The following is a 72,089-nucleotide window of genomic DNA, read 5'->3' as shown; positions in this document are numbered from 1 at the left end:
TTCTTCTTCTTGGAGAATCCCCCGAGCCACTCCCATCACGCTCATTTATACCACCCAAACAGCCAATCACATTAAGCCATGGCTCACACACTGATAGGCTCGTAGAGGCGGAGCTAATGCAAGCAGCGGGCGTCTTCCAAATAAGGACTTGTTTACCTCCACCGAGGCAGCTCTGGCTGCATGCCAGGCGCCATCTTGGGGCGAGGTCCACAAAAGGCTCTGTGGCTCTTCACAGTTCCTCCTTTTTGTTTTATTAGCACTGACACAACAGGTGAGAGTAGAGCTCTGATCTCCAGGAGGACACTGATGTATAACAGCCCACAATCTAAGCCCTCCACCAGATTGAGTGCTGAACCCGTCCTGTTGAATGGACACTGATGTACAACAGTACTCAGTCAAAGCCCTTCACTTGGCTCAGCACAGGACCCGTCCGGTACCTTTTTTCTGGAGGTGGGGTCTGGGGTACCAACCCACATGCAATCAGACTTGCTCCCCAGGAGGCCATTAACTGCAAACAATGTGCCTCCTGTGCAGTACTCTGCCTTGCACCCTGAGCGTGACGAGGTGATCAATTCTTCAGGACCGATAACCACACTTGTGGAGATTGCCCTGCTTCAGCTGCTGCAAATGCCTGAGCCATCATGATTTGAGTCAAGTCTGAGACACACGCAAGCGACAAATACAGCAAAAGCATACCACACATACTGCAAGCATCAAGAACCCCATGGCTCCTATTCCCGCCCATTCTTTCCGGTGGTTCATAGCCACCAATATCCAGGGGGAGAAGCCCAATGCCATGGGGGGATCCACTCGCATTGAATTCACAGTGACAATGGCAAGGCGCAGATCTCTTAGGGTATGTTCAAACTCTGAGGACCAGTTCCCCTGGAGATAAGCTGGAAGACTCTTAGACAAATTAGCAGCTCATGTAAAATTGTTATATGGCACAGATGTAATGCATAACCCTGACATTTCCATTCGCATCCGAGCTGAACCACCTGTAACAGGATATCTGCTTGTTCTTGTACCAGATCAACGCATTGATTTAAAATCATGATGCCACCTTTCAAGTGTGCATTTATGTTGGTCTGAACCTCTAAGGCGGTGGCCACGTTCGCTGACAAGTTATTCAAAGTGGCTGCTGTTTGGATGGTGGAGCTCATGGCGACTGCTGCTGTGGCAGCTCCAACAGCCGCCAAAGAGGTGGCGACTATAATGGCTGCTGTTAGACCAAAGTCTCTCTTCTGTCTGAATAGACTCATGGAACTGGGTGCAACAACTGGGACAGGCATATATCGAGGCATTCAGGTAACCACAGCGATGGGAAAATCGCTAGCATTCCAGCACAAGGAATAAAAACAAGTATATAGGATAAACAGGAAAGGCGGCCAAATGCATACAGAAGTAGGGCCAAAAGAAACATTGTGTCCTGTAGCCACTAAAGCATTAGAAGTTTCAAAAAGGTCAGAAGTATTCCAGCTGAAAGTAGCATTACCAAATGCTCCTCCATTAATCATGGCCATTGGCGTCAGCTGCCATTGACCCCACAAAGGAGCCAATTGTTAAAAGGATTGGACGGTATCCGGAGGTTAGTTGACCTGATACAGCAAACCTGGGGTCTACGGTATCACATTCTGACAAAAAGGTTTCCAAGGTTTTACTCTTTAATTTGATTCCCTTTGATTTTAACAGCTCTTGAAGAGTGGTGAAAACCGGATGAGACTGTGACGCACCCGTATTTTTGCTTTCTTTTCCGTGATAAACCTCGCATATTGGCTTCCTTCTGGAGACTTAAGAATTAGCTCCCTTCCGGAGACCTAAGAATAGCCTCCCACCCGAGCACTTTCCCCTTCCCCAGGGGTCGTAAGCTCCACTTACTAGGAACTTACCTGCCGGCAATCCCTGAACACTTGGAGTTCTGAACTTAACGGTGGAGGAGTCGGGTCCCCGTACAGGCCACCACTTGTCGCGCCTCGCTCAACCAGCAAGAAAGATGCGACCACCAGTTCTTCTCTCAAGCGGTTTATTCAGGCTTTTCTTCTTCTTGGAGAATCCCCCAAACCACTCCCATCACGCTCATTTATACCACCCAAACAGCCAATCACACTAAGCCACGGCTCACATGCTGATAGGCTCGTAGAGGCGGAGCTAATGCAAGCAGCGGGCGTCTTCCAAGTAAGGACTTGTTTACCTCCACCGAGGCAGCTCTGGCTGTATGCCAGATGCCATCTTGGGGCGAGGTCCACAAAAGGCTCTGTGGCTCTCCACAGGAGGGGAGTAAGGGGAAAATGGGAGGGAGGGAGAAATGGGAGGATACAAGGAATGGGATAACAATTGTGATGTAATATGAATAAATTAATAAAATAAAAAATGGTTCAGGTTTTTTCTCAATGAATATGAAAGAAAAGAACATTTAACAAAAATATAAATGGAGTTTAGACAGTAGTATCAGCAAATTCAAATTTATTTCAATTTTTCTTCTCATAAAATAGGGTACACAGGTATCTGAATTTTTTCTGTGCTTTTACTCAATAGAAATGAGCAAAATGACACTAGTATGTGGAAACCTAATATTATAAGACTATTGTTTAATTTTTTTTAATTCCAAAAGTAATCACAATAGCAGCTAAGAGGAACTGAAAGAATATTAGTGCCTCCATACAGAAATAGAATTTCAGCAGCCTTCCTTATAGTTCTTTCAGAATTTATTCATCTTTCTCTCATTAACAATTCTCTTTTTTAAACTTATAATATCCAGACATTAAAGATTTAGTTCTTCCCACAAACTTTTCCTCAGGTACTTTTTTAGTATTTTTATATATACATTTATATTATTACACATATATAAAATAAACTACATACAGCAAGAAGAACCACAAAGAAGCAGTATTTATATAAAAGTTACATTCATAGTGTTTTGGCTTTTTGTATTTGAAGAAAACATCTTTCCTATCTCGATGACTCTAAAATTCTAAATATAAATCAATATTTATCATATCTCAATCTCTATCAACTTAAAACATCTCTCCAGACCTAAAGATATCTTAATGCTGAAACAACTAAGCTTAATTGTAAAAGTAAACTATCTGGTCTTCAACTCCATGCAACTTCAGAAGGAATAAAATTAATTACCTAGGAAACAGGAAGTGCAGGTTAGCAGCTTCGAAAGTGAAAAAAAAGAAATAACAGAGACAGTTTGCTGCTTGAGCAGTCACCCAAAACTCTCTATAATATTGGAGCATCATCTTCAGCCTTCTGGCTCAGTGTATCTGACAGACATATTTGTAAGGGAAGGAGCTATTGAGGACTTGCTTACCCTGTTTTGGCAGTGTTTGGTCATCGACTCTGCCTGCATCCAAGCTTGCCCATTTTGGAGCAGAATTCTGTCAGTAGCCAGAATGAGGACATTTTTCCCAGTTGATGGTTTGCCAAATTTGAAGCCATCATCTTCTTTGAGGGAAGCTGGGTGTTGTCACGAGTTAAGGTGTCTTATTGCCAATGAATCTTTAAAATAACAAAAACATCTTTAAACGCCTTATTCTGTAGGTCTCTGAGGTTTTTGAAGACCGTATCTAACTATTTTACCATATCTATCTATAAAATTGTATCTATCTGTTAAACCTAGGGTGAATATTTTTATAATAAAAACAGACTAATAGTTGACATGACCATTATTTGATCAACTAACAATTAAGTTGTATTACCTAATTATCCTAAGCAGTGCATGATAACATTTTCAAAGCATTAAAAGTAAACCTTGTATTACTGGTGAGGGTACAATATTTCATTATAGAGGATATATATATATATATATATATATATATATATATATATATATAGTGTGTGTGTGTGAAGAATAATCTTAAATTTGAATTTCATACCAATGTATCAAAATTAAACATATTTTGCCTCAATATATAAAGTTCTATACCAACAATTAAAATTAACCTTGTGAATAACAACTAAAGGCCTTAAGTTGAAGAGTAGACCCACTGCTGTACTTTTTGTCCTATCATCCCTATATATTTCTATATCCCTCTTCTTTATTTTCAACTTCTATCACCCACCACACCTAAGAAAGAAAGACAAAGGAAAAGAGACAGATCCCTGAGTCCAATCTTGTTTTTATCTCTCAATAAAACCAATAGTAACTTATAACCAACTCCCAATGTAAATAATCCTCTATAGCCCAAGAAAGCAACCAAAAAAAAAACTACCTGACTCCTATAAAGGAAATGGGGTGTCCTTCTCTTAAGGTTCCTTTCAACTGATTTGGGATGACTAATAACTTTGTAGGGGATTAAATGAAATTGGGGGAAATGGTTTAAACAAGTGAGGAATCGCATTTGTGGTCTAAATGTTGAGAAATTTCCTCAGGTACTCATTCTCCACGAAAACTCATCCAGTTGTTTAATCTAGTTATCTGGAAATTGGTACGTGGCTCTTCAGTATCAACTATAGTTTTCTCCACTTCCAACAAACTTCTAGATGATCCAAACAACTTCATAAATATTTATTTTTAAAACCCTCTACATCCTCATAACAGCTGCTGAGTTACCATAGGTTTTCACTTTCACTCAACTTAACTACAACTTCCTCCTAACTTGGTGTCTGCATTGTTCCCAATTTAAATGCCCCTCCAAAGAAAGAGCACACTCTCTAAGAGCAACTGTTATTTTTATTTATCTTTAATTTATTACTCATTTTACATCCTGATTGTAGCCCCTCCCTCCCCTAGTTCTGGTCTCCCCTTCCCACTTTTTTCCCCTTATGCCCTCTCCTCCTGTCCTCAGTAAAGTGGAGCTCTTCCCACCAAACCATCCTAGAGGCCAGGCAAGGCAGCCCCATTATAGTGAAGTGATCAAAAGCAGGCAACGGAGTCTATGTCATCAGAACACTCCTCCATTGCTGGTGGGAGAGAAAGTAACTATTTTTGCTAGCACTTCCATGTAAGGAACCATTAACTATAAAACAAATATATTAAGAAAAGGTGCTTAATATCACTAACTATCCACACCATCATTTTTTTGTGTTTCCAAATAGTCTTTACTTTGTGTTCCACCAAGAATGAAAATCTTGTTAAAAAAAAAAAAAAAGAATGAACACCTTGTAATCAAACCACTGTTGCAGTTTTATGTTTCAACTTCTTCAGCATATATACTTCTGAAAGTCAGAAATAATAAGAAATACAAGTGGATTTCCTAATTTGATCAACTAAGTCTCAGGAAAAGCATTTTCATGAAATTCTATTCCCTCCCCTTTAGTGTATAGTATCACTGTTACCAAGCACTGTGTCATGTACTCTGTAACTGGCAATGCAGAAGTTTCTCTCACAATATTTACAACCCGCCTACTAAAATATCCAAATCACTGTATTTCTTAATTATTTTTGATGGCATGTATGCTAATTTGTTTTAGCAACTGTACTGAAATATAGCATATATCAGGAAGTTTCTCCCACTTAAACTTCCTCTTAAACTGTGTTTGATGTTCTAGATTTCTTGAGATTCTTCTTAGTTCCTCATAAACTATGTTTAATATTCTAGATTTCCTGAGATTCTGTTTAGATGCACAGTCAACGTTCTGATTACATTTACTTATTACTACTGATATTGATTATTCATACCAGTAAATATTGTTGAAATGTCTTTCCAGGAAACTTCAAGGTCAGAAAAACACCTGTATCTGCAGTCTCTATACAATGACATATACATATTAGTTAAATAAATTAATGAGTTGGTGGCTAGGAAGATGGCTCAGTGGTTCAGAACATTTACTGCTCTTGCAGAAGAATGGTACTCCACACCTAGGGTACACATTATGTAACTCACACGTGCCTATAACTACAGCTCCAGAGAAATCTGAAGCCTCTGTCCTGTGTGCCCATATGCACTCACATGCATATACCCTCTACGTATAGATGTGATTTAATAATATAATAAAAAATTTAAAATATCTTCATTTGAACAATTAAGTGCATTAAAGGTGAAACTAAAGATGGATTAACTCATAAGTCTTTATATGGAACTAGCAAAATGTTGTTAAGGCTGATTTAGAATCGAGTTTTAGTGACTGTAGATATAGCAAGTTTTCTACCATCTTTTGTAAATATCAAAGGAAAAAATTAAAAGTTGAGAATACATTATTATAACTTACTTACAATAATATGCCAAAATATTTTAAGAAGTATACAAGTATACCTTTATCTTCCACATTCTCCTTCTACTCAACTAAAGTCCTGCATATAAATAGGGCAGTATGGATGCTTGGTGTGAAATTCCTAACTACTGTGTGGAAGAGATTGGTATCGTAGAAGGGTAAAAGTATGTCAAAAAATGTGTACTATATGCAAATATCATGAGGAAATAAGAATTAAAAAGTCAGAATAGAACAGTGTAATAGTGAATTGATTATCAGAGCACATTTTCTTACTTTACCTTCCTGAAAACAGTGTACAGTTCTGGAACTCACCAAACAGTAAATTTTAAGTATGATTAGAGCTCAAAGATATCTTAACATTGAGTCCAAAAAAAAAATCATTCATTTATTGGAACTCGGTAAAATTTGGATACTCGTGTCGTTGATTTGGAAGAAGACTAGTTTTACGGAGGGTGAGTTTGCCTGCAAGTGTAATGAGGAAAAGTAGAACAAATCCAGAGTGTGAAGAATACAAGGAGAATGCAGACTCACCTGTGCCAGTTTGGATAGGATCTTAGATGCGCAGAGCCAAGTCAGATAGCAGGAAAGGAAATTAGCACTAGAAACGGAGAAACCCAGGGAAACTATGGAAGTGTGACAAGGGAGTGTTGATTTTAGAGGGAAAAAATAACTTTCAAGTATAAAGAAATTTGAACAAAAAATTTACCAAAGAACCTAGACCCCCTGTTAAGATCTAGCCAATGGGCAGCACATTCCCCATGGTTGTATGGAGAGCAGGGACTGCCTCTGACATGAATGCCAGTGCCCCTAATTTGGTCACCTCCCCTTGTTGGGGAAGTCCAGATGCACACACAAAAAAAGAGAAGCAGACTGTTAGAATGAGACCTGATAGGCAGTCAACATATGACAGGGGAGGAGGTCCCCTCTGTCAGAGTTCTAGGGGAGGACAATAAGGCAGAAGTGAGGGGAAAAAAGGTGGTAACAGGAAGATATGAATGATAGAACAACAATTGGAATGTCGTCTGAGTAAATTATAATAAATTATAAAAAAATGTTATCCCTCAAACAAAACGACAACAACAACCAAAAACAAATTTTCCCAGGCTCTCAGGAAATCTACCAGAAAGCAATAAGAACACAAAACCTGCTTTTTCTAAGGTAGTTAGGTGTATATATGTCATAAAGGAACATTAGTCCTATCAAATATAACTGGACATGTTGGACAGTGGAACTAAAGTCTCAGTGGATTAATATGTTACTTCTGTGTTATAATACCTGTGTACACCTGTGTCTGCGCTTTAGCATTTGTTGTGATTGTATTATCCAGCCTTCTCTAGCCAGAAATTATATCCTTTATATCTTAGCCCTTAACCCTTGTCTGTTTTATTCCCATATTGGCACTCGGTATGTCAGGTGCCACAATAGATGGGTAAATTGATGCAAAAATGTACTTCTCTTTTGAGCATGAAAGCTTACACCACACAATGAAAGGCTGGGTTAGGTGATATGAATTTAAAAATGATGCCAGGGCAGGCCCTGAATTCTTGAGGATATAAGAAATTTTAAATAATTGGTATAGATAATAGATAACACTCAATTACGTGTCACACATACTTTTCACAAAACTATTTGTTAGCAAATTTATTTATCAGACTAGTGTAATGTTATTGTCTACTCTACTGTGACTAAACTAAAGTGTGGAAGATGTGCCCTTCCTGGTACAAAGCTGAGTTGTGATACACGTTAATGATGTGAGCAACATTTACAACAAATCAAATCAGGTCTCATTGGATAAGAGAATCAGTTTCATACCCTCTTAATATGCTATACCTGTGGATATTTGCCCATATCTTCTCAGGAATGAAATCTGAAATGTGTATTCTCTCTGCGACGATGTTTGTTGCTCTCAATTATTTTTTAAAATGTGTTTTATTAATTTATTCATATTGCATCTCAATTGTTATCCCATCCCTTGTATCCTCCCATTCCTCCCTCCCTCCCACTTTCCCTTTACTCCTCTCCCCTATGACTGTTCCTGAGGGGGACCTCCTCCCCCTGTATATGCTCATAGGGTATCAAGTCTCTTCTTGGTAACCTGCTGTCCTTCCTCTGAGTGCCACCAGGCCTCCCCATCCAGGGGACATGGTCAAATATGAGGCACCAGAGTTCATGGGGAAGTCAGTCCCCCACTCTCCACTCAACTGTGGAGAATGTCCTGTCCATTGGCTAGATCTGGGTAGGGGTTCAGAGTTTACTGCACATATTGTCCTTGGATGGTGCCATAGTTTGAACCCAGGGGTCCTGCTCTCAATTCTATTACAAATTTAGAAGCAGTACATGTATCATTTCACTATGTTTCCTTAAAATTATAAAAGGAAAAACTACTTCTGTGTATACTTCAAAATTGGCTATCGGGAAGAAAGCCATTTCCTTAAGCCCCAAAGACATTTTATTTTAAAAAAGACTGGAGTCATTAATGTTCAGAAAAAAAGAAAAAAGAAAAATTTCAAACTAAGAAGCATCTGATATTTTAAAATTCTTTTTGGCAAACTAAATATTCCCTATGATTATGTGTTGTTGATTAACAGCCATTGAGAACTGATTTTTCAAAACCCTAAACTGCATTATTTATTTGTCATTAACATCAAATTAACCTAATGCATTGGTTCCCATCTTTTATTTCAAGAAACTGAAGAACTTGAAGGGTTAGGCCTTATGTGGTGCTTTGCTTCTGTTGGCATCAGCCATCAAGTACGCACGTTGATGGCTCACCCACCAAGACGTACAGAACACTACATATCGGGATATTGTCTCTCTAGCACCAGTGCACAGTACTAATCATAGTCCATTTACGCATCTATTATTCATAAAAAACCAGTAACTGCTCAGTGCAATTCATGTTGCCTGCACTAGCAAAGTAATCCTTTTACATTACTTCTTTCCATCTTTCCTTAGCTTGTAATTGCCTTTTATGTAAGGACCTTTGAAGTTCTTGATACCAAAAAGCTTAAGAAATATGGAATTATTAAATCATTGCATTTTCTGTATAATGTGTTGCCTGTATAGATAAATCCTCTAGCTTATGCAAATTTTGTCCATCAGAGATTCCTGGGAAGTCTATCATCATTGAAAAGGTAGAAGCAACTTTGCCAAGCCTGTAATCTTTCATGTTTATTCTTGAAAAATGCAGTGTCACAGCTGGAAAAGCTTTAAGTTCATAGAAATTTATTAAGTTTATATGAAGACAAGATGAGAGTGTTAAGTGGATGACAAGTTAGCCTTTGTCACTGTCTACAGCAGCTTTGGGTCACTGCTTTTGGTTTCTTACAATTCTTTGGTCTTAAAACATATATTCGACTATAGTGTTTGGAAGGAAATCCAATATATAAAGTGTTTGCCAGAGGATTTTGTTCGGCTTACTCCTGTGAAGAACCTGGAGCCAAAGCTTCTGGCCTTCTTTCTATTCTTTCATTTCCTGACAACAGCATGCCTGCTTCACCCTCTGAGTGCCTCACAGCATACAATTTGTCAAGATCACCGATTCCTAAGGAAACACAGAATTGAACAACTGTTAAGGTTATTTTTAGAAAACTATGTTTGTTTCTCTTAGTTTATCTCTTAACCCAGTTATCACAGAGATAATTGGCTGTTTTATAATACAAGGCTTCACAATATAATCTTCAGCAGTTTTATTCTATTCTTTACCCTCTACATTATCCTGTATTTATCCCAGAAAACATCCCAGCTGTACTTGCATTTGGTAGCATTCCTGGGCTCCAGCTCCTTCCTACTGATCTTCCTTGGACCTTTCTCATGGCTCTAGCATCTGCTTCCTCTCCTCAATCTTCCTCCACTGCCCAGGACGAAGTCTAGTCCTATTTTCTCCCCTGCTCATCTAATGGCTGCAAACTGCTTTATTGACATTTCACAGGAACAATCCAGGAGCAGAGTTTGCATAACATTTAGACTGTAAATTCTCAGAACAAATCTTGCAACAAGACGTGGATGAGTACAGAAATCAGCATTTAAACTATAAGGTAACCTTATGCCTACAAATAACAGTATGAAAAGTTACCTTGAAGTAATTAAGGTAGCAATAATGCATGATTTTGTTCATTTACTTAACTATCTTGTAAAATATCCATGTTTTATATGAAGCATAAATGTAACTCCTTCTTTCATGATGGAGTAAACAGATGAAAGAATTCCAGAATATCAATGTCCAAAGTTATCTTCCACTTGAGTTGAAGCCATTGGTGCTTTTTGCAGTCTAGGTTTCATTCTAAATGATGTATAAGTTTCCAGAAGAAAAGTAAGTGTGTCTCAGAAAGATAATTGGCTGTGTGACTACAGTGGCTTTGGCTTTATAGGAGCACTGGTAAAGGGGATGCCTGCAGTATTTTTCTAGCTTTAGATCTATGCTTGTCCATTATTCTAAACCTTCATGTTTTCATCACAGATACAGAACAATGAATGGTCAAAGTTATATTTTTAAATATTTGTTATTTTCATTATTTGACTGTTTTATTTTATGTCTTTAATATATTTCTTAAAGAAATGTGGGCCATATTCTATAGCACATAAATATTCTTTCTCTCTCTATTCTTTTGACTAATACTTTTTATTCTCTTTAAAATTTTAGTTGTTTGTTATATATTCTAGCTTTTTATTCCTACCTAGCTACACAACAACTCTGAAAAAAAAACAAGATTTTCTTAGACATCCACCATGGGAGAGAGCCAATCCCTGACACCATTGGCAGTACTCTGCTATGCTTACTTGACTTTCTTAATATTCTTTCTTCTTATTCTTGTTGATATAAGCTACATAGTAGTTTTGTTTAGTTATGAGTAGTTTTCATTTTCAGCTGACACAATTTAGAATTTCCCCTGGAAGAGAGTTGCAATGAGCAGTGTTCGAGAACTGGCTGGCCTACAAACATATATGTGGGGCATTGTCTTATTTTATGAGTTAACTAGTGTGGGAAGACTTAGCCCACTGTGAGAAGTACCATTCATTCCCAGTGTTTAGGTCCTAACCTGTAACCATAAATAGGATATGAGTACAGGTAAATTTATGCATTTATTTTCTCTCTGCTTTGGACTATGATGTGACTGTCTAACTTGCTTCAAATTCCTGTCTTGACTTCCATTAATTCAAAATGTAAGCCAATATAAAGTGTTTCATCCCTAAGATGCTCTTCTAGTATGTTTGTTTTTCATTTTCATTTTCATTTTTAGCATTTTTGTGACAACAGGAAGGAAAGTAGGACAATGGACAACATGCAAGTTTTACTCTAGTATTGCATACAAAGTATGTTACAACCTGTAGAAGATATAAGTATTGGCCTGGTAAATGTTCTTGATGGCCACCTACAGTTTAACAAGTGGACAGGAGCCATTTTTGATATGTGGAATTTCTGTTGTGCTTACGACTGCATCACTTCTGTCTTGCTACTGTCTTCTAGGTGTTATCTTGTCACGGTACCCCATACATTTGTTATAGCACTTCGATTTGCCCATAAATGACTGGCAGGTCTTGTAAAAATATCAATTATGTAATAGATTTGAGGTGGCACTTGAGATTCTGCCGTCTATATACCTCTTTTATACAGACACTGTTCTTTTAACGATCCATATTTTACCATAGCAAGTCACATATGCAAATCATCTAATCACTTCAAAATATTATAGCAATATTGCATCATCTCAGGAAGCCTTCATGTTACCTATAAATAAGGCCTCTTAAGTTATATATACATGACAATATCTGTAGGTGAAATACCAGGATTAGTACTAGAAATAACGTTTCAGGGCAGTTGATAAAATACACTGAGAGGGTATTAATTAACCCATAATTTCATCAGTGTGGTGAGGATTTCTTTATGATCAGACTAGAATTTATGAGTCATTTATTGTGCAATGCCCAGCAAAAAAATCATAATTTAAAGCACTAAAACAATAACAAAAATGATATCCTCAAAGAAAGGGTTCTTACATGAGCCAGCTGTCAAATTATGTAAATTTGAAAGTATCATAATATGGTAATGGTCCTTCATTTGTATGACTGATATGGAAAGTAAGTGAATTGTTATTTAAAAGCTTTTTAAATAACAAGTTTTAAAGAAACTGGAATCATACATTTTAAAGTTCATGAGAGATTTAAAAAATCAATAAATTAACTGGATATTTTATGTATGCAGTGCATACACATCTTTATACAACATATAAATATTCTTCCAATACTTCGTTTATGACAGTTAAAAATGACAAGAAAAATATTTGCTAGTACTTTGAGCAATATTGTATGGTAGCATTAACTACTGGAAGAAGATACAATATTAATAACATTCATCACTGCCATTATAAAATATCCTTCATAAATATGTTCTCTCAATTCTTAATGGTTGGTACCGGAGAGTGACAGGATTATTTTTACATTACTTGCATATCCCTTTCGAGAGGATTCTGTTTTCATATCCTTGTGTCATGACACATGTTCTCCCTTGACTTAAGATTGAAAATACTGGCATATTATGGCTTAGTGATGATGCATTAGAGTTTGGGTACCATGTTAAATCTGATTGCATCTTTGGGATGTGGCTCTTACATTTACACCCCTTGCTTGTATTGTGGGAATATTTTTAGATAAGTCTCTTTCATATATGGGAAAAGCACTAAAAAGCAGAAGTCAATGCTGCCTGCAGCTCCCTTCAATTGCTCAGATGGGTTGAGTAACAATGAGTAACAAGAATGTTTTTCATGAGTAACAGTATGATTTTTGTAGTGGAGATGCGAACTATTTTAAAATGAAAACTATGAGAAAGTATGGCTAAATTCTCAAACAAATTGCATTAATACATATTGCTAAACTTCTTGTATACCAGTAAAAGCAGCTTTAGGTCATGAGATGTACTCAACAGAGATAGTTACAGGAGATACAGCAGATTAGACAAAATAACGGAAAGGTATTTGGTAAGGCCCACAATTTAATTTATCATAGAACACATTAACTAACCGTCTTAAAAAATATGTCCATTCTTCTATTGAGGGACACTTAGGCTGTTTCCATGTTCTGGCTATTATGAATAAGGCTGCTATGAACATGGTTGAGCAAATTTTCTTGTTGTGTGCTGGAGCATCTTCTGGGTATATTCCAAGGAGTGGAATAGCTGGGTCTTGAGGAAGCCCTATTCCCATTTTTCTGAGATAGCACCAGACAGATTTCCAAAGTGGTTGTACTAGTTTGCATTCCCACCAGCAATGAAGGAGTTTTCGTCTCTCCCCACATCCTCGCCAGCATGTGGTGTCACTTGAATTTTTATCTTAGCCATTCTGATGGGTGTAAGATGGAATCTCAGAGTTGTTTTGATTTGCATTTCCTTGATGATTAAGGAGGTTGAGCATTTCTTTAAGTGTTTCTCAGCCATTTGATATTCCTCTGTTGAGAATTCTCTGTTTAGTTCCAAGCCCCATTTCTCAATTGGGTTATTTGGTTTGGTGGTGTACTGTGGTACATATACACTATGGAATACTATTCAGCTATTAAAAACAAGGAATTCCCGAAATTAGTGGATAAATGGATTGAGCTAGAAATGATCATAATGAGTGAGTTAACCCAGAAGCAGAAAGACTCAAATGGTATATACTCACTTATATCTGCATATTAGCCCAAGGGGCATGTCCCACGAAAGCCTTCACTTACCAGGAAACTGAGACAGAGGGGAGGACATTCTAGTGGGACTCTAGATGAGAGAAGCATGGGAGAATGGCAAAGTAGAAGGATCCAGAGGGTCCTAGAAGCCTACAAGTAGAACATTATGATAGGCAGATTTGGGCCCAGGGGTCCCGCACAAACTAAGGCACCAGCCAAGGACAATACAGGCGGTAAACCTTAAACCCCTACCCAGATTTAGACAATGGGCAGAACACTCTCCACAGTAGAGTGGAGAGTGGGATATGACTTTCTCACATACTCTGGTGCCTCACCTTTGACCATGTCCCCTGGAGGGGGAGACCTGGTGGCACTCAGAGGAAGGACAGCAGGTTACCAAGAAGAGACTTGATACCCTATGAACATATACAGGGGGAGGTAATCCCCCTCAGGAACAGTCCTAGGGGAGGGGAATAAGGGGAAAATGGGAGGGAGGGAAGAATGGGAGGATACAAGGGATGGGATAACCATTGAGATGTAACAAGAATAAATTAATAAAGTAAAAAAAAAGATGCCTACAGTAGATACATACTTTCCTTTGCAGGTTCAAAGGATCTTATGGTCTAGTATGTAAAATACAGTAAGACATATGGACATAAAAAATATGTCCATGAGGAAGGTTAGAAAGATAAATGTTAAAATAATGCAAGAACTTCATTCACAGCTATAGGACTATAGTGTGATCAGCTAGTTGAAGGAGAATCTAACAATATTTACAACATTTTTTTCACATACTCCCAGAAGAGATTAAAACTGAAGACACATATTCAGCAACTGGAAATATCTCCTCCAGTGGTGTCATTCCAGTGAGCTTATTTTAATGAATTAATATATAGTTAAAATGAATAACAGTACATTTTGCTAAACAAATACATGGCTAGAAGAATGACTAAGGATAATGTTTTATTTCAGCCATTCATGTTCGGCCGAATTGAGGTGATTTAAGCTTTAATGTAGAAAACAGCTTAAAATATGAAAATACTGGTGCCTAATACACACCATGGCTTTCACAAGCTTTTGTAAGGAACAGCTGTACATATTTACACATCTTTCTTTTATCACCTTTGTTCTCATTTATATGCTTAAGTTTCTCTTTCTGCGTGAGAACATTTACATTATTTGGTAAACTATTTCATGTTATTCTGACTATTCTGAGTGTTCACTTAGATCCTTGAGAAGGAAGCAGAACAGACAACAAAACAAAACAAAAACAAAAACAAAACACTAGGAACGAGAGACATAGAAACAGAGTGAGAGAGAAGGAGGTTTAGTTAGGGTTTCTATTGCTGTGATGAAACACCATGACCAATAATCAAGTTGTAAAGAGTTTATTTGTATTATATACCCATTATTGCAGGAACTTAGAACAAGAACTCAAGCAGGGTTGGAACCTGGAGGCTGGAGCTCATGCAGAGGCAGCAAAGGTGTGCAGCTTCCTGGCTTGCCTCCCATTGCTTGCTCAACCTGCATTTTTTGTAGAACCCATGGCCACTAGCCCAGAGATGAAACCCACAGAGAGGGCTGGGTTCTTCCACATTCATCACAAATTGAGAAAAATGTCTTACATTTGGATCTCAGGGAGCCACTGTTTTGACTGGGCCTCCTTCCTCTCTGATGATTCTAACTTGTGTCAAGTTGACACAAAACCAGCCAGTACAGAAGGAGAGAGAAATAGACAGAAACAAGTAAGCCAAATTAATGAATGATTATGAAGAAAATCATTTATTTACTATAGTTGTCATTAGAATTGATAAATGAATTCTTAGGTTCACACTATAAAGGTGAACAACTGTACATTAAACAGGGAATGAATGGAAAAAGAGTCATGAAAGTTACTTGTCTAATATTTAATTGAGATATAAAATGAGGGACAGTATTAGTAAACAAAAAAAATTCAGATGGTTATTTTATTTCAGGAATGGTTCATCCATAAACTATTTAAAATAATTAATATATATTTATATGCAAGAACTGTATAGAATCTACAAATACATACTGCCAGTGAATCATAATGTGTGAACTACTATAGTTAACATCATTACTTAACTTTAAAATTTTGCACCATAGGCAGAGTGTGGTGTCGCATGCCTTTAATCCCAGCACTTTGGAGGCACAGGCAGGTGGATCATTGTGAGTTCGAGGCCAGCCTGGTCTACAAAGCAAGTCCAGGACAACTAAGGCTACACAGAGAAACCCTGTCTCAAAAAAATTGCACCATGAACTATAAATAGACAAAGTAGAGGATATCATTGACATGTAATGTAGTCTTCAATATATAACATCAACTGAATGTGTTCCCATTATCTGCTAAACACTTGGATCAAATTGACCATATTTTCTAGTACCTAATGATTTATTTGAGGATTAAATGATAATAATAATAATTTGATGATCTTTATAGTGAAAGTATAATTCTTAAATCATAACTTTAATTTCTTTTTTTCCAATATATATATTATTTTATTAATTTGTTCTTGTTACATCTCAATGGTTGTCCCATCTCTTGTCTCCTCCCATTCTTCCCTCCCTCCCATTTTCCCCTTATTCCCCTCCCCTATGACAGTTCCTGAGGGGGATTTCCTCCCCCTGTATCTGCTCATAGGGTATCAAGTCTCTTCTTGGTAACCTGCTGTCCTTCCTCTGAGTGCCACCAGGTCTCCCCCTCCAGGGGACATGGTCAAATATGAGGCACCAGAGTACATGAGAAAATCATATCCAACTCTCCACTCTTCTGTGGAGAATGTTCTGACCATTGGCTAGATCTGGGTAGAGGTTTAAAGTTTACTGCCTGTATTGTCCTTGGCTGGTGCCTTAGTTTAATTTCTTAATTCAGGTAAATATCAAGCTATGAAACTTAACAAATCAACAGGATAACCAGAAAACAGTATTATACCACTTGTGAGCTGGAAGTCCTAATAGTTCCCTAGTTGCTAATTCTGTTTCATCTCTTTTACTTAAATATGTAGTTCTTCTACTAAAACTCCTGTCACTCACAAATTTTTTTATTTTTCACATTTTTGTTGGTTTGATTTAACCACTAATCTTACCTCGGTGAGCTCTTGATTTTTAAAAGGACTCTGTTTTAATTAGAGGTAGTCATAAGCACGTGTAAATAATTCCAGTTTCTGAATTAATAGCTGCAACTACCTATTGGAGGGTCAGAATGAGAGCCATCATCTGAGAAGCTGGTTCTCATGATCCTTAATCTTCTGTTAGTTACAGTGTCTTTGCTTATCAGGAAACACCCTTCACACCTACAATGTAGGAAAGGACATATGTTTACACAACTAATGTATGCATGAATTTTATTGTGTTATATATTACAGAGATTCCTAACATCTTTAAAATTGCATGTGCTGTTTTGAATGTGGCCTTTCTCCAATGAGGATGTTAAGGTCTAATAGCCAATGCAATAACCCCAAAGATATAAGTTTTTTCCAATAAAAGGCATATGCTATTTTGTCAATGAAATATGAAAAAATCTAAAAAATTAGTAAGAGAACACAAAAGACTACAGATAGCCAAATTATTTGTGCATCAAAAAATAGTAATGTCAGCCGGGCGTGGTGGCGCACGCCTTTAATCCTAGCACTCGGGAGGCAGAGGCAGGCGGATCACTGTGAGTTCAAGGCCAGCCTGGTCTACAAAGTGAGTCCAGGACAGCCAGGGATACACAGAGAAACCCTGTCTCAAAAAACCAAAAAAAAAAAAAAATAGTAATGTCTGGAGCATTTACCATACCTGATCTCAAGATACACTACAGAGTCATAGTAATAACACAGTGTGGCACTGGCACAAATTTGAGTTCATAAACTAATGCAATAGAATAGAAAAACCACATTTAAGTCCATGAAACTCTAGGCACAAAATAGCAAATTAGAGGAAACAGAATCATCAACAAATGGTGGTGGGAAAACTATATGTTCACTTGTAGAGGAATGAAACTAAGCACTTATCACTCATTCTGCACAAAATTCAATTTCAGCTGGACAAAAGACCTCAAATAAAACCTGAAACTCTGAAATTACTAAATAAAAAAGTAGTATATATTCTACAACATATAAGAAGTTGTAAGGACTTTCTAAAGAGGGCACTGGTCACTCAAGAAATAAAGCCAGAAATTGGCAGTTGGGACCTACTGGCCCTGAAAAGTTCATATACAGCACAATAAATTGTCCATCAAGTGAAGAAGGTATTCAAAAATTGGATAAATATTTGCCTTGTATTCAAACAATGGATGATTAATATTTAGAAAACATTAAGAAATTAAAAATCAAAATACTGCAGAGGACTGGGCTTTGATCCCAAGCACCCACATGGTGGCACACAAACACTTATTTATGGGGTAGGGGGTGGTAGTGTTTTATACTGATTTCTTATCTGCTGGGGCAGCAGCATGCTTGTGGTATGCATACATGCTTACAGACAAAACACTTATACACATAAAATAATATATATTCTATATATCACTAAAAATAAAATACTTTTAGATATAAAATACATATTAGTGCACATATGTACATCTAAAACATGGGTCACGTATGTGAACAGATAATTTTCCAGAGACAAAATATAAATGGTTAATAAGTATACTTTAAATGTGTTCCACGTCATCAGACATCAGAGAAACGCAAGGCCCCACCAATGACAAGGAAATCATATCTGGCAGTGCAAACCTATTTAAAAGGTCCCTGTATTGGAGGCCATTGTTACTAGGCAGGAAGTAAGTACTAGCCAGCCTAGTTTCTTTCTTTTTTTAATTTTTAATTTTTAAAATTGGTTCTCTTTACATGCCAATTGTAGGCTCCTTGCTCATCGTCTTCAATGCCAATTCTCATCATACACCAAGTTGTTTCGGCAGTTGTGTGCTATCATCTCGTTCTGGTAAACAATCATAAGCAATACCCTTATTGATTTGGGGGTTAGACACTTCCTCCCTCACAATTTGATTTCATACTTCTGGAAGGTACCTTGTGAGCTGCTAAGAGGCAAATGACATCAGCAGTCTTACCCAAAAGAGAATACTATGAACACAAGAACGTTTTGCCAGAAAAAAAAAACTGTCTATTTGTACAAGTGACCCTGCTGTTACAACAAGAATGGATGTGTTGTAAAAATTTAGGAAGAAATTGCTAAATATACTTTTTAATTGTATTTAACAGTATTAATTATTCATTTCCAATAAGGGCCAATATGTGCAATATTCATCACTAAATGTTTGGAATAAAAAAGCAGTTTTGGGTTTCTGGAAAACACAAAATATTTCAGTTTTAAGTGATATGCATAAACCTTTTCACTGATAATTCAGTGGTTTGGCACCAGAACACAGCATACTATATCCTTTGTAGTATTTTTATTATGGAATTTATCACAGAATCTGGGCCTTAACAAGTAGTCAATAAATGTTTGTTAAATGTGGGGGTAAAAGAGAATTCATAGTTCCAGACTGTTGACCTTTTGAAACCCCATCCAAATGAATAATGGCTTAAAAATAGAATGGTTATTTTGAGTGATTATGAATGACTATGTGTGGATCAATGACGTTTAGCATTTTCTCAATCACCACCAAAAGCAGGTACAGTATTCACATGCACACATTCTGCCTGTAGAAATAAAGGGAAACCAAAAGCTTGTGTTAGAACAACCATAAAGCTGTAGACATTGAACAATATTCCAAGAAAGTGATGATTTTAAAGAAATATTTAAATATAGCATATATTTACTCCAAGACAAAGAACAATCTGCACAAGGAGTAAATTATTAGGGGATAAAAGGTTTAAATGAGCTAAAGTATTTGAATTTCACAGGCAATGTTTTCTTACATATTTACATAGATATAGATATGAGTAAATTACTTCTGTGGCTCTCAAAATGCCTATGGCGTTTAGGTCTGGTGATGAACAAGTGCTCTCACTAATACATATATAAATAATAATAATACATATGTTACTTGATTTTTATATGCTGTTAGAAAAGCAGTTGTTCTTATTGGCATTTAAAAATTGACAAACTTCTATACTGAAGAAATCAATAACAATGTAGAAACTGAAAGTCAATGTGGAGGTCTGCCAAAAATATAAACTAATGCAAGTGTCTTTATACCTTGCTAAAACATAAAAAAAAAAAAAACTGAGTGAAACTTTAAAATAGATAAAATGCCAGGGAAGAAGCCTTAAATAGTTGTTTTCAAGTATAACAACATGCTTGGTAATTCTGACTGTAATAACAGATAGAGATTAATATGTATTTAAGAAACTGAATACCACCAGGTTTCATCAGGCTAGACTGCATTCCCTTCCTCCGTGTGCCCACAAGGCTGCCCCACAGAGGGCAGTGATCAAATCATGGGCACCAGAGTTCATGTCAAGGACAGTCTCCACTCTTCCCTCTCCACATGATAAGGGCAAGGCAATAACAATTGGTATGCAATGTGAATAAACTATAAAAAATAAATTAATTTTTTTTTATTTTTTTTTATTAATTTATTCTTGTTACATCTCAATGGTTATCCCCTCCCTTGTATCCTCCCGTTCTTCCCTCCCTCCCATTTTCCCCTTACTCCCCTCCCCTATGACTGTTCCTGAGGGGGATTACCTCCCCCTCTATATGTTCATAGGGTATCAAGTCTCCTCTTGGTAACCTGCTGTCCTTCCTCTGAGTGCCATCAGGTCTCCCCCTACAGGGGACATGGTCAAAGGTGAGGCACCAGAGTATGTGAGAAAGTAATATCCCACTCTCCACTCTACTGTGGAGAGTGTTCCGTCCATTGGCTAGATCTGGGTAGGGGTTTAAGGTTTACCGCCTGTATTGTCCTTGGCTGGTGCCTTAGTTTGAGCGGGACCCCTATGCCCAAATCTGCCTATCATAATGTTCTACTTGTAGGCTTCTAGGACCCTCTGGGTCCTTCTACTTTGCCTTTCTCCCATGATTCTCTCATCTAGAATCCCACTAGAATGTCCTCTCCTCTGTCTCAGTTTCCTGGTAAGTGAAGGCTTTCGTGGGACATGCCCCTTGGGCTAATATGCAGATATAAGTGAGTATATACCATTTGAGTCTTTCTGCTTCTGGGTTAACTCACTCATTATGATCATTTCTAGCTCAATCCATTTATCCACAAATTTCGGGAAGTCCTTGTTTTTAATAGCTGAATAGTATTCCATAGTGTATATGTACCACAGTTTCTTTATCCATTCTTCTATTGAGGGACACTTCGGCTGTTTCCATGTTCTGGCTATTATGAATAAGGCTGCTATGAACATGGTTGAGCAAATTTTCTTGTTGTGTGCTGGAGCATCTTCTGGATTTAATTTTTAAAACCATGCATATGGCAACTTAAAAAGAGAAAATTGATATCACTGCATATTAAAGTTGCATTCATCCATTCAAAAATAAGAAATTCAATCAAACTATCAAACTAATCAGTACAGCTAATATAACTAAGAATATCTAAGTCAAAATATGATTCAGGTAACTTAGATGATTTGAATGTATTTCTGAGTTAAGTTGTAGGAGATAAAAGATGATAGTTCTTTTAAACAATACAGCATTTTTATGATTGATTGAACATTCCATACATACATAAAATATATTTTGAGCATATCCACCTGCCATTACTTACAACTTCTGCCAGACCCACCAACCATGATCTCCAAAATTCCTTTCAGTTCTGTTTAAAGGACACACCAAATCCATCTGCTAATGGATGTGAGTCCATCCACTGCAATGAGGTTGACCTATGAAGAATCACACCCTTAATGGAAAAAAAAAACCTGTCACTTCCTACCTCAGAAGGTATTAGGCGTCAGTCTTTCCTCAGCTAGTGGTTGAGGCTCATGAGTCCTTCCTTCCTTTTATGCTACAACATTTACTGGATTGGTGTTGCGCAGATCTTTTGTTACAACCAAAGCTGCTGTGAGTCCATGAGTGAAATGGCAGTGTTATGTTCAAATGACACTGTTGCCATCTATCTTCTCCAATCCCTTTCTGCAGGCTTTGAACTTTTACAAACCTACGTTATTTGGGGTTGCTTAATGCCTATAACTGCACTCCAACCGACCTACCCTAGATAGGAGAAAAAGGAGGTGAACGGGGACTGGAGAAGAAAACCTTTCTATACTCAGTTCCTTGGGGTGATTCCATTCTTCAGCAAAAGTAACTGATACTGTAGCAGCTATAACCCAGAACCTTGAAGTGTCTAGAGCATTTCTCTCTAGGGGCATCTCAAAGTGGAGTGATAGCCAAATGATGCAAAAATAAATAAATAAATAAGACTCAGCCTCTGGTTTTAGGCATATATGTATATCTCCGTCATCTCAGGGTCTGTAATAGGATGGAGGGTCAGTTCCATCAGCTGTCAAAAAGCATGCCCTGGAAAGAGGCAGTTCCTCTTCTAGTAGACAAACACCACCACGTGCCCTCTCACAAGTCTTTTTCTGTGGACAAACACCGCACACCCTCACAGAAGTCTGTTTATCATGCCACACCTGGTATCAAAACAAAACAAAAACATATTTGTGTCCATTACACCTTTTCCTCACAATCTTTCTGTACTCTTTTCTGTAATGGTCTCTGAATCTAATGTCGAGGGGAGGGAATGCAGGAAATGCAATATTGATGTCTCACTTGTGGGAAAGTGCTCCACAGCCACTTATTGTCTGCCCTTGACACTTTGTGAGATTCTTCGTTAATTGTTCTCTATTGCATCAGCAAACTTCTCTGAAGAGGGCTGCTGTATTAATAATCCTTGGTTACAAAGATATGAAATTACAGAGCAGTCTGATACTATGATCATTGCAAAATAACAGTAATAAGGTTACACCTGGGGCATATGTGCTCCCATGTTCATGGCAAATATACAATACTGAATATGTTTCTTAATATATGGAGACAAATATTTCTTAACAGAAAAATTTCAGTGAATAAAGTAGAATAGAAAGCAAACATTTTCCCACCACTTTAAAAACTAATAGAGTTGATATTCTCTTTTAAAGCTAGCTTTAAATCCAATTAAAAAAAAAAAAGATTGGTTACTACCGGAACACTTGTGCCACTAGTATACCATTGGGTATGTCTTGTTGGTCATTTTTGGTTGTATCACGCAGAGTTTATACCTGAGTAAGACTAATGTTTATTCTTTCCTCTGGTAGTGTACATATTCTGTTCCAGTACTATGAAAGCTAGCTAGTAGTTATGAAACTTCCTGGTTAATAAAAGCTTCATTTCTCCTTTTTGTATGATCCAAGTAATGATGTCTTTAGCAATATGTTATTACTGTCAAATTCTAAAGGATAATAAAGAGCATTGGCAGTATCCTGCAATATTTACAGGCCTTTGAGATATCACTGGCCAGCAACTTCAAAATAAGTAGTCTATTCTAGGTACTAGGCTTTTATTTGTTAAGTTATGGCATCATATTGTAGTTATAGAGGTTTCAATTGTAGAATAACTCTATTTTGATTATTTTTATGCATGTATAAATATATACTTAGGGTTTTGTTGTTGTTGTTACTGTTGTTGTTGCATTGAAACTGGGTTTCTCTGTTTAGCCCTAGTTGTCCTAAAACTTGCTCTATAGGCCAGGAGGGCCTGGAATTCAGAGATCCTCAAATCTACTGTAGTAACTTTCTATATGTCTTGTTAAAAGGGACTTTAGTGTTATTTTTTCTTCCCTTTTATTCTCTTTTACCAATACTTCCAAATCCAATCATAAGTGTCTATTACTGTTATATAACTCCAATGAATTATTTTATATAGGAGCATTCCGTATACTTTCCTGTTTGAAAGTCCAGGAGTCTTCAGTAATTTTCTGATCCTTGTCGGTATTCCAAATGAAACACACATATCTGAAAGTTCAAATTGGACATCCACAAATGAGATAAAATATGCAATGATGTCTTTTTAATTTATCGGACATTCTTGGACACTTAAGATAAAACACATAGTTGGTACCATTATCAGCCAGGAAATTATGGCTAGATAACAGCTCCTAGGAAATAAACTGACTACTATTCTGAAAATGGATATAATAGTAAAGCAACTTTTAATGAGTTTCATTATAACCAAAGGTCAAGGCATCTTACAACCTCCATTAGAAAATCTCTAGCATATAGTAGATTATTACTTACAAACAAAATTTCAGCTAGATACACTCAAAAACTCAGAGACTGTGAAATATCTATCCCTTCATAGAAGAAATATACCACACTACTACCCAGAGGTTCAGGGGTCATTGCAGAACAGCAGCATAAATACTGCAGAAACCAGAGGCACTTGATGACTACAAGAAAACCATGATGCAAAACAGGTGGTTGTATGAATTCACAGATTATAAGTGAGTAAACATATTCATATTACTTAATATTTACTTCCCCCAAAAAATTACTGTAGAGTGATTTTTGTTTTCGTATGCTTGTTTTTTGGTTTGGTTTGGTTTGGTTTGGTTTTTGGTTTTTTGGTTTTTTCTTTTTGAGACAGGATTTCTCTGTGTAACCATAGCTGTCATGGATTCACTTTGTAGACCAGTCTTGCCTCAAACTCCCAGAGATCCACCTGTCTTCCTTCCTGAGTGCTAGCATTATAGGCATGTGCCACCATGCCCAGCTGGGATAATACTTTATTACTGTTGTTATTTTACACTTATGCATGTTTGCTTGCTTGTTGGTAGTACACCATATGATTGTCTGGTGCAGTCAGAGACTGGATGAGGGTACAGGATGCTCTAGAATGAGATTATTGTTGTAAGTCACCATGTGGGTGCTGGGAATCAAACCATGGCTTGAAAGTGTCTCCAGTTCACTTCATCATTGAGCTGTCTCTCCATTTCTGGGAGAAAAAAACACCTTATGAGACTTCCAATCAATAATTGCCAGACATAAAAGAGAATACATTTTTGTAAATATAACCTACAAAGGTCATTAAAAAATACAGACTACTAGTGCTTAATATTCATTTAATTGTGTCTGACACATGCCAGGCGTGGTGGCAGACGCCTTTAATCCCAGCACTCGGGAGGCAAAGGCAGGCAGATCGCTGTGAGTTCGAGGCCAGCCTGGTCTACAAAGTGAGTCTAGGACAGCCAAGGGTACACAGAGAAACCCTGTCTCGAAAAACCAATAAATAAATAAATAAATAAATAATAATTGTGTCTGACACTGTATGAGGAACTGTCAAAAAGAGGTAATCCTTACAGGAGTAAGTGAAGCAGTGTTTGAAAAAAAACTCAGAAATTGAAAAGGATGAATATTTTACTAGAGACATAATATTAAAGTATAATCATGTATTAAACATAAAATCTGTAACTAATACATTAAGTTAATAAAGCATCATCATTTCTTTAACCCTGTCCAGAATGTAGAAAGTGAATCATCTAAGAAAATACAGTGAATGAAAGATGAAACTCTTCGAATCTCAGAGGCCTGCATATTTACTCATGTAGGTGGGCTGTGGAAGAATACATTACCCATCACAAATGAAATCAATGACATTGGGAGAAAATTAATAAGGACAGGCTTGCTTGAGGCTCTTTTCTGTCCTTAATTTCCTCTCTAGGTGTCATTATGACCTATCCAAAAGATGGCTTTACCTTATCAGAAAGTGTACTCATTTCTGTTTCCATGGATACCCAGGCTACCAATGTCTTTTTAGTTGCTGGGCTGAAACGCTACTAAAACCTTCATGAATGCTGATGCTGAAATTTTGAAAAGATATCGACTTTAATAATTTGGTTTGGCTTCACTGAAGCAAAAACATAAAAGCTGTACATTTCATTGTGGGCCTGTTCACTTCTGTCTTGACATTGTATAGAAATGTGATAGAAAACTGAGTTTAGAAACTACTCAGCTCAGGGAACATTTTATAATATTGACCTACAAAGTTTTTTGCAAGACTTTTTGGATTCTTGGTAACCAAAAATTGACAGGTATGCAAGGATTTTAAGACTGGGTCAGAAGCTATTCACTACAATTACACACAGGAGAAGAGAATGTTGGTGTTATATGAAAGGCAAATATGTCAGAGTGCCTTTCTGTAAATCATTCAAGGATTCAACGTCATTAATCAGGCGTGTTAAAAAAAAACAGTACTTTTGTGGTAACACTTAAATGAAATGTGAGTTTTATTTAGTGTAAATTTGCCTTCTTGATTTTCCAGAATCTAAACTGAAAATATTTCCACATTTAGATAGACTTGTTGGAGATAGTAATTTTAATTTGACTGGGTGGTAATTTTCCAGCGATTACAAGCCAGGCATGGAGTCCTGGTTTCCAATGAACACCCTCACAAAATTCCTTGAGTAGTTACTTTTCTAATTCCCTCAACTCTCTTTGTTTTTTTTTTTTTAATCTTTCATAGAATAACAAAGAAATGTAAATTCCTGTAGGAGACAGGGCTGGGCTGTAGAAGGCCAAATATAAATCCAAGCAGTTCTTGCTTCAAGCTACTACTTCTTCAATACCTCCAAGTTTAGAGACTCTAAACCAACGTACTTAAGCTAATTGGCCTATTTATTGAAAGCATTTGCCTGTGTGGATACATGCATTCATTTTTCTAAATGAGTCCCAATTAACAGTTTTCTGACTTTCAAAACCTGATGGAAGCTTTACCGTGTGCTTGCTGATTGCCCCTTACTTTTTATATTTTTAGATTAATATTTAAATCTTCTTTTGCTTCATTTCTGTCATGATCCAAAGGGGAGTGAAGAGAGATTATGTCAATGTATTAAGTTGAATTGTAACCTGTAGATAATTATTTTTAGCAGCTTATATGACTATTAGTCAAACCTGAGGAATGTCGTACAGTGTTCATCTTCTACTTCAGTGACCTAAAATGTGGGACCTGAAAGCCATGCGATGGAGATGGGGAGCCAGTCCAGAGCAAGAGTGAAGTTGAGATGTGTCCAAACTCTGAAATATTTTCATCCTGAGCCCTTCAGAGTATGACTGCTCTCTTTCTGCACTGGGCCTGCATGTCCTGGTACATATAACTTTATGATCTTCACTTCTGCTACCCTCGAGGTAGTCACTAGCCTGCTGGACAGGTTACAGGTTAAACACATCCATCAAGAACCTTGGGTTCCTCCTCATACAAATGATGCATTCTCAGTATCTGGGCACCAGCGAATGATGTACACTCATGCCCCAAACCCCTACCCATTCCCCTTGTCCCCCATTTAATAAGGAGAGCTGTTTCACTGAGAACTATATCTGGAGAAGGATGTTTCTCTCACATTCATGCTGACTGAGAGCACGACTAACCCACCCACATTGGCTAAGCTTTGGTCCCTCCAGTCCAGCCTGGTGTGCAATGGTGCCTGGATAACCTGATGGGAAAGCAGACTTGGGGCAAAATTAGTCTTTAGTTCTCTCTCTCTCTCTCTCTCTCTCTCTCTCTCTCTCTCTCTCTCTCTCTCTCTCTCTGTATGTATGTAAAACACATTTTTTTGCTTCAAACAGAAAATAATATACATTCCACCCCTTTGCTCATAAATTTAGTTGCAAAGTACTTCAATAAAAGTGCTACTGCACATATGCACATAGAAGCTTTATTCTTAATTTGTTCAATGGTTAGCAAAGAAATCAGAATATAGCTTCTTAACTATTTCATGTGGTATATCCAAATTTTATGAGTGGTGTCTGTATGTGCACACATATGTGTCCATTTATATGCAATAAGTCACATGGCATACATACACTACAGGATTCATCTATCTTTTACTTGTGGATATGGAATTCAGATAGCCTATATATGCTCTCTAATATAATGGTGGCTTTGTGTTAGTGTGTGTGTGTGTGTGTGTGTGTGTGTGTGTGTGTGTGTGTGTGTGTGTGTTACATTTTTTGTGGATATAGTATACGAAAGCTGTGCTGGCTAGTTTCATTTCAATTTGACACAAGGTAGAGTCATTTTTGAATAGATGACCTTCATGGAAGAAATATGCCCAACAGATTGGTCTGTTGTCAAGCTTGTAGTGCGTTTTAGTAATGGACAATGATGGTGGGAGGATCCAGCTAATGAGATTATTTCCACCCCTCAACAGAAGGTCCATGGTTCTATAAGAAATCAGTCTGAGAAAGTCATGAGAAACAAGCTTGTAAGTAGTATTTCTTCATGGCCTTCGCCTTAAGCCCCATGCATTTAATCTCCTTCCTTGAGTTCCTGCTCTGACTTTCTTCTGTGACATACTATGAAGTATATATACTGCAAGTTGCTTTTGGTCATGGTTTTTCATCAAGAAATAGAAACCAAGCTAAGACAAAGCCAAAGAACTTGTAGATTGTTTCATTTCTAGGAGATTATAGGGAAGTGGTGCCTATAAACTCATAGCAGTTGTGATAGCACACACAAAGATTGTGCATGTTCAGAATGCAGGTGGTCAAAAAAGTTCTACTTGTAGCTACAGACATACTGGGAACTAATGCCTGCTTAAAGAGAGATAATCAATGTTCTCTAATAATGTAACACTTCTGCTAACAGACATAATGCCCAGAGTCACACTTAGATCAAGGATTTTAATGTCCAGAGTCAGACTTACATCAAAGATTTTAACCCAGGATGTCTGAAGTCAATGAACACAATGGTTATAGATATTAATGAACATAGACATGTCAGTATCAGGGGGACTAAAATGTAAGTCTAAGCCTTATAGTTTCAGACATGATCAGCATTGGGATTAAAGCAGTCATACATCCACACCTCAGAATATATGTGCTCTTACACAATAACAAAGTGATCAATGGCTCTGTGGTCTGATTTGGCATGTAAAATCAGAGAAAATCTATGTCAGTCCATCAATAATAGCATTATGCCACTGTTATCTAAGAGGATCGTGAGAGCTTTTGCTGAAAATTAAAGAACATTAACTGCTTTCATATCCAAACTGAAATACTTTGAAATATTCATAGTGATTTGTAGTACAAGCTTATGTTAACCTGCTTGAACTAATAGAGCCTCTCTTTCAAACTCAGGAAGAGAAGTCAGCATTTGGGAATATCTATATAATCACACACACTGAATATTCTCAGACATCAAATGTTTGTTAATAATCACTTAGACAGATATCACTAGAGTAAAGCTTCCAGGAGACATTGATAAGGAAAAGGGTAAGAAAGGTAGTTTTTGTTCAGTTTCCTGTTGTGTGGCTCTCATTTAGTAGGTTTTGGAGAGTAGACAGAGAGGACAAAAGACTATGTCAGATGACTGTAAAACTTATAGAGAAGGAAAATGTTGTTCAATAAAATATCAAAAGACAAGAAAATTGAGCCTCTTCCCTTTCTACTATTAGTTTAAGTAAGTATTTTGTTGAAAAGCTAACTCTTCCACTGATGTAGCTTGCCTAGCATATCTACATGCAGAGGCCAAGAGTAAGCAGATTCATACCCTATTACAGGATTCTGGAAAATTAAAAGGAGAAGTAATTAATGGCAATACCAACTTCATATAAATGGCTTAATATATTATAGTTCATACATATAAACATTTTGCTTAAAATATGATGAATTCATTTAAACACATTTAAGAAATTAGTCAAAATGTATTTTCATGAAAGATTGAGCATGCCGCTTTCAAAGGCAGTTCTTCAGGATACAGAGAAATCTCAGTGGGTAAAGATGTGCCAACATGGGGGACTGAGTATACACCTGTTTCATACTTGTCAGTAGTCTTAGACAGTAAGACTGCCTGTAAACCAGTTCTGAAGGAAACAGATGCAGGAGGGTCACTAGCATTTACTGGTCCACAGTCTACTCCTAGGTTCAGTGGTAGACTCTGTCTTAAGTGACCAAGGCAAAGGTGTGTTTCATGTATGCAACAGAATTATGGGTCCTGGTTTCATATCCATTCTCTTAGCTTTTGTCTTTTTATTAGGGAATTGAGGCCATTGATATTGAGAGATATTAATGAACAGTGGTTCTTGGTTCCCATTTTTTAAATGTTGTTGTTGGGAGGGACAGAGAGAGGGAGAGAGAGAAGGAGAGAGAGAGAGACAGAGAGAGACAGAGAGAGAGACAGAGAGAGAGAGAGAGAGATAGAGAAAGAGAGAGAGAGAGAGAGAGAGAGAGAGAGAGAGAGAGAGAGAGAGAGAGAGAGATTCCTTTCTTTTTGTTTCTCAGATGTGGGATTATTTATTTCCTTTGTTTTCCTGGGTAAAATTAGCTTCATTGGTTTGGAGGGTTTTTTGTTTGTTTGTTTGTTTGTTTGTTTGTTTGTTTTAAGTATCTTCTATATGGCTGAATTTGTGTACTGTTTAAACTTGATTTTGTCATGGGATATCTTGTTTTCTTCATCTATTGTGACTGAAAATTTTGCTCGATATAGCAGTCTGGGTTGGCATATACCAGGGCCAGATAGATTCAGCATAGAATTCTATGAGACCTTCAGAGAAGAGCTAATACCAATACTCTTCAAACTATTCTACAAAACAGAAGTGGAAGGATCCAAACTCATTCTATGAGACCATAGTCACCTTGATACCTAAACCACACAAAGACTCCCTCAAAGAAACAGAAATTCAGACCAATTTTTCATGAACATTGACGCAAAAATACTCAATAAAATACTTGCAAACAAAATTATCATTGTACATCAAAATATCATTCACCATGTCCAAGTGGGCTTCATCCCAGGCATGTAGTGGCAGTTCAATATATGAAAATCCATCAGTTACCCAATATATAAACCAACTGAAATAAATGAACCACATGATCATCTCCTTAAAGATGCCAAAAAAGCATTTGAGTAAATCCAACACCTATTCATATTAAAAACTTGGAGAGATCAGGGATCCAAGGCACATACCTAAGCAGTAAAGGCAATATACAGCAAGCTTATAGCCAACATCAAACTGAATGGAGAGAAGCTTACATCAATTCCACTGAAATCAGAGACAAAACAAATCTACCCACTCTCCATATCTCTTCAATAGAGTAATTGAAGTCCTTGTTAGAGCAATAAGACAACTAAAGGTGATTAAGGAAATATAAATAGGAAAGGTTGAAGTCAAAGTATCACTATTTGCAGATGATGATAGTGTACATAAGAGGCCTCCAAATTCTACCAAGAAACTCCTACAACTGATAAACACCTTCAACAAAGTGGATGAATACAAAATTAACTCTTAAAAAAAGAAAGGAAAAAAGAAAGAAAGTCAGTAACCCTGCTGTATACAAATGACAAGTGGGCTGAGAAAGAAATTGAAGAAACAGCACCCTTCACAATAGACAAAAACAAAACAAGACAAAACAAACAAACAAAACCTTTGCTCAACTATGTTCATAGCAGCTTTATTCATAACAGCCAGAATTTGGAAACAAGCTAGATATCCCTCGGTCAAAGAATATAGATAAAGAAACTGTGGTACATTTTCACAATGGAATACTATTTGGAAATCTGAATTTTGCAGACAAATGGATGGACCTAAAAAAGATCATCCTGAGTGAAGTAACACAGACCCAGAAAGACACGTATGGTTTATGCTCACTTATAAGTGGATATTAGCCCAGCAGAGATGTCCTCTGATTGACTCCACCCTGTGGGGGATCAGGACACATACTGAGACTGGCAGCTGCTCTCTTGGTAAATCACTAGGAGTTGCATAAAAGAGTTGGGAGATGGAAGCAACTGGAGGGGTCAAGAGCTCCACAACGAGTCCATCAAGCCAGGCAGATCTGGACACAGAGGAGAGCTGCACAAACATAACCATCCCAGGACATTGCAAGCAGAGAACCTGGAACCCCTACTCACACATAGCCAAGGGACAGCTAAGTCTCCATGTTTCCATGGCAGGGAGGAGAGTGGGGACTGATGGTAACAGGAAATCTGGTGTCGGTGATTTGGTCACTGCCTCTTGGTGGAGTGTCCTTGTGTGAACACAGAGGGAGGGGATGCAGACTTTCCTGATGAGACCTGATAGGCTGAGGTCAGATGGTGGGAGGAGGAGGTCCCCTTCTGTCAGAGGTCTAGGGGAGGGGAATAGGGCAGATGATCGAGGGAGGGTGGGAAAGGGAAGACAAGAACAAAGGGGTAATAATTAGAATGTAATGTGAATAAATTATAATAAATAAAACTTAGTATATTAAAAAAGAGAAGTAGAAAAAAAGAAGAGATCAAGGCAAAGAGTTATAGAGCAGGACACGTGACATTCTTCTCTGCCTTTTTTGCACACCTGCACACTTGTATCTGCATAGAGCTCCCATATACAGAGCATAAAACACACAATTCACTATGGTATATAATTTATTTTGGACAAATACTATACTGTTAAAAACAAATTTGTCTTAAATGCCAACTGCCAAGCAAGCCTCTGTGAAAATAATAAATCCTACTTGTACTTAGTAGATATCCCAATTATTGCTACTGTCACAAACAACGTTAAACTAGTTAGTTTACTGTAGTTAATATAAATTTATATCTTTTCTCACAATTCAAAGCCCGTGTAGCTTACGATGAAGGTTATGGGCAAGGTTAGTGCTTGGCAGCTTCCCAATCTTTGTTTCTAATGTGGTGTTTTGCCCTTGAACTAGGTGGAGAGAAAGAGAAATTGTGTGGTTTTCATGCAGTGGCAGGAAACAATAGCAAAGCAGCTTGACTTCTCACCAGTCTTTGAAAAGAGATATTGCAGTCCATGCTTTAAAGTGGAACCCATATGACTTAAGTAGGGATGCTCTCTTTGACACAGTATAAGCATGTACGTATCTGTGTGTAAAAGCATATGTTTCTACCAGTGCTCAAAAGCATGCCCACAAAGACACACACACACACACACACACACACACACACACACACACACACACACACACACACCACATGTGCGTGCAAGAGACAGAGACAGAGACAGAGAGGGAAAGACAAGGGGGGCGACTATATCAGATGTCTTTATTGTTTTTTACCTCATTCCCTTACAAAAGGGTCTCTAGGTGAAAGTGAAACTTGATATTTTGACTAGAATTGTTGCCCTTTAAGCTGCTTCTTGCCCTAGCCCCTAGTGCCCAGATTACAGACACCACAACTATATGTAGTCTTCATAAGGGTGTTAGGGATTTATTGGGCGCTAGAGATTTGCTTCAAGATCCTTAAGCTTGTCAAGCAAATACTCCAGGCCTTGTGTCTTGATATCAACACATGGCTGCAAAAAATTGTTCTACCAGGTTTGTTCATTTTTCCCCCACTAACAACATCTCCTTTTTTTCTCATTAAAATGGTGTATAAACTCCATTCTCTAAGGTGTGCCTCACGCCTTTAAAGTAAGGAAGAAAACTTGAAAAAAAGTTGGCCCAGTAGTTTAGCCTTGATAAATTGATATGTAATTTTAACGTGCATATCCATTTGTTTCTGAAAGCTATCAATAGTTCTTAACTTTGCTATTCCCTGCCATTTATGACCAGAATTCAAATTTGCCACTCAGTGTTGCTTGTCTCCGTGGAGGGTTGGGAGCTGCTCCGTGGAGCAGCTTTCTGCACACGCCCAGCAATTGTAGAGGTAAAGGTTTCTGCAAAGAATTAGGAATGTGTGAGCGCAGATGTCTCATGAGCAAACTGTTAGATCATGGGACTCATTGCCGCCTCTCTCTTCCAGGAGTCAAACCATTCCCACTGTTACTATGTCCCCTAGAAACAATGAACAGTTTCTGCAGTGACAGAACATTTACATATCAAAGAGAAACACTTGTTCACACATCTTCCCATTGCAACTTACATTGTGCATAAAACCTATGCAAGTCAAAGGCAGAGCAAAACCTAGTCTGGAGACTAAACTTGCGCGTGAAAGTGAAATCTACTTTGAGTAAGGGTGTTATTGGCAATTGTCAGGTATTGTCAGAAGCAGAGACAATACCCGGTAAGTTGATCCTAAGTCAGTGGAGGGTCACACATCTCACCCTGCTTGGGCAAGACACATTGGCTTCAGTGATTAAAAACAAAAAACAGACAGTTGAGTGCATAGGGAAGGGGGAGTGGGTCTGGGAATATGTAGGGGAAGGAGTGAATATGATGAAAATACCTTGTGAGAAACTCTCGAAGTATTAATAAGTAAAATATTCTTAAAATAGTCTTGAAAGAAAAATGAGAAAAATGAATCTTTATTTCTTAAGTTTTCCTAAAATATTTAGAGGCATGCCTTCAAGCCTGGAGCACCATGCTCTACATGACTCTGAATGCCTAATGCAGGGCCTCTTGGATTCTTTCTCTCCACTCAATGCCTATCATTTGTATCTGGAAACACACTGCATTATTCTTAGTTGTTTTCTCTGCCCCCCCCCCCCGTCTCTGTCTCTCTGTCTCTCTCTGTCTCTCTCTGTTTCTCTCTCTCTCTGTTTCTCTCTCTCTCTCTCTCTCTCTCTCTCTCTCTCTCTCTGTCTCTCTCTCTCTCTCTCTCTCTCTCTCTCCCCCCCTCTCTCTCCCTCTTCCTCTCTCTCCCATATTATTTTAAGTCTCTCTTCACAAATCTCATCATGAAAGATAATATGGTATCAGTTCTTTTCCTGAACCAACCAACCAAGCTGCTTCTCAAAGATATAACAAAAATTACTCTTGTGTTTTACATTGTTATAAGAGCAAGAATTATAAACTCTGACATTTCAAATACAAACTTTATATTATTTACAGAGTCCATACTAAAGGCTGTTAAAAAAAAAAATAAGCTTTAAGGATAGATTTCAATTTGATATTCAATTGTTTCTTAAAAGAATACAAAGTAATAATCACCTACTATTATGCTAGAAAAGAACAACAAAAATAAGATTTGGCCAAGAATTGATTAACAGTGTGGATTTAGACTTTTATAAGCAATTTTCAGTTTATCTAAAAGTACTTTTCTTAAATACACTTTAGGTTTTAACAATGTACAGGACTCGTCAAGCTACTGAGTTTTAAAGTAATGACTATGAACCTTACCCATTTAGAGATATTATGAATACAACTAATTTTGAAATTCTCAGTTCTCTGGAGTAGGAATTATGAAACTATTCTAAAGCCTGATTTTTATCAGCCTGTTGTAAAATAAAGTCCTAACTAGTAAGGCAATTCAGCCAGCTTACTTCCAACATAATAATGAAAACCCTTTTTACTATAAACTCCACTCTATGATGGAAGTGGAGATAGCATTATTATTTATTTAAGAGAAAAGAAATGAATGACTAACATTAAGATTAAACCTTTATAAACATTAAACTAATTTATGTATTGTAAGCAGTTTCATAGCTGTACCTTTTCACCTCAGTTGAGTGTGCAACAGAAATATCATTTCTCATTTTAATTAATGCACCACTCAGTTAAGACTGTCTGCATTATATTATACTGACTGAAGTCAAAACTGATCATTTGTTGATTCAACCCAGAATAGATTCAGTACCTGTTGGCTAAAAAATTACTTTTGTATGTTGGGAATTTCCTATTATATCTGAGTAACAGATATTCTGGATTTGGAAGTATCTCCTCCTATTTTAAAGAAATGACTGTCCCTCAAATCACCATTGCATCCAACATATACAATAGGATTACATTAGTACATTCTTATTTTTAACGTTGTGTGTGTGGGGTTGTGTGCTAATATGCGGATGTAAGTGCAGTGTCCAAGAAAGCCAGAAGGGAGCGCTGCATTGCCTGGATTGCCTGGATCTGGAGATAGAGGTGGGCTGAGCTGCTAGATGTGTGTGCTGGGAACTGAAATCTGCTCCTCTGGAAGAACAGTATCTACCTTTAACTGCTAAGCCCTGTCCCCAACACTGAACCTAGGGTTATTTATATAAGAAGTGAAATGATAATTTTTTAAAAATCATATTATTAGATTATTTTCTTAAAAATTGTGTTTTGTCATCTTGAAAGGGCTGAATGATTCCTTTCTTGGGAGTGAATTTTAAAAGATGTGAATGTTAGTGAAAATTAGCTGTCAACTTTATCATAGTGCTAATGCACCAACTTTGAATTAAAACAATCATGTTTTCTGAGTTAGAACCATCATATGACTAGAGATAAAATGTATTCATGCTCTGTACTGTACATAGAACTAGCTTTCTAATACTGCAATGGCCTAACTTCATAATCTAGACATGCTACTTTTCACGGCCATCAGACTTTGCAGATACCATTAAGGTTAGAGAACTTGAGAGAGACAAATTGCCCCAAATCATTTTGTTGAATTCCACTGAACAACATGAACCCTAGGTTGGGGAAATTATTCTAAGTGTTCAAAGAAACAATACGCGGTAATACAGGTGAGGAGTCACAGTTTCAAATGGATCAAATGTATCAGCACCCACATTGAAGATTAAGAAACGAAGTAATAAATCAATGTACACAGCCATCTCGAGATGTTAGATGCTCCTCTGAGCTGACAAAGAGCAAAGTCCTAAGGACCCCTGCCTTACAGCAGGAAACACCTGAATGCCCCTTCAAATTTCAAGGAATAAGGAAATACATTCCTTCCTTGTTCCTACAAAATTTATACTATCCTCATTGTACATTGTATTGTCCCTGAAAAAAAAAAGTTGTACTGGGCTTAACCCACATATGTAAAAAAAAATTTATTGCATTTAATCTATTAACTATACTAGAACTTTTTGTGGAAACAGAATGGAGTTTTATGGATTCTCTGTGTTTTTTTTTTTACTTGGTAGGATGATCCAGTGAGAAATATACTTCCAATGGGATTCCTAGATGGACAGCAAAGGGAAGAGGCCATAGTAAGAGTTTCAGAATGAGAAATTATCACATAAATGTGATGAATATAAGAGCAAGCAAAAAATTTTATGTGCCATATGATGTTCTTAGATCAATAGTTTTTGTTTAGAGGCAAAACTTATTATCATCCAAATCTATCACAGAGGGGGGGAGCATACTTATTTTGCAATATAATTATTGAGGCAAAAGTTCATGTACTCAGGTGATCTCAGATTCTTTCTGTATCAAGGAGTTCTTTAAACTCAAGGTCTCAGTTCCACACATCCTTAGAGGTTAGAATATATGGATGAAGGATTCCATGGGTATTGCCAAGGATATATTTAGATGAGCATTTTTGATCCTATTAATAAACTGTTAACTTTCAAATAATATTGATGTTTATACAATCACTACTGAAGAAATACTTCAGGAAACTTATGGGTAAACTTAAAAGTAGTGCTGTGCTTTTAATATCCTTTTAAGAAAGGCAGTTACTTTCACGTGTCCTTTTATTAGATTATATATTATGGCTTCTAAAGACTTGCAAATATTAGTTTTAAGTAATCAGAAATGTCAAGAATAATGGAACTGTTGCACACAGCTAATTTGCAGCTTATCATTATTGCACAATAACTTAAGGATTCACCTATCCATAGCATCCCTATACATCAGCTTAACCCAAGTCAGACAGTTTATGTACCAACTCAGGCTAGTGAATTCACCAGAACGTCACCTTCCGAAAGCATTCCAACACTCCGAGGCCTAGCTCAGACCACACTGTGTACTACTTCAGCGTGGTAAATGTTGCAGAGACTTATTGTCCAGTGCCGTCCCCCACACTCCCAGGACTTGCTTAGTAGACTTATTATTTATTTATTTATTTATTTATTTATTTATTTATTTATTTTCAATTTGCTACAAGGTGGAGTCATTTGGAAGGAGAGAATCTCAATGGAGATGAGGTGCCCATCAGATTGCCCTGAAGGCCAGCCTAAGGGGGATTTTCTTAATAGATAATGGATTAGAAGGGCTCAGCTCACTCTGCCTGATACCATCCCTGGGCATTTGGTTTGACAAACTGAGCAAGGCAGGAGGAGAAATCCTGTCAGATGCGTTCTTTCAAGGCTACTACTTCAGTTCCTACCTCCAGGTTCTTGTTTTGAGTTCCCACCTTAGCTACCCTAGGTAGTTCATGACACAACCAAATAAACCTTTTTCTCCCAAAGTTGCTTTTGCTCATGCTCTTTATCTTAGCAATTAAAGAAAACTAAAACACAGGTGTAGCTTGTTTATTTACCAGCCCAGTCAGACACAACCACGAGTTACATTTGGAACATTCTTGCTTAGCAATGATTTGAAACACCACCACCCTGTGTCCACTCACAAAGCAGAATAGAATACCTGAAGGACTGACCTACCACCTCTTCCTAACTGTATGAAATCAGCAAAGTTTGAGAAACAGGAAAACAGGACCAACCTGAACCAACACAGGCAGGCTAGAATCTTATGCCAGACCCAGCCACTGCCCCCCAAAAAGTCCCAAAGAACTAACAAAAAGAACTCCAAATGTAAGTCACAAAAAATCATAAACAATATGAAAGGACATGATAATGTTACACACCTTGGAAAAATCTACTAAATCTATCTAAATGTTCTTAAATGAGAATTACCTAGGTAAGTTTATGGACATATTGTTTTTTAAAATCATAAATATTATCATCAAATTCATAGAAAAAGAGTTTAAAGATATAAATAAGCATCCAGATGAATTAAAGAGGATAGCAAACATCCCCTTAGTGGATGCTAAGAGAGCATAAAGCAAGCCATCCACAACAATATTCAGACTTGGTGACAAAAGAAAAGAATTAGATTATGCAGTAAAAGAATGTAAATAGTTTTAAATAAACAAAAGCAATATGCAGAAACTTCAGAAACACACACACAACCAAAACAACCCCCTCCCCCAAAAAATCAAAACAAAACAATTCTAGGAAATGATGAAGGAGCAGAACCCAGTGACAGTAGCATAGATCAGATCACCAATAGGATGATAGAAGAAACAGACCCGCGCACCTATACAGACACAAAAATCATAAAACACAAAATAGAGAAGAATAAAAAAGAACTTTCCATGGAATATTATATCTGAGCCAGAACAATAATATCATATTGAAAGCTGGGAGAAAAAAAACGTACAAAGGTCCTATAAAGGGAAAAGTATCAGAGAGCTAACATCTCAATGGAAACTGAAAGCAAAAAACTGTAAATACATGAATTCAAAGTTCTAAAGCACAACAGATTCCCAACAAAACAACAGAGTAAAACTTTCTGATATAATGAAAGAGGAGACAAAAATAAATCTTTCTGTGATATAAACAGGCTAAAAGAATCTCTGTCCACCAAATCAAACCTACACAGAACATTGAAAGCAATATATCAGCCTGAAAAGAGGAATAGAAAAATTTTTTAAAAATGAAGCTATAATTACTGAAACATAAATATTATGAAGAACAAAACCGGTAAATAATAGCAAACAATAACAATCATGCGTATCTGTCAACACTGACCTAAAAATCTAATGGTCTTGGTGTCTCAATCAAAAGAGAAAAGCTAGTTGAGCAAATTAAGAACAAATTTCATTTTTAAAATTTAATTTAATGTGTTTTGTCTCTAAGAAAACATCTTACCTTCAAAGACAGAAACTAACTTAAGACAAAAAAAAAAAAAAAAGATGGGATTTTAAAAGAAAATGTCACTACCCTAATCTCTTGGAAACTTGAAATAAAACTAAGATGTGTGTTGAACCTTCCCTGCATCTCTGGGATGAAGTCTACTCAGACGTGGTTTCCCTGCATCTCTGGGATGAAGTCTACTCAGACGTGGTTTACCGTCCTTTTGGTGTGGTCTTGGATTTGTTCGCAAGTATTTAAATGGAGAATGTTCGCATCTATGTTCATAAGGAAATTTGGTCTGTGACTTTTTTTATTTTAAGGAGTCTTTAAGTGGCTTGGGCCTCGTAAAAAGCATTGACTTGGTCACCGCACTAAAGACCTGTGAAAACCTGGATAAGAACTGACAATCCTTAATTTATGCATGAATCTGCGCAAACTGCTAAACAATTAAAGCACACTACACGTTCATTTTCATATGGTATCACTATTAACGACAGTATTCTTTCAAATGATATAATTACCTGAAATACATCATTTATTTCTGATTTAATACTCAACTGATTTCCAAATATATATTACATAACTGATGTCTTTGCAAGGCACCGAACCTCTGTTGATCACGAGACAGTTTTTTTTGTTTTGTTTTGTTTTTTGAAAACTTCCTTTAGTCTCTCCACAGTGTAATCATGATGCCCATTCAAATTATCCTTCTGGCTTACTTCTTTTCCAAATCTGCATCAGGTTATGTTCTCAGCCTCAACTTCTATATGTGTATTTATGTCTAACTGTATGTTGTTATTCTGTTCTCATATTTTTAAGTATTTAGTGTGTCTACCCTTTAGAGCCCATGCTAGACACTGCCTGGATGACCAGAAACCAGAGGCTAGATAACCCAGAGATCTATGATGGGACAAAAAAATCAATGAAATTATTCCTAACTATTAAAAAAAAGAATTTATTAATGTCCCTTCTGTTTCTATTTTGTCTATTTCTATCTGAGGGGTGATGGCCCTAACTTTTCTTCGAAAGTCTGGTAGAAATCTGAGTTAAAAACACCCTGCCTTGGGTTATTTGCTTGGGAGGCTTTTAATGAGGCTTCACAAGAGGCTTTAGGTCTGTAGAAATTGCTTATCTGATCCTGAATTAACTCTGATAAGTGGTATGTATTGAGAAAAGGATACACTAATTCTGAATTTTATAATTTTGTATGGAGTGTAGATATTTTAAGTATATCCTTTTGATTCTCTAGGCTTCTATTTTAATTGCTAATTTCTTTAATTTTGATATTTTCTCTATCTTTTTATTTTGGTAAGGAATTGTCAATCTTAATTTTCTCAAAAACCTGAATCTTTGTTTAATTGAATCTCTGTATTATATTCTTTTGTATTGTATTGTTTGTTTGTTTCTGTTTTATTGATTTTATCCTTTGTTTGGTTATTTATTGTCGTACATTGCTTTTGAGTGAATTTTCTTCTTTTGTTTTAGGGTTTCCTGGTGTGTTGTTAAGTTACCAGTGTGAAATAGTGCTACCTTTTTTTTTTTTTAAGGTAGGCCCTTCATGCTATGAACTTTCTTAGAACTGCCTTTGTGTACCATAATTTGGAGTATGTTATGTATTCATTTTAATTCAATCCTAGAAAGTCTTTAACTCCTGTCCTGAACTATTTTTTCATTCAATGCTAAGTAGTTCAGTTTCCATGAGTTTGTAAACTTTCTGTTATTTCTGTTGATATTGATACCCAGTCTTAATAGGATTAAGGGTATTATTTCTATATTCTTGTATGTGTTAAGAGTTGTGATGTTTCTTAGTATATGGTTAGTTTTGGAGAAAAATTCATGTGATACATAGAAGGTATATTCTTTTTTGTTTGAGTGAACTGTTTTATAAATATCTGTATGGTCTATTTGGTTTATAACATCAGTGAACTCCAGCATTTCCATGTTGAGTTTCTGTCTGGATATACTGTCTATTGCAAGTATGGGGTATTGAATGCTCACACTATCATTTTGTGAGTACCCATATGGGACTTAATCTATAGTAATATCTTTTATGAACAAGGATGACCTTGTGTTTGAGGCATAAACATTAAGAATTGAATTGGCCTTCAACCACATCAGAGCCTTGAGAATGAATAAAATTATCTACCGGAGTAAACAGGAAGAGCAGGTTAGCAATTTCTAAAGTGAAAAAAAAAGACAAAGACAGTTTGCTGCCTAACCAGTCACACAAAACTCTCTATAATGTTGGAGCGTCATCTTCCGTCTTCTGGCCCATTATATCTGACAGACATATTTGTGAGGCAGGAACTCGGAAGGACTTGCTTATCCTGTCTTGGCATAGTTTGATTTTTGACTTGGCCTGCCTCCAAGATTGCCCATTTTTAGGCAGAATTCTGTCAGTGGATGAAATGAAAAAATTTTGCCCAATGCCTGGCTTGCCATATTTGAAGCCATTTCCATAAGGAGGTTCTTTGAAGTTCATCATCTTATTTGAGGCAGACTTGGTGTTGCCAGTAGTTAACCTGTCTTACTGTCAATGAATCTTTAAAATAGTAAAAAAAATACATTTAAATGCTGTAGGTCTTTGAGGTTTTTGAAGACTTTATCTAACTATTTTACCTTATTTATTTATGGAATCATATCTATTTGTTAAACTTAGGATTTATATTCTTGTAATATAAATAGACTAGTAATTGGCATGACCATGACTTGATCAACTAACAACTAAGTTGTATAACTTACTTATCCTAAACAGCCTGCGCTTTCAAATTATTGGAGGTAAACCTTGTATTCTACTTGAGTTGTAAGGATACAATACCTCATATTAGAGTATCAATATAGTTTAGTTTTACAATTATGCTTAGTTGTTTAGGTGTTAAGATGTTTTAAGTCTAGGTAGAAATTTTAAGTTGATAGAGATGAGGTATGGTAGATATTGATTTACATATAGAATTTTAGAATCACCGACATATGAAAAATGTTTCCTTTAAGGTTGCCAAATGCAAATAGCCAAAACACTATGAATTTAACATTATGTAATTCCTGATTGTTTTGTGGTTTTTCCTGCTGTATATAGTTTATTGTATATATGTATAATAATATAAATATTTATGTAAAAAGGAATTTATTAAAATTAAAAAGAAATGGGGGAAGGGAAGGATCGAAAGAAAGAAGGAAGGAAGGAAGGAAAGAGAGAGGGAGAGCTGAAGGGAGGGAAGGAGCAATGGTGGGTCTCTTGGCAACAGTTGGAATACTTCTTGAACAATGGGAATACCCAACGTCTTGCCTTGAAAGCTCTTGACAGACTGTTTAGGTGCAAGATCTAGGGATGGTACTCCTTAAGGAGAACTTTGACATCATAAATAAAATTTTTTCTGCATTTAACACAAAAAGAATTGAAATGGCACTGTGTTGGGTTTGTCCTTTGATGAGTGTAGTAGTGATCTTCCCTGTCTCTTCTTCTTTCTAATCATTATTTATTTTTCTAATTTTTAAATATTAAAAAGATTGTGTCAGATTGCTTCATATGTTCATTTCCTTAGAATGTCTTTTTCCATCCTTTTACCCTTGGGTGATGTCTATCTCTGATGTTAAGGCAGGTTTCTTGGATGTAGAAGAAGCATAGATTTTGTTTTGGCTTCCATATGCCTAGTCTATGTCTTTTTATAGGAGGAATTGAGATATCAATGAGCAGTGTGTCTTGATGCCTGTTATTTTGACATTGCGTGTGTGTGTGTGTGTGTGTGTGTGTGTGTGTGTGTGTGTGTGTGTGTGTGTGTTTGTGTGTGTGTGTGTTTTATTCTCTGTCCTGTGATACATTTATTCCTTTTGTTTTCTTTGGTGTGGTTAACTTCTAGCACCTTATGAGGGCAGAAAGACTGTGAGAGCTAGAGGGTATGGAGAACACCAAAAAGAGCCAGGACCCTGTAAATCAATGTGATTATCACACATATAAACTCACAGAGACTCGGGTAGCACACACAGTGTCTACACAAATCTGCACCAGTTGAGTGCTAGAGCTGAAAGGAGAAGTGGACACATACCTAACCCAAAAGACATCTCTATCTGATAACCACTTGCAAATAAAAATTTAGTTTACTCCAGGGGAGTATCATTGAGCAAACAAATTTACTTTGTTATTGCTATTTGTTTTATTTTTTAAGATTATAATTAACATACCCATTCCTCCTCCAAACACTCCCATAATGCTCCTTCTGGCGCTCTATCAAATTCATGGCCTCTTTTTGCACTAATTGTTGTTATATATATATGGTTATATATTCCAAAATATGATCTTCTCTGTCTTTATAATATTACTTTTATTTACATTCCCATACATAACCTTTTGGTGTTGTATAACCAGCTGCAGGTCCAACAGTAGATGGTCAACACAAAATGAACTCAATGGCGTTCTTGGAGGTTCATTGTCTCATAATGCCACGTCAGGGTTCAGCTTTTTTATTTTTTAAACACTTATTTTATTGTTTTTATATTATTTGATTTATATATTTTTATTTTTTGTTTTAATACTACAGGTCTTTTGTATATGTACTTTGACTTCCAATTTAGTATTTTATTGGATTACTGAGTGTGCAAATGAATAGGTCTTTCTTTCTTGTGCCTTCTTCTATTTTTTTATTCCTTCTTTTTGTTTTCTCCAATTTTGCTGTGTTAACTTATATTTTGTATATTATTATATTATATTATATTTTAGTTCCATAGAAACCTGTTTGCTTTCTAATAAGCAACAGAAATTAGTTAGATGTGGATGACAAGGAGGTGGGGAGCAGCTGGACAGAAAAGAGAAAATAGAAATCATACCCAGTATATATTATGTGGGAAAAAATAAAAGGAAAAAACTAGAATGACAGAGTAATTTTCATTGGACATACTCTGTGTACCTATAATCCCAGCCTTAAGGGCTGAGGAACATAGACCATAAATTTGAGGCCAGTCTAAGCCCCATGGAGAATTTAAGTCCAGACTTTGCTACATACTGAGACCTGTCTCTAAGCAAGTAAGAAAATAACAAAATATACACATATAATATAGAATAAAAACACTGAACATGTCAAAAGAAACACTTGACATCTTTTCTAATCTATTAAAACCAAACAAGCAAGAACTGATTCATCTGAGATGAATCTTAATTCAGAGAATGAGTCAGATTGTCCATCAAAAATACTTTGTTATATGAAATAAGTAATGCATCAATAGAAGTGGTAAAGAATTCACGGTGGATAAAAAAGTTAGAGATTCTGATAAAAATAACAATCAGTAATGTTTCCTCAATGAATGACACAAGTTGAGTAGTCATTAAAATTGGCAAATTATTATATTATAGATTTCACAGTTGATATAATAATTATAAATCCAATTTTTCCAGTTAGAGAAAGAGAAATTTAGACAGTAAGTGATGCCCTTGGTTTGCTTTATCTTCCAGCAAACTCACAGGCTAACTTGGAACCAGACAAAATTTGGAGAAGAAATATATATATATAAAGTTTCTTAAACAAATGAATGTTCAAAAGTGAATTCAAAATCAAATATAAAATATATTTCCAGCAGCATTAATCGTTGATACATTGCAGAACTATATTATAGCTTTGGTTAAAAACACAAATTTATACACCACATTGCGCATGACATCAAGTCACACAACACCAACAAACACTGTCTGAATAAACTTCAGTTCTGGTCAGAGATAACTGTATTGGAGGTTGCCAAACCTCTACTGGGAAAGGTCCATGTGTGTAGTGCAGGCAGCTCTTTGTGTCAAGTGAAAGAATAGAGAAGTTGTTACTTTCATCGTTTCTTATTATCTTAAAGATATAACTATTCACAGGAAAATGCCAATGTATTATAATATTTAAAACATATGTAGAAACAAAATTTATATAGATGCCATATATTTTATGCATAGAGTAGGATAAGATTGTTGAAGCTAAATGTGCTTAGTCAGGGAAGCTTATTGGAGCTGGTCTTGGTGGTCCAGGTCTTTAATCCCAGAACTCAGGAGGCAGAGGAAGACACGGCTCTAAGTTCAAGGCCAACCTGGCCTACAATGTGAGTTCCACTACAGTCAGGGTTACCAAGGGAAACCCCGTCACAAATAAAAAGCTTATTGGAAGTTTAAGGGAGAACTATGGGCTAGTTATTGCTGCTTTGATGACAGACTGGACCATGTGAAATCATTTTTAAACCTTGTGGTGATTTTGATAGGAATGTGTAGGAACCAGGCCAGATTGGGCTGCCTGCCTGTCTTGCTGTTTCATGTCCTGTTTCAGGCAGCTTCCATGTCTGTGTTTATCTTGGTTAGCTAGTCATGTTTACTGCTCTGAGAACGGACCCCTCCCATCTTCAAGACTTTTCCTCCTGTGTGCGATTACCTCTTGAGGGATTTCACCTGGGAGGAGGAGTCCTGTTTGGCTGCCTATAAGAAGGCTCTTTGGAATTCTGGGATTATTAAGAATAAACCACTGCCGCGGTGCTGCTGCAGCTGCTGCTCTCTTAGCACGAAGGACTCGCTGTGGTGTGTGTGTGTGTGTGTGTGTGTGTGTCTGTGTGTGTCTGTGCATGAGTTAAATCCGAAGTCCCTTGCCCTCGACTCAGTACTGTGGTGGTGTGGGAGCCCCAGGAATGGCCCCCATTGACTAATGTGTTTGAATAGGAGATAAGCCCTTGTTGGAGTAATTTTGGCCTTGTTGAAGAAAATGTGTCACTTGGAGGCTGCCTTTGAGGTTTCACAGTCTCAAGGTACACCCAATGTTGCTGGCAGTCACATTTGTTGTCTTTGGATTAAGATGTAAAATGCTCAGCTCCATCTCTAGCACCCTGTCTGCCTGCATGATGCCATGATGATAATGGACTAAACCACTGAAGCTGTAATCATGGCCCCAATTAAATAGTCTCCCTTATAAGAGTTGCCATGATTATGATGTCTCTTCACAGAAGTAAAAACCCCAAAGCAAACCCCTAAACAGTCTTTGAGACCTGAGGCTAGTTATGGTGATATATTCCTCTCATCTCAAAATGTGAGAGACTAAGGCAGTATGATTGAGCGTTGATGCTAACTAGGTGAGTTCCAAGCCAGCCTGGCTGCATAGTAAAACTCCATCCCCAAACCCACAGGGACGAGGGTGTAGTTCAGAGTTAGAGCACTTGCACGCAAGGGATACGGTTCATCCAAAAGGAAGCAAAACACCAGTGTCCGCTGTCTAAAAATGTATGACTCAACTAAACACTCCAAATCAGGAATCAACTTTAACAAATATAGCCATAGAATATAAAAGAAAAAGGTGGTAAAAAGAAAAATTGCATTATAAGCACGATAACAGAACACCAAACAATATTCCAGAGATAAAATGGGATGTTTCACAATGATGATTCATTGTGTTCAATTCACCAGGAAAATACAATTCTTCAGAAAACACAACACATTTAAATAGGCCTTTGTTCAAGAGAGCATCTTCAAACCACAAACTGTCAGAACTGAAAGAACAAGTCACAATTATAAGTGGATATTTAAACATCTCTCCACAGGTATTGACAGGACAAGTCAGCAGAAAATTGGTGAGCATATTGCATATGTGAACACTATCAATCATACCTGCCCTGATGCCCAATTACGCTTCACTCCACCCCACAACAGCAGCAGCAGGCAGTATCTGTTCAGTTTCATATACATCATTTGTAAAACCAGAGGTTGTGCTACACAGCAGCACACATCTCAGTGATCCCTCTAAGTTCTTATACAATCTGAGGAACATTTTATAGGTAGAAAAACTAAGATAAAGAAAAGTACAATATTTCTTAAGATACTGACATGATAATGCAAACACCTGCTGGGTCAGAGCTCATGAGATTTGCATTTCTATTCAATGCCTCTGGCTGTTATACCTCTAATATGGTATATTTGTAAATCATGTCTCTTGTCCCAGAGTAGTATTTCTGCTACTTTCATCCCCCAATGTGTCCTTGTGTGAATCATGCTGCTGTTATCTTGACTGTCAACTTGATTGGATCTAGAATAAACTGAGAGACTGTGAAGGGATTCCAAGGACAGATTAATGGAGGTGAGAAGATCCTTCTACAGAGTGGATGAAACTTTAGACTGCCAATAGGTGAATAAGTCTCGTGGAAAAAAAACCACTCATCTTTCCATTCCTTCTGTTTTCTGCTTCTTGATCGTAAGCACTCATTAGCTTTTGATGGTGCCTTTGCTGCCTCAGTTCTTCCCTAGCATCAGTAAGATACTAGTTTCTTTGGTCTCCTATTGTGGAAAAACAGATTTATCCTTACTGTAATACATGTTAATCCTAACTATGGCTCCTTCTTTTGTTCACTTAGTGCTTTCTGCCAAAACTTCCATCCATAGAATTTTATATATCATCACAGTATTCTACACAATTTATCACCAAGGTATTCAATTTACAGTCCAAGAAATATAGAAGAACCGATGCTCATGGGATTCCCTTATTTTATAGAAGAGTGGGATGATCTTAAATATATATTTAAATATATATTTAATCTATATATGATATACATATATAATATACATATATATATATCCAATTAACCAATTAACTGTCAAAGGACTGGATCATTGAGGCAGGATTGTCTAGAAGGCTTTGTTCTCCAGAAAATGCTTATGCTTAACCCTGCATTTAATATATGGTATTATTTTTCCTATGGGCAGGATTCATAGATCCTAGATTTTAGAACAAGTGATGGAAATAGTTTTACTTATTATCATGTCTAGTGAACTACTATGAAATGTTTTTCTTTCTATTCCCGTAACCTTATGGTCTAGGAGTCTTGGTTTCCATGTGGTGAGTTCTAATGTTAGGAGATGCTAAAATGTTCTATTGAAGCTGAAGTTAAGACTACTCCTGACAATTTCAGGCTCTCAGTGCCCTTGAGCCAACCTACCAACAAGGATTTACAGTGTTAGTATGGAAGAATGATCCAGACTAATTGGGGGGGGGGGTTGATTGCTGCTTCACAATGGAAGCAAGGAAGAGCTTTTCTGCAATAAAGTAGAACCATTAGGGATTTTTAAAAAATACCATGTACAATGCAATGCAGCCTGGAATATAAATCTAGACCCCATAAAAACTAATGTATTTGTCACCCCTTAATAAAAGGAGCCAAGATCTGTGGGTTTTCTTGATGAAATTAGAGGCATGCAGAATGATTAGTTGTTATACGTACCAGCTAAATCTGTACCATCATCAAAATGATGATTCAAATCCTGCAAGTGTTTCTGTTATACCTTAAGGGAATGTTTGTACTTATTAGGTAGGTGTCTGTGTTTCCTTTCTTATTTCTTTTTCATGTAATATAACATCAATTGAGATTAAAAATCAATAGCTAAGTGTGGCAGCATATGTACTGCCCTATTTAAGTAATGATATATTGATATACTAAGCATTTCTCAAGGAAGTCTGCCATCTATTGTTGTGAAATATTAGTATGCTTCCAATCACATGTTATAAATTTAAATCATTCTAAGCAGAATGATAAACATGCTATTGGACTTATTTGGAATTTGAGCACGATGTGAACTAATATGCTTAGGTGTAAAGTTGGCAATAAGTGGGCTTGTGATAGTTTACTGTCCACTTGTTTGTATGTAAAACCAACTAAGGTAATAACTCCAAATAGGTATTTCTGAGGAGTAAAGGAGGTAGAGACAACAGCATTTGAGAGACAAAGAAATCCCAAGGAAAAATTAGTTGCTTTGTTTACTTGCCTGGCCATTTCGCTGGTGAGTATGTCTATTAAATGTTTTTGGTCACTGCATCCACTACCATTCCCTGTTATAAATTCCCAGCTTCTCTCGCCTTCTAAAATGCACTGAAGAATATCAGCTTTCCAGGAATCCGCCAGCTTTTCAATGTGAGATTCTGGTTACTCAGGATGCTACAGGGACTGAATCACTAGAGTCCTTGGCCTTTCCAGTTTACAAGCATATATACTTTGAGCATCCAGGCCCTATAATATAAAACCAATCTAATAAGACATGTTTTATTTTATATATATTTGTTGTCACATTTCCATTTGTTTTATTGGGTTCATATGCCTCTCTTTAAACTCTCATCCCACTCTAATTCTTTCCAAGCTCCTAACACTGGGAAAACCAGAACGAAGGTTAGGGATTGTGTTCCTTGGGGCAAGCCCAATCTTGATAATCAGAATATCATCCAGTCCAGCAAGCCAGCAATTCATCAATAGAAAACACAGCAGCAGGAACCAGCAACATCAGGAGCAGCAGCACAGGGAGCAGCAGCCTCCACAAGTCCTCTTGGGGCACTTCCGTTTACACCCCCCTTCAAGAGTTTCTAGAATTAAACTATCTGCAGCTGGCACAGATCACACCCATACCAGAGCACAAGACACCTTATTGTCCTCTGGTCCATCATGAATTTCTCTAGGGATCTCTTTAACCTTGATTCATCAGACAAAGCAGGCATGATGAATGTGAGAGAGACAGGAAACCAAAGTCTTGTAACATTGTTTAAGGCATTATGTGTAACTTCTTGTATTTTATAGCTACTTAATAATTTTAACATTTGAAGTTGTATATGTGTATATACTGTTTTCATCAAGTTCATCCATCCTGCTCCTACAATTCTTTCCCTTTGCCTTTTCACTATTCTCTGCCAATTTCATCTATTACTTTCTCTTAACCCCACTAAGTCCATTAGTGCTGCCAGAGTCTGAATGGATATCAGGCCTTCTTCATGACCAATGGCAGCCTTTCAGGAGCTTCAACCATGAAGGAAACTGACCTTCCCCTCCCAGAATCCATCAATCCCTCTTCAGCTGTGAGACTTCATGGACACACCATATATCCATGTTAGGATTATGTTTGGCTTGATCTTGTGTATACATTCACAAATGTTATGAGTTTATGTTATGAGTATAACTGCCCTGTCAAGAACCAGAAAACATTGCTAGATTTTATCATTCCCTGCCTCTGGCTCATGACTGTAGTGTTCCCAGCTGCTTAAGATTGTTAAATACTTCTATCCATCAGTATTGTATACAACACCCCCAAGCACTATGAAAATTGGCCAGTATTGATACTAACTTCCAGATGGATAGAAGATTTATTAATCTTGTGACTCAAGTATGTGGTATCTCCTAAACAGATGTAACACCATAAAGTTCACCCAGGTAATAAAATTAATGACCCAACTAGCCAACAACTCTAAAAGTAACCTATTCCTTGTTGTGGGTCGTGTGGCCTGCCTTCTGTGGAAGGGTGTCCACAACTCCCCGGGGCTAGGAAGGTATCCCAGACCTGAGTTGGGGCAGCGTCCCAAGGGTATCCTAGGCATGGGAGCCAGGGACTCTGAGAGGAGGACTCCTCAACAAAGACAATTAAATTTTAATTATTTCTTTTGTTTGTTGACACTGTATTACAATTACATCTTTTCCCCCTCTCAAATCCTCCCATATACTTCTCCTTGCTCTTTCTCAAGGTCATGGCCTTTTAAAATTAACTGTTGTTACACACACACACACACACACACACACACACACACACACACTCCTAACAACATAATACAACCTGTAATTTTCTTATTAAAAATGCTTGTTTTTATCTGAACTTCTGAAATCTAACATTTATTAATGCTATGACAATTCCCAACCTGCACATCGTTTCAGCATGGCTTTTCCTCTAATGGAATTTTTCAGATCATGATCCCATAGATCACTAATAAATAAAATCATGTCCAAGTTCCTTAATCATAGATGAAATTGGCTTTGACATCTTAAAAGTGGTGACAATCTTAGCCAACAATGAAGATAAATACAAACTTTTGGATTTACACTTTATTTTTTGCTTCGTTAATTTTATTAACTTCTAAATTAATGATTTCTTAGAATTAAAATATTTTTTATTTTAACACCAAAATCAGATTCTTTATATCTTAACATATTTAATTGAAATTTGAATTTTATTTCTAAAATATTAACATTTCTTAACATGTTAAGTAAATTATGTCACAGGATTAGAAGAATTAAATGAACAGGACCACTACTAAATAATAAAGGTTTCTTATAAGAAATGGTAATATTGCATTAATATGTTGCACCATCTCCCCTCACCTTCTCCACAGAGAAGGGGAGACCTCCCATGGATATTATCCCACCTTCTCATATCAAGTTGCAGTAGAAGTAAGTGTATTTTCTTCTACTGTGGCTAGACAAGGCCCCTTGTCAGAGACATCCTTTGTTCCTGCTCTTAGGGGTCACACATGAAGACCAAGCTGCACATTTATTACATATCTGTAGGGAACCCGGGTTCATCCCATGCATGCTCTCTGGCTTGTGGTTCAATCTCTATGAGCCCTTATGGGCTCATAGGTGAATTGATTTTGCAGGTTTTCTTATGGTGTCCTTCACCTCTCTGGCTCCTTCAATATTTTCTCCCTCTCTTCCACATAATTCCCAGAGCCTCCCCTATTCTTTGGCTGTGTGTTTCTGCATCTGTTTCCAACAGCTGCTGTGTGAGGTCCCTCAGTTATGCCAGCCTCCTGTCTGCAGGAATATCTTAGTACGGTCAGCTTTAAGCTCTTTCTTGTGGCACAGAAGTCAAGTTGGGCCAGTCATTGTTTGTCCATTCCATCCATCTTTTATCCCTTTTCATCCTTGCGCATCTTAGAGGCAGGAAATTTTGTTGGTTGAAGATTTGGTAGATGGGTTGGTATCCCCATCACTCCATTAGAAGTCTTGCCTGGTTACAGGGGGTGGCTGTTTCAGGTTCCATACTAATTCCATTTCTCCCAATACTCTCTCCCTCAATCCTCACCACATTTTATCCCTCCTGTTCTCCTCCCCATCTCCTCTTACAGCCTGTTCCCTCCATCCATCCATCCCTGAAGTCTGTTTCATATCTCCTTCTCAGTGGGATTCAAGCAGCCTCTCTTGGACCATTTTTGTTACTTGGCTTCTTTGGGTCTGTGGATTGTAGCGTGGTTATCTTGTACAGTATGTCTAATTGAGGGAGGGACTGGGAGGAAAGGACGTAGGGGAAGCTCTGATCAGGATGTAAAGTAAATAGATAAATTAATTAATAAAAAATGAAAGGATGTAAACTTCCTAGCAGTATAGCTAGATACGTGTGTTACAGATTCGAGAGGATGCTTACATAGGTAACCAGTGGCACAAGAAAAGATTAAGCCTTGGTCCTGAAAGGCAGACTGGGTGGAATTTTGTGGCATCTCATTTAATCACAGAAGATTTTATTTTGCTGTTTACTTTCAGCAGTGACAAATGGTGACCAGAAGAAAAGGCGAGTGTGCAATCAATCTCCAACAGCTTTGCTATTACCCGGAGAAAACAGGACAAGCTGAAAAGGTCAACGCAAAGAAGACAGTCAGAGGGAAAAGGATAGGCATGTGTCATTTCTGAATTAGTGGTCGGTGTGGCATAATTATAACAGTAAAAAATAACAAAGTAGATGAAAACTGCTGTTTCTAATGTGTAAATGAACCTTAAAGGTGGCATTGTGATTGTCTTGCTGATGAGGATGTGTAAGGTTCACAGAAGACAAACCTGGATCTTCTTCAAGCGCAACAAGTGCTCTTTACCGTGGACCCATTTCCCCATACCCAGTGTTTTAATTTTTGCTCAGGAGCAAAAAATTTGGATGAAATGAATGGATGAGTCATAACTTATCCAACACTCCTGTGACTTTTAGTTTCTTTTTTGTTACATGTATTTATTTATTTATTTAGTGTGTATGTGTGTGTGTGTGTGTGTGTTTGTGTATGTGATGCACACACCACACTACATATATGTAGTACAGAGGAACTATCTTCTTCTACAACATTTGCCCTGGGGATGGAACTAAGATCATAAGACTGGACATTAAGTACCATTATTCATTGATCTTGTTTGCCTCATTTTTAATTATTTAATAGTTCATTTTAATTTTTATTTTTTAAATATATTTTATTAATTTATTCATAGTACATATAAATTTTTATCCCATCCCTTGTATCCTCCCATTCCTCCCTCCCTCCCATTTTCCCCTTACTCCTGTCCCCTATGACTGTGACTGAGGAGGACCTTCTCCCCCCATATATGTTTATGGGGTATCAAGTCTCTTCTTGGTAGCCAGCTATCCTTCCTCTGAGTGCCAACAGGCCTCTCCATGAAAGGGACATGGTCAAATATGGGGCACCAGGGTTCATGTGAAAGTCAGACCCACTCTCCACTCAACTGTGGAGAATGTCCTGTCCATTGGCTAGATCTGGGTAAGGGTTCGAAGTTTACTAGAAATGATCATAATGAGTGAGTTAACCCAGAAGCAAAAAGAGTTAAATGGTATATACTCATTTATAGCTGGACATTAGCCCAAGGGGCATGTCCCATGAAAGTCTTCACTCACCAGGAAACTGGGACAGAGGAAAGGACATACTATTGTGACTCTAGGTGAGAGAAGCATGGGAGAACAGGGAAATAGAAGGATCCATAGGATCCTAGAAACCTACAAGAAGAACATTATGATGGACGGATCTGAGCCCAGGGGTCCTGCTCAAACTATGGCACCAGCGAAGGACAATACATGAAGTAAACTTCGAACCCCTACCCAGATCTAGCCATTTTAATTTTTAGATAAAGAAATTAACTAGTTGTAAAAAGCAAAGGAAATTATGTGTTCTATGAGCCAACAGTGCATTGTATTATCTTCACTTATGGCACACTTAAAGAACTTCAGTTTTGTTTCTGCAAATAATTAGATAATTCATGATCTTTCTAAATAAAAAACATTGTTCAAAAAGATATCCATAGCCAGACATTATGCAGACTGTGAGAGACCTTGGAACACTTAGCCCTAAAGAGAATGTAGCTATCAAATCCCTCCCCTCAGGACTCAGGATACTCTGCAAAAGAGGATGCAGAAAGAAAGTAGAAGTTTACTGCACATATGAGTTATCTTATTCTTTTTAAAACATTGGATTGGAAAGGGAATAAAACACTTTCTCTCATCTATTTTTCATGTCATTCCTATTCACGAGTTTTACTAATTAGATGTATATGTGGACTTTAGAAAAGGACAGATGGTGCTAGAGAAATGGCTCATTGGTTAAGAGCACTGTACTTAGCCTAGCAGAGGCCTCAAGCTCCTTTTCCAAACTCACACTGAGGATCACAATCACTCCAGTTCCACAGAATCTAATGATCTGTGTGGGTGCGCATACAAACATAAGGGAAAAAATCACTCATAACACACAAAGTAAAAGAATCTTTTTCTTAACTTTACAAAGAGAACAATTTGATTAGCAATGTCTTAAGATGTTAAAACTGTTTGACTTATTCTTATAGACTAATAAAATTTGCAAAGGGAAGGGAGTGGGTGTGATTGTAAAAAGATACTAGTATTACTGCTAAAAATAGTAGGTTGGGAATGCATTGAGGCTGTTTTCAGACAACATTTTACAGAGCCCAGTGCATAATCCATGGGATAGATGATAAGAAGTTGAGCTTGTGAGTGGTAGCAAGATAGAGATGAGCCTGAAAACACAAGTCTTCTATTATCTCTTATTCATGAGACTGGAGAGACAGGAGAAAACATGCAGGGACTATGGCGAGTTGAAAAGGGAACAACGTATATGTTATATTTTCAGAAAGAAGTTGAGAGATCCTTATAGGATATGCTGATTTTGACACAGTGGCTAGGTGCTTTAATGGGTAAAGAAATGTAAAAACACGAAGAAGAACTTACATGATTAAATATAAGTTCTATTTTAGCAGAAAAATATTTTAAAAGTCAAGGGAAGTGTAAATTGTGCCTTTATTTTGAAAAATAATACATAGAGTTCTCAAAAATATTTCCTACCAGTGTTTCTTCTCGGTACACATCCAAGAGTGTTAAAATCCGTGCCTTTGAAGGGACATTTTCCCTGTGTGTTCACTACAGAGTTATTCCCAACAGTTACCATGTGGAATACTGTATACAACTGTATAGCACTAAATGAATAGAAGACACCATGTTAGGTGAAATAACCCAAACAGAGAACACCAAGTACTGCCTCATCCCTCATGTGGAAACTGAAAAGTGAGTTTCATGAAGCAGAGGGCAAAATAGTTCCAATGGTAAGGACAGTGGTCAAAGATACCAAGTTACGATTAGGCTAAATGAAATCTGGAGATATATAGTGTAGTGATTATAGTTAATATTAGGAATAATATATTTGTGGACTTAAAAGATGGCTCAGCGGTTAATAGTATTCAATGCTCTTCCCAGAGAAGATAAATTCCACTCTCAATGTACAAATAAAGCAACTCACAACTATTTATAACTTTAGTTCTAAGGGTCTGGTCTCTTCAGTGCAAACGCATTAAAATGTATTGACATGCATTTACTTATATGCACACACACATACCTACATATAATGAAAAGTAATATAAATAAATCTTTTTGTATTTTATTTTATTTTTTATTATTTTTCTTTTTCTACATATATATTTATGTTATTACACATTATTATTACACATATATACAATAAAGTAACTGCAGCAAGATGAACCATGAAACAATCAGGAATGATATAAATGTTACATTCATAGTGTTTTGGTTATTTTTATCTGTCAGCCTTGAGGAAAACATCTTTCCTATCCTGATGAGTCTAAAATTCTGAATGTAAGTCAATATCTCACATATCTCATCTTTATCATCTTGATCAACTTAAAATAATCTATCTAAACTTAAAAACATCTTTACCGCTAAACAATGAAGATTAATTGTAAAGCTAAACTATCTAGTCTTCAACTCCATCAGAGACTTGAGAAGGAATAAAATTAATTTCTTGAGTAGACAGAAATTTTTCTGTGCATCACACAGACTTCATACATTTATAACTTTAGGATGTATAAATATTTAGAATTGAATCTTTAGATCTTTAGAATTGAAAATTTTAAGAAAGTGCTTTTAAGTATTCTTACCAAAAAAATAAAATATCCATCATGATAAACATGCAAATTAGCTTTAATTTCATCATTCAATTATACATATTTACATGAAAATGTTATTATATGTCATAAATAAATGAAACCTCTATTCAACTCTTAAAAACTCAATAGGAAAAGAAAAACATCTTTACTAAGCTATGAGACTATCCATCACATATATTTGCGAATAGAGTAATGCATGGAAATAAGCTTGTAGAATGCCTTGTGTATATAAAAACTGTAATAAAAATTACTTCTGTAATCATAATTACTTCAGAGACTGAGATAGAAGGATGACGTTTAAGAACATCCTCTCTAGAATAGTAAGATTATGTCTCAAACAAAGAAATAAATCATAAAGATAACTAGTTACTCAACAGCAATCATTAGTTAAAATGATATTGCTCGTTTCATTTAATATAAAATGAATACTCTAATTACAATAAGGGCACCGATATATTTTCATCTATTTATCAGTTTACAGATGCTCTCATTAAGTTATAGTTATGAAGCTGAATTGTTTGGCTATTTATGATCCCTCCGATCTTTCAGTTCAGTTGTGATGTGGTAATTTTCCATCACGTACCAAGAATACTGGTTACTGTGCTTTCTGGTACTTTTTATACATGAACTGTAAAAATTTTTGAGCCAAACATCTTTCTTTTTGATTTAGCTGAGCAACAAGGAAGGCTGAACAGGGTGAGTATGATGAGAAATACACAGGGTGACCTTCCATTCTCGTCTTCCTTCTAATTTCAGGTGCTCTGGGAGCTTTCACTATAGGAGGTAAATCTGGTTTTCAGCAAAGCTGTCTTTCATTATGTTCTGTAAGGTCCTAGGTTGAATTTCAGTCCAATCTCAGGCCTTCTGTAGATGAACATTACTCAGTTTCTTGGCTGTCTTTTGCACCAAAAAAAAAAGTCTTTGTGAAACATTTCTTTTTTTCTGGATGTCATCTTCTCCTTTAATTTTGGTACCTTTGCTTTAAGCCAACACTGTTTTACTGCCATATTTTATTATTATTATTGTAGATAAAGAAACTAATATTTAGTTTGCTTGTCTATGAATTAGTAAGGAAACATTTTTGGATTATATTTTGCTCATGATTTTCAGGGGTTTTTTTTTTGTCCCAGTTATTTAAGGTTCTTTCTGTCATATTTTAAACCTTAAGACTGACAGGAAAACATCAACAGGCCAAAAATTTCTGATACTAAATATAGATAGCACCAAATACTGGTGAAGAGAGATCTTAGTCTAAGCTATTGTCCTGGGGAAAATTTTGATTTATTTTGAAAAAAGCAACGATCAGTTAAACGAAGTAAAAATCATCCTGCCATGTTGCATTACCAGCTAGCACTCTGGGGACACCAACATTAACAAGTTGTAGGGTTTGTTTTGTTTTGTTTTGTTTTGTTTTAGTCCCTATAAAAGATCTATACAATCATACCTGTTGGTTTCTCATTCATGCTGAATTTGTTTCAGTTGGCTCTGAAGTACTTCTAAATTCTGGACATAACAATCTTAAATTACAGTAACATCAATCTGGATAGGTGACAACACAGAACAACCCGCAACATTTTGTTACCTGAGCCACACTGAATTGAAAGTTTTGGATTGAGAAATGTAGATTTATCAACATAGATAAGTTTTACATTTTAATGTTTTGCCATTCGTTCAATTTTTAGTATTAAATAAAAACAAAATAAAGTTTCTCAAGAAAAATGATGAGATTAGAAATTACAGGAAAGGTCCCTATGAAAGTCTAGTAGCTTCCTTATTTAACAGCTTTCTGAGCAAAGTAGTATGTTGACTGCAGCATGAACTGCTAGCATCTCCCTGAGCAAACCACCTCTACAGTTGCAGGTCAGAGACTCTCTGAGTTTTCATTGTCTTCCAAAACTCAATGTGGAAAGCCAGTCATCAGAATTCTAGCATTAGGCGGAGTTTTGAGACACATCACATCCTAAAACAGAGTCCTCCGGGGTTAGGATTGAAGCATGTGGGATGGACTGTAACTGTGTGTAGATTGTTTTTATTCACCACTGAGGATGCAGCAATGAAGCCTTTCCTGGAGATCAGATAGAGCTCTCCTTCCTCACACAGGACCTGCTGGTCGTGTTTTAATATTAGCTTTTCCAGCCTACTAAAAATATTATACAAAGTTTTTCTAATCACTTTTGAACCCTTCAACAGGCAGTCTTTTGTTATAGCAACAGAGAAAAAATGAGATTAGAAGGGTTCCTAATAATGCTGTCAATCCTTTTAGACAATTCAGTTAATGCATGAAATCCAGAATACCCATGGATGGATTATTTTCCATCTATGCCACAAGGGTCAAATTCTTCCCTGTAAATCATTAATATAATAGTTACTTATCTCTGATTAAATGGGATAGGTAATTCTGTTAATTCATCTGTTATTGTTATTTGTTTGTTTTCTGAATGCTCTGCTATGTAATTGAAACTCTATGATTAGAAAACTAATTTTCAGATAGTAAAATTTATAATAAAATTTGCATGGATAACCTGAGGAGGTAAGCATTAAGAATCAGAGAGAAGTTTGAAATCTAATGAACTTTGCTACATGATAGTTAAATGTTTGGTTATGCATGTCAACAAACACATACTAATGCAAAATGCGTATCGGGTGAATGTACAAAATATAATTATGTAGCCAGAGAATCTTTCTGCAAGTTTCTTCAAAGATGTAAAGGCCCCAAAGTTTCAAATATTGTGTTTTTAATTTGTATACAGAAACATTCATTTCCAAAAGTCATCTTCTTACCATATTTCAGAGTGGCTTTTATTTTTATCAAAGCACTGCTTCATACTTTTCTCACTGCTCCAAAACTTTTTTTTGTTCTACTTTTTTTTAATGTATGTACTCTTAAACTCTTCTGCTTGTTACACTACAGTGTCACCATCTGAATAGTTGGTGAACAACATGCCTTCGCATCTCACAGTTTTGGATGCTGGAAAGTCCAGAGGAAAAAAGTGCTAGCAGCAGGGGCTGGACAATGCCATGTCTCATGAGGTTGTTACTTTTTCAGATGCTATAGAACATTTAGGATAGGGCCAAACTAAGTGACATTGGTCACACACACTCCTGGTTTCAGCTGCTTTCTGCTTCCAGTTCTATGTGAAGTGGCTCTACCTCATGCTCAGCCAAACAGGGAAGCCCTGAGAGCCCATGCCTCCCCATTTCGATACACTAAAATCTTTCTGAACCTTAAGTCAAAATAAATTTTTTCTCTTTTTAGTTGTTTCCATTGGGTACTTTGGTAGTTGACAAAGCAAAATAATACAAATTTGTACTCATTTGCTATTTCTGATTTTATCTGTGGGTGCTTTTGGATTTTCTAAGCATTTTATATGCTTTGATTAACATCTATATACTTCTCTGTTTTAGTATTTTATAATGTATCTTTGTACTGCCTCTATATGGTCTAGACACTCCAGGAAATTTCTGATTTTAGGGCCAGCTTTGTCTACTGAGTGAATTCCAAGCCAGCCAGAACTACACAGTGAGACACTAAGCAAGGGGGAAAATATATTGTAGTGGATCAGGTAAGCTTCAAAGGAATACAAAAAATATTTCAGACAGTTTATGAAAATAACAGGAAATAGCAAGATTGGTATGAGTTATAAGCAATAAGTACCTATATAGTATCTTTTACATAATTTGAAAAGTTTTGGGTAAAGTGAGATAGACTAATGTTTGTTCATGCGTGTACGTTCCCAGATAATAACCTCCCAGCTTCTGCCTCCAATGCAGTGGCTTTGTCCCCACAACACCAGCACCTGTAGCCATGTCTGAGCAACTGGAATAACTAGGGACAGCCATGAGCCTGACCTTCTCCTACTGTTGATGCTGCTAGTCCTCCTAATTTTCAACTGACGGTGACAAATGCAGTCAGGGAGTATGACACTGTCCTGGGATAAACAATCACACACTTTAGCAAATTTTAGGCAACTTTCAAAGCTCACAGTGGGAAATTCACAGATCAAAATCTGAGCTTCCTGGTTTGGCTTCATGGGTGAGAAGCTAACTAAGAAATTCCATTCAACCTAGAATTTTCTTCTATGGGAGGGCTGTGTCTAAGTGAGGACAGCCACAGAAAGATAGGTGAGAACAAGACAAGACTGGTTGACTCTCTTTGTTCACTTTATCAATGGAATATTGAAAGGCTGTAGGAATTTCTGATTGTTCGATGTTGAACAATTAAATGATAAACTTCATAGTTGACTGTACACTGTTGTGTGAACTTATACCCACCAAGAGTTATACAGCTTAAATGGGGCAGCCCTTGCAAAAGAGAAACAATCAATTTATTAAAAAATGAAAGGCAAGCTGGGCGTGGTGGCGCACGCCTTTTATTCCAGCACTCTGGAGGCAGAAGCAGGCGGATCGCTGTGAGTTCGAGGCCAGCCTGGTCTACAAAGTGAGTCCAGGATGACCAAGGCTACACAGAGAATCCCTGTCTCGAAAAACCAAAAAAAAAAAAAAAAAAAAAAAAAAAAAAAAAAGAAAGGCAAAAATAAGGAAACATAAACAAACAAATAAACCAATATACAACCAGAGCACAATGAAGCTCCATATTGTAACAGTCTTTAAGAAATATTTAAATGACTGAGGGGGACCTCCTCCCCCTGTATATGTTCATAGGGTATCAAGTCTCTCTGTCACAGACATAGGGGAGGGGAGTAGGGGGGGAAGCGGGAGGAATGGGAGGATACAAGGGATGGGCTAACAACCGAGATGTAATATGAATAAATTAATAAAAAATTAAAAAATAAAATAAATAAAATAAACACTTTCTACTGTAAAAAAAAAAACAAAAAAAAAAAAGAAATATTTAAATGAAAAGAAGGAGGTTTGTGGTATGGTAGGCCAGTAGACACAGCAAATGAAACTTATAACCATTGATCTCAAGTATTTATCACTTTCAAGGGACTTTAGGAACTGCAAGTCAAGTAAAGAACTTGATTTATTTTTAATTTGTTCTGTTTTCTTGGGCTATGTTCTCTTACCTTAAGCACTGCCCAGTATGACCTATATGCTATTCAAAACTATAAAACTAGTTGTCTGCATTAAAATTTTAACTTACTAAGAAACCACACTATGTAACAAGAATAAATTAATAAAGGAGGAAAAAAATGAAAAAAAAAAAAAAAAAAAAAAGAAACCACACTATGGTCTTTGCCAGACAATTCTGTTCTACCTGTCCTAGCACTCACTTGTCAGTTCCAGCACATGTTCCTAAGCCTCACATGGTCCTTTTAATGCATATATTTAAAATTTATTTTATATTCAAAATTATTTTATGTTCAAATTATCTCTATTAATTTTTGCAATATGTACATGATGGACACGGACAGATATTTCTGTTTAATTTATAGTGCCTGTCCACACTGGATATCTTAAATCTCTGTCAACTCCAGAAATCAAAGAATTTATGCAGTCACTTGTTGTGGGGTATTTGATCCCACTGCGATCCCTGAGATTGAGCTGTAAATCCCTGTTTCTTGTGGTTGAGCCCTAACACACCTGTAATCCAAGACCTTTCTGTTTATTGTAAACAGGTGATTAAAGTGTGGTTCTGCCAGCCTCACACACACCTTTAAGCCAAGAGCAATCTGTACACAGGGTTTAATAAGGTTAACCCTAAATCAAGAGGCAGAGCAAGAAACCAGCTTACAGGGATTAAAGAGTAGGAGGGAATTTGAGTTGAGTGGTATTTAAGACAGTGTGTGGAGGTAGAAATAGTCACTGGCTTTAGCTCTTGAGATTTGAGCTTGAGCTCTCTAGCTCTTGAGCTCCTCAGCTCCTTGGCCTTTGGCTTTTTGGGCCTTGAGCTAGCAAGCCTGTGGCCTTGAGATTTTGTTGTTGTTGTTGTTGTTGTTGTTGTTGTTGTTGTTGTTTGGTCGGTTTCTAGTTTGGGGTTTCTTGATTGTTTTGTTTTGTTTTTTGTGTTTTGCATTTTCCTCCTGGGCTGTCAGCTGAGCTAGTGAGCCTTTTGGGCCTTGTCCACTGGGACATGAGCTGAGAAGGAAGGTCAGCTGGGTGCTTTCTCTGCCTCTCTGAGCTAGCAGGTTTTCCACCACAATATCTGGTTTCTGAGTCTTATTGGTAAAATAGAAGTATCTGGGATTTTCGGTTAAAACAACAGTCACTGCTGGTTGTTAGATCACTACGACTCATTTCCATCAACATCCCTTGATATTTGGGGAGTTCAGGACGGCCAAGGCTACAGAGAGAAAAACCTCTCTTGAAAAATTGGAATAAAAGAAGAGGGAAAGAAATCCAGTGAGACCACTGTACATTCATTGGTTCAGATGAAACTAATGGTGGATACGTATTCCAACTTCACAGTCCTGGGTTTTATTAAGAAGGAAATCTTGAGAGTTATTAGAGAAACAAGATCTCATACACAAGGGATTAGCATGCTGTGTTTCCGTTGTTTCCAAATAACTTCGGCTTTTTTGATGCCATCAAATTAAGTTTATTCCTATCAGAGACTCTGTGATCTCAAAAGAAAATGTAGAAAGGTCTGCTTTTCCTAGGACACAGACCCTTCATAGGATGTCTTCAACACATGCCCCTGGGGATTAGGGGCATGCTCTCACTACATCCAAGAAAATATGTGTTGTAAAGATAAAGTTACCCAATTCCTGACACTTTCACTCCTGTGAACTCGGGTCCAATTGCACACTAGCTTTGTGGACGCTTTCATGTATCCCTGATTGTGCCTGCTTTGATTTAGCACAATAAATCTTTGTAGTGGAGAGGTGGTATAAAAATATTGAGGCCAAAGACACGCTTTATTGTGTTGCTTTGCATTTTTAATTGTTTTCTTCTTTTTTCTTTTTTTTATTGGAAATTTATTTTTATACAGTATAATCAGATTATGGTTTCTCAGACCCTACCTTCTACTAAGTCCTACCCTTTTCCCCTCCTATATAAGTCTATGCCCTTTGGCTCATATCAGAAAAAAAAAAGATAGCTAAAAAGCAAAAATGAAATAAAAACATATGTTCACACACAGAGAAATGTGATAAAATTTTTGTAATGTATCTATAATATATACACAAATGGCAAGTAAGGTTTTAAAGAAACACTCCTAAAATGCCCCTTAGTTTCTGTTCTGGGTTCTCTTCATAAGAATCTCCTGAGATTAATGGTACATCAATGTAATGCCAGGACACTGAAGCAATACCTTTCAGTTTGAAGCTTAGTATGGACTACACAAAGATTTTGCCTTTAAAAATCAAATTGTGCCGAGAGCATGCCCCCAATTTCAGGTAAGTCCCGTGTTAACTTTAAAGCACTTCTTTCTTGGCACCCAATTTTCTTGTCTAAAAAAAAAGCAGTCACAGATATAAATGTGTAAAAGCATCTGTTGAAATGAACTCAGATAAATTCAAGATTCAAGTAATATGTTATAAAGTAATAAATGTCTAAATTTAATTCCATTCGACAGATTTTGGAGAAATTAGATCATACAGAATACTGTTCTTATGAAAAACATTAAAAGCCTAATAAATAGAAAACAAAGAGATATTATTTTCCACCTAATTTTTATTTATTATTTCTGCTCTTACTCAATATGATGTAGATCCACACTGAAAGTCACCTTATAAACACCATGTGAAATATTGACAAACTTTCCCTTCTTAGGGTCTGCAGACACAAGCTGTTACAGGATTGGTAACTGCTCTCTAAGGAGGAAATGTCTTTAGAAATTTCAATTTGTAATCTTCTTGACTGAATCCATGATCATGGTCTCGTGTTCTAGTCGTAATTATGTGTGAAATCCAAAATATTTATTGTATTCTTTAGATTTTCAAAATAAAGACAAATGATGCAGATATGATGAAAATATGCTGTGGGAACACTATACAAAATTATTGTGAATACAATTTTATCATAACTAGACCAAGGCTCGGCATTTAAAAGCACTTGCTATTCTTTCAGAGAAGCCAGTTTCATCCCCAACACCCACCCAATAGATTACAAACATTTTTAACTATAGATTCACAGACCAGTAGCCTCTACTGGCATCCACGTTCACCAGGCACACACGCCGTGCACAACATACAATTAGTCAAAGCTCTTATTTACATAAGACAAAAATAAATCTTTAAAATATAAAATCTCATCTGATAATCTCTGGCTCCTTTAATTGCAAATTAAGTTACAATTAACTTAATACTGTTTATAAATATTTTAATAGATGTTAATAGCACAAACCAAGCACTCATTATTAAGGCTTATTGATATTGGTTGTCTGATCTAATGAGACTATACTTATAAATAGAGCTGGGAAAGCAAAGCCGTTCATTTCTTTCACTTTGTGTTCAGCTGAGATATCTCTCCTTGATCAGAGTTTAACAAAATACATTAGAGGAAAAAAAATCACAAGTTTTTTTTAATAAGATGCCAATAAGAGAGGGTATGAGCCTTATTATCTGAAAATATATTAGCCTCATTTCAAGTAGTTTGCTTATTTGAATTAAATAGTTTTAATTTTTTATTTTAATTCATTGATTTTTTTATTAAAGTAATAAATAAAGTTAATTAATGTGTTTATGAGTAAGAATAACTACTAAGCCAAATATGGCTTCTACCTTAAGCAATTGTAAAGCGTGTCCTTGAATCTATTAAATGAAGAACTGATTCTGGGTGGCTGCAAATCAGGCTACATGCCTAGACATCTTCTACTGATTTTCTGAGCAAGTGAAGGGATCAATGCAAGAAAAAAATATTCAGAAAAAATGTCAACAAAAGCAGCCTTGACTTTCTCTGAGGAAAGAAAATACTAAGAATAAATCAACTTTTTGCTGATTTTATTGATATTAAATATATTATAAAAATAAATTATTATGAATGAGACAGATATATGAGAAACTACCAAAAGACAGTTACTACTCTGTCCATAACACCCTATTGGTTGCTAATGGCTCCATGCTTCCTTAAACAACGGAATAAGGGAAACTCTTTTGATTCACAGTGCCCACAGAGCAGTTTTTCTACCGGTCTTTCGTTGGACTTTTTCATGAAATGTACTCATGCTACATACATAATGGATATTGTATTGTTTTCTGTCTAACATGACACTGTACTGTGACAAATGTAACTTACTGGCGTTGGGTCTAAATATATAGTTGAAGTCTTATTTTTCTCATTAAATTATTTATTTAATCACTTTAGAGGCTGATTGTAGGCCCTGCCTCCTCTCCTCCAATTCTCACCATACCCACCCACCGCTACACCACCTCCCTCTACCCCTGGGAGGCCCTTGATGGGTACCAACCCATGCTAGCACATCAAGTCACAGCAGGAATAAGAGCACCTTCTCCCACTGAAGCCAGAGAAGGCAGCCCAGCTCAGGGAAAGGAACTCAAAGACAGGCAACAGGGTCAGAGCCCTCCTATTGTCAGGATGCCCACATGATGATTAATCTTCACATCTGCTACTTATGTCTAGGAGGCCTAAGTCCAGCCCATGCATGTTTTTTAGTTGGTGGTAGAGTTCCTGTGAATCCCCATGGGCCCAGATTAGGTTACTCTGTATTTCTTCTTTTAGTGTCCCTGACCCTTTTGGCTCCTTCAGTCCTTCCCCTAACTCTTCCACAAGACTCTCTGAGCTCCTCCAATTGTTTGGTTGTAGGTCTCTGCACCTGCTGGATGATGCTTCTCAGAAGACAGTTTATGTTAGTCTCCCTGTCTGCAATCATAGTAGAGTATCATTAATAGTATCAGAGGTTGGATTTTTCTCATGGGATGGACCTCAAATTGAGCTAGTCATTGGTTAGTCATTTCTTTAATCTCTGCTCCACCTTTATCCCAACACTTCTTGTAGGCAAGACAAAGCTTTGATCAAAGGTTTTATGGCTGGATTGGTTTCCCCCTTCCTCCACTGAGAGTGCCACTTTTCTACAGGAGGTGGTAACTTCAGGATCCCTATCTCTCCCTTCTAGAAGTCTCATCTAGAGTCACCCTCACAGACTTCCAAGGGAAGCCTCCTCTGTCCCAGAGACACCCCAAGCCAACCGATTTTTCATTCTCCCAGTTCTCTTCCCTGCCCAAACCTGAACCTCAACCCTATTCTTGTCCCTAATCCCTCTTTCACCCAGTTCCCTCCCTCTACCTACTGCAGATGTCTATTTTATTTCTTTGAAGTCTGATCAATGGGAGAACAAATAATTTCTGTCGAGTAACTGAAGGGAAGCTGAAAGAATTAAGAAAAATTCTGGCATATCTATGTTACATAAACAGTCAGACAATGGTAACATTAAATGTTGGATTCAATATCTAGGCATAATGGCAGTTGCTAAGAGAAGATTCAGAAATTAAGCTCCCTGGGAAGTCACTATGGGAACTCAAGCAGTTTAATCAACAGCAGATTTAGTAACAAGACAGTCCATTCCTTGGAGGAATTTTTATTTCCCCGATACAGATGATGCAATATGCAGACGGACTTATTCTCTACAAATTAGTAAAATCAAAGATCTATAACTGAAAAAAAAAAAACAAAGAAGATAATTGAGATGTGTTGAAAAGTGCTCTGCAAAAACTTCCTTAGAAGAGATTATTCATTCTCTTCTGTGCAATAATATGGTTATTTTGCTGAGACAAAATAGTCACATATCTTATTAGAGACTCATAGCATATTCTAATTTGATATATGAAAATACATAACTGCATTCATATAACACCAGGTATATAGCAATGGGAGAAATTACTTGTGTTTTTAAATTTTATTTTAGTATGTCATGATCTTCAGTATGATATGTTTTATCCTATCCAAAATGATTTATTAAAATTAAGTATAGTTCTCCAGTATGCCCATTACACATAGTGATTGAATTTGGAAAACCCATAAGGACAGGCTCATTTCGAATAACCTAAACATCAGCCATAAATAGGAGATAGCAGGTATCAGTAAATTTTCTGTAGCTTTTGTGATGGTTTGAATGTGAATGGCCTCATTAGACACATAGGTTTGAATATTTGGTCCTCAATTGGTAGAACTGTAATCCCCCCTTAAAAACAAACAAACAAACAAACAAAAACAAAAAAAACCCCAGCTCTCTTCAACCTATTGCCATAGTCATGGTGTCTATTCACACTAAAAAGAAATTAATTAATGCAATTCTCATTTAGTACCAGTAAGGAGTTCATGAAAGATATCAGCTGGAGAGAGAGAAGGGAGCAACAATTTATTTCTCTGAGTACTTCAACAGTGTAATTTCATGCCATCTTCCTCTCTATAGCTATCGCTGCCTATAGCATAGCATTAAATTTTTACAATATCACTCAGAACAGTGACTCTCAACTTTTGTCACCATGCCTTTGAAAGTTCATACCATTTTCCTACATTTACTTTAGCAAAGTTTCTTGCACACATTGAAGTTATACTGTGCCTTTTTTTTTTCTGGAAGTGAGTTTTTAGAGAAAAGAGCAGAAATGATAATCAATTTTAATTCCATAAAACTTGAAATACAGAAAAAAAGCAATTTTTCCCATACTGTCTATGTGACTTCTTCCATTTCAGACTTCTTGCTGAGAGTCCCTGCATCTCCTTCCTGGATGTGCCTGTTTCTACTATGTTTGCTTCCATTTTCCACAACTTTTTTTCTTTATTACTTTAGAAACTTGTGCAACTGCTGCCTCTTACAGTCCACAGTAATGCTAAATATTAGCTTAAATAAGGTGAGAAAAATAAAACTAGGAAAACAGGGCATTCCATGTATCTACATGACAAAAGAAGCCACGCCCACATGTATGAAAAAAAATTTGTACAATTTTGTCACTTTTTACTGACTAGGAGATAAACCCATTCCTTTTTCTAATCTCAGTGCTTCTGTAGTTGCAAATTAGACAAAATGTTTTAAATAATGCTCTAAGGTAATGTTCCCTAGGAACACAGCTTTGGGGTGTGTTTTTAAGTGAAAATTTTCTTTCATCAGTTGTTTCTAAGAAAAGTTGTTGAGGGGATGAAGAGTCAGGAAAGAAAAGGGAAGTGACCTGGGGAAGAGTGGCCTACCAGACACTGTATAAGGGAACTCTAATGGCAGTAGGAAGAATATTTCAGTGTCAACCCAAGCAGGGAAAGAAGTGGGGACATACACTCTTCATTGTATATCACACGTCAAGACCATCTTGAGAAGTTGCCGCTCTATGAATGTAGACAAGGTAGTCTATCAAATCAAAGGCAGTCCATTTCCAAGGATCTGCAACATTCACTGTCATTTACAATACACAAGGAAGATGGTGTGCTGGAAATAAATGAAAGAATGAGCAGAATGGTATGTGACGTGTTTGACAGCCTTGTGATAAGTTTAAAAAAAATCTTTGCATATGAACAGCAAAATATGTTAAAATACACAGAAAAATAAAGTAGACATCTTACACCATTTAGCCAATAGTAGGAGAACCAGAGGAGTGGAACTACAAAATAAAAGGTATCTCCACAAGGCACATGATGTAAAATGAGTAAAATATCAATAACAAGAATGATTTTGGCCTGCTGCTGGTGGAGGTGGGGTAGAGGAAGACGTGTCTCTGAGTTCAAGACCAGCCTGGCCTATCCAGAAAGCGTTCCAGAGAAACCCTTGCCTCAGAAAAAACAAATGATCATGGAAGCAGACAAATAACAACAAATGGAAGAAAGGAGGAAAACAGAGAAAGAAAGAAAGAAAGAAAGAAAGAAAGAAAGAAAGAAAGAAAGAAAGAAAGAAATAGAAAAGAAATAAATGAAGAAATGAGGTTTCAGATGATATTATCAGTCAGTAAATCATGCAGAACTAGAAGAGTCCCTTTTGACTACACAAGCCCACATATTCAGTTTCTGTTGCGATTGAAACAAAAATAGCAGAACAAAATGCAAGACACTGCAAGACCAACATGTAAGAATATATTGACTTTCAGATGATAGAGCAGACACTTCTCTTTCACATGGTCCTGCAGAGTAAATTGTGCTAGAAAAACTGACAACTGTTTAGAGGTGATGTGAAATATTTGGTTTTTTTTTCTCATAGTGTAAATGTTGTTTTTATTTTCTCAGGTGAGGGGATAAGTTCATAGTAGTAGCCAAGCTTTATGAATCCATGGCTTGAGCTGAACTCAGAGCCTTTCTGTCTAACTTCTGGTGTTCTTTTATGGGAGTCTGGAGGTTTCTAGCCTTCTTACAGTCTAATCTTCTACAAATCCAGACCTTGAAGGCTTCAGCTTATGGCCCGTATTGTCTTTGTCTGGTACCATAGTTTCATCAGGACCCCTGGACCTAGAACCTTCTCTTTTTGTACTATCTTAAGTAGCCTCTCTTTTCTGTCTTTTCTCCTGAGAGTTGGGCATATCCTATCTCTGTCTCATTCTGTCAAATCTTTCTCTGAAATGTTACTTTGTCTGTCCCTCAATTAGACTTCAGTGTTTCGGACTAAAGGTGTGCCTGTATTCCAGCCAGAGGAATTAGAGATGTGTCCTAAAGGCATGTCCATTTCCAGACAAAGTACACATATCTAGAAGGTCTTTGGATGTGATCCCTTTCCAAAATAGCATGTAGTGGATGGATGAAAATAAGTTACAATATCCTATGAGCATATACAGGGAGAGGTAATCCCCCTCAGGAACAGTCATAGGGGAGGGGAATAAGGGGAAAATGGGAGGGAGGGAAGAATGGGAAGATACAAGGGATGGGATAACCATTGAGATGTAATAAGAATAAATAAATAATTTCTTAAGTTCTTTATATATTTTGGATATTAGACCTTTGTCAGATGAAGAGTCGGTGATGATCTTTTCCCAGTCTGTAGGCTGTCGCTTTGTTCTCTTGACAGTGTCACCAGCCTTACAGAAGCTTCTCAGCCTCATGAGGTCCCATTTATTAATTGTTGATGTTAAGGCCTGGGCTGTTGGTGTTCTGTTCAGGAAGTTGTCTCCTGTGCCTATGAGTTCCAGACTCTTCCCCACTTTTTCCTCTAACTGGGTTAATGTCTGTGGTTTTAAGTTGAGGTCTTTAATCCACTTGGACTTGAGTTTTGTGCATGGTGACAAATAGGGGTCTAATTGCATTTTTCTACATGTAGACATCCAGTTAGACCAGCACCATTTGTTGAAGATGCTGTCGTTTTTCCATTGAATGGATTTGGCTTCTTTGTCGAAAATCAGGTGAGCAAATGTGTGTGGATTCATCTCTGGGTCTTCAGTTCGATTCCATTGATCCACTAGCCTATTGCTGTGCCAGTACCATGCTGTTTTAATTACTGTTGCTCTATAGTACAGCTTGAGATCAGGTATGGAGATTCCTCCAGCGGATCTTGGAGAAGAAGATCTAACTCTCACACAAACTCTGGTGCCCCATATTTGATCATATCCCTTGGATGGAGATGCCTGGTGGCACTCAGAGGAAAGATAATAGGTCACCAAGGAGAGACTTGATACCGTATGAGCATATTCAGGGGGAGGAGATCCCCCTCAGACACAGACATAGGGGAGGGGAGTAGGGGGGGGAAGTGGGAGGAAGGGAGGGATGGGAGGATACATGGGATGGGCTAACAACTGAGATGTAATATGTATAAATTAATAAAAATGTATTAAAAAAAAAAATAAAAAATAAAACATGTAGCTCACAATATGAAAAAAAAAAAAAAAAAAAAAAAAAAGAATAAATAAATAAATAAATAAATAAATAAATAAATATAAACTGAAAAAAAAGAAAAAAAGAAAATAAGTTACAAATGGAATAATAATCATAATAATATTTAAATACCAAAACAAAAATTCTTGTGATAATGCCATGATACTGTTCTTTTAATGACTGATGAATTTAATAAGACATTTTTATTAAAATGTATAAATAATGAACCAAGATGAACTATGTCAACCATATTATTCTGGCCTGTTTATCAAAATTTTATCTTTCATAAATACATGAATTCTAATACCATACTACTTTTATTGATATAGCTCCTTGGTATAACTGAAAATAAGGGATCATGACAACTCTTCTTAATTTTGATTATTCCAGGTTTATTTTCTGTTTGTTTCCATATAAAATTTAAGTTTCATTATTCAATTTCTCTGAAGAATTACATTGAAATTTTGATGAGGATTGCATTTAATCTATAAATTGTTTTTTTAAGATGTTCATTTTTATAACATTAATCCTACCAATCCATGAGCAGGGGAGATTAACATCTATTACCTTCTTACCTTTTTTTTTTCAGCATCTTAAAGTTTTTGTTACAAAAGACTTACCCTTTGCTTTTTTGAGTTTATTCTGAAAAATAATTGAGTATGCTTTGTTCACATTAAAGACAACAATGTAGTGATTACCGCTTACTTCTAATCCAGTTTTTCATGTACTCATATGGAATATCTCTAAGATGTAGAAAGCATTCAAAGCAACTTTTGAAAGTATTATCATAGAATTACCTGTTTAGTAGAATGCATTCAGACATGGACATGTTTCTTCACATCACATTCCATGAAGGACCTCTTATTCTCTAAGCCATTACCAAATTCACTGTTTCTGTCTTAAAATGGGCAAGCTTAGATGCAGGCTGATTCAAAGGCCAGACTCTGCAACGACAGGGTAATCAAGTCCTCAATAGTTCCTGCCTCCCAAATATCTCTGTCAGACATATTGGGCCAAAGGCTGAAGATAATGCTCCAATGTTATAGAGAGTTTTAGGTGACTGTTCAGACAGAAAACTGTCTCTGTCGTCTTCTCATTTGGGAAACTGCTAAACTGCACTCCCTGTATACTCAGGTAAATAATTTTATTCCTTCTCAAGTCTCAGATGGAGTTGAAGACCAGATAGTTTAGTTTTTACAATTAAGCTTTGTTGTTTAGGTGTTAAGATAGTTTTAGGTCTGGATAGATGTTTTAAGTTGATAGAGATGAGATATGATAAATATTAATTTAC

Source organism: Acomys minous, assembly GCF_964271855.1.
Source record: "Acomys minous genome assembly, chromosome: 10".
NCBI lineage: Eukaryota > Metazoa > Chordata > Mammalia > Rodentia > Muridae > Acomys > Acomys minous.
The sequence above is the reverse complement of the archived record's forward strand: the minus strand, read 5'-3'. Positions refer to the sequence as shown.